Consider the following 60,948-nt stretch of genomic DNA (forward strand, 5'->3'; position numbering starts at 1 on the left):
TCATGGGTCATGTTCTTATGGAGTACAAGCTCATACTGCTTGCCCCACAACAGGCCAGTAAATTGAGAGATGAGTTGTTGGGGCAAGGAATAACGATCTTATTTGGAAAACTGCTAGGCCAAGAAGATTGTAGACTTGTGTCCCAAAGAACCATCTTCCCTGAGCTAGGATTCAGATTTCTTTTATACCAAAAGAGAACAAAAAAAGTCCTGGTTCCAGCCAGACTCTGGAGGAGATGTGTTAATTTCTTCCTCCTGCACTCATTCATATATGGGCCTGGTCAGGGTGTTTCCTGGGAGCTAAACAAAGTATTTTAGCTTAATGCTTATTACCTGGGATACAGGGTTCCCAGAGATGGGCCATTATGTATAATTTAAGCTTACAGGGCAACATCCCTTTAGTGATCAACTTGTAATAGAATGCAAAGGGCTTTGCTTTGACAATATGATAATTCTATGTTTAACTTCCTGAAGAATTTCCAAACTGTTTTCCACACAGCTGCAACATTTTGCATCCCTACCAGCAGTGAATTTTCTCCACATTCTCACCAAGACTTATTTTTCTTTCTGTCTTTCCAAAAATAATAGCCATCCTATTGAGTGTGAAGTGGTATCTCACTGTGGCTTTAATGTACGCATTTGTTCTTAAAATGCTCTCTGTCTTTGGATCCTGCTTTCCTATTGGTTCTTTGTTTACTCTTCATGCTTCCGGGCCGACTTCTCCGACTTTCTCTGCCTCTTTAATTTGGTTTCCCTGGGTTCCTCCTTAGCCTCTCCTACCTGCTTCGCACACAGTCCCTGGAGATCTCCTTCAGTCCATGATAGAAGGATCACACCCATGCCGGTAACTAACAAATCTATACTTCTGTAGTCAGGACCTCTCTCTGAGCATAAGATTGCTTTTAAATCATTATCTTAGAAAACAAAACAGTGTGCAGTTTAAAACTTGTTTAAAAATATGGACACTTTGATGGGCTTTGTTGCTGCTGAGGGGAGGGAGTGAGGAGGAAAAGACTCTTGCTTTCTGAAAAAGTGTGATTAAAAAACAGAACATAAATGTACTATTATAACCAATTTTTAAAAATAGACTTTATTGGACTTCTCTGGTAGACCAGTAGTTAAGAATCTGCCCACCAATGCAGGGGACACAGATTCGATTCCTGGGCCTCGATGATTCCACATGCTGCGGAGCAACTAAGCCCACGAGCCACAGCTTCTGAAGCCCACGCGCCTGGAGCCCGTGCTCCACAACAAGAGAAGCCTCCGCAGTGAGAAGCCCGCGCACCACTGTGAAGAGGAGCCCCCGCTTACTGCAGCTAGAGAAACCCCGCAGATATCAGTGAAGACCCATCGCCGTCAAAAATAAATAAATAAAAATATAGAGAACAGACTCTATTTTTTAGAGCAGTAATAGGTTCACAGCAAAACTGAGGTGAAGGTATAGAGATTTCCCAAATACCTCTTTCCCCCATGTACACATAGCCTCTCCCATATCAAAATCGCCCACCAGACTGCTGCATTTGTTACAACTGATGAATCTACACGGACGCAACATCATCACGCAGAATCCATAGTTTACATTAGAAATCACTGTTGGTGTTGCTCATCCCATGAGTTTGGGCAAATGTATAATGACCTGCCCATGACAGTATCATGTCAACTAGTTTTACTGCACTAAAAATCCTCTGTGTTCCACCTACTCATCCCCCTCTTCTGCCTAACCTCCGACAACCAACTGATCTTTTGACTGTCTTCATTGTTTTGCTTTTCCCAGAATATCATATAGCTGGAATCATATAATAGGCAGTCTTTTCAGGATAGTTTCTTTCACTTAGTAACATGCATTTAAATTCCTCCATGTCTTTTCATAGCTTGATAGCTCATTTCTTTTTAGCACTAATATTATGAATACATTGTCTGGATATACCACAGTTTATTTATCCATTCATATGCTGAAGAACATCTTGGTTGCTTCCAAGTTTTGGCAATTATGAATAAAGTTGCTATAATCATCTGTGTGCAGATTTTTGTGTGAATGTGAGTCTTCAACTCATTTGGGTAAAACGAAGGATCATGACTGCTAAATTATATGGTAAGAGAATGTTTCGTTTTGCAAGAAACTGTCAGACTGTCTTCCAAAGTGGCTATATCATTTCGTATCCGGCTAGCAACGAATAAGAATTGCTGTTGGTCTACATCCTCACTACTATTTGGTATTGTTAGTGAAAGACGAATGAATATGCTGGACCTTGTTAAAATGCAAAACTTCTGCTCTGCAAAAGACACTTGCAAGAGAATGAGAAGACAAGCCGCAGACTGAGAACATGTTCATGAAAGATATATCTGATAAGACTGTTATCCAAAGTACACAAACAACCCTTAAAACTCAACAATAACAAAACAAACATCCAACTGAAAAATAGGCAAGGAATTTGAACAGACACTTTACTAAAGAAGATGTGAAGATGGCAGATGTGCAGATGAAAAAATGTTCAGCTTGTGTTACAGAGTTGAAAATTAAAACGATGAGATCCCTTGCAAGCTTATTAAAATGGCCACCATCCATCATAACCATTTTAAGTGCACACCTTCAGCAGTATTTATTCACACTGCAGTGCGACCAATCTGCAGAAGTCTTCTGATCTTGCAGAACTGAAACTATGTACCCACTGGGCAATGACGCTGCATCCCCCTTCCCCCAGCCTCTGGCGAGCACCAGTCTACTTTCTGTTTCTATGTACTTGACTACTTTCATTAACTCACATAGGAGAATCAGAATCGTGTGTGTCCTTCGAGGACTGATCTATTCCACACTGTAGGGTCATCCATGTACATCCTTGCACAGGCAGGATTTCCCATGGTTTATTTAATCCTAAAAAGTGACTGATGTTTTTAATTAGGTAATGTATATTGTGCTAGCTGTTTGTTCCACCTGCCCCCAATCAGACATCCTCTAGCCCCCTCTCCCTGCTGAGTCCCAGGAGGCTGACTTCTACAGACTGCCTTCCCCTTCGCCCTCTGGTTTCTGGTTGCAGTTGGGTTGGCACATGGAAGCACCATCAGGAGCCTGAAGGGCATGAGGGCATTCGTTTATCCCCCCACCCAAACACTCCCTTCCTGCTCAGCACAGTTCAGGGAGTGGCTGCTCTTCACCCCACTTCCTCAGCACCAGCTCACTCTAGGCTCCCTTAACACCATTCCCCACTCTGACTGCACCCCTGCCCCATAGGCCTGGGGTTAAGAACAACTTCCTGCTGTTGCTAGTCCCTGCATGCTTTCCCATCCCTTTTATTCTTCCTATAACCTCACCCATGTGTGTGTAAATCATCTCTTTATTAAAGTCTCTTCATCAAACCCTCTGTTCATAGGATTCCTGCTCTGATCCTGAGTCAGACACATGTAGCTATGTTTCAAAAAAAAAAAAAAAAAAAAAAAATTAATGGTGTAGAAGGCTAAGAAGTGAAAAAAGAAATCTGTTTCTACCCCATAGCCTTTAATTCCATTCCATTCTATGCCCAGTTGCCTTTTATTTGCTTGGGGATTTGGGGGGGAAGGGTGGGAGATGGAGGTAAGATGACCTTGACCTCACCTCTTGGGTGAACTCTAATTGATCTCAGATAAGCATGTTAAACCCTCCCTTGTGTGCTGTGTTTGCTTAGTTGCTCAGTCGTGTCTGACTCTTTGCGACCCCATGGACTAAAGCCTGCCCGGCACCTCTGTCCACAGGGATTCTCCAGGCAAGAATAATGAAGTGGGTTGCCAACCCTTCCTCCAGGGGATCTTCTAAACCCAGGGATCAAACCTAGGTCTCCCACATTGCAGGCAGATCCTTTACTGTCTGAGCCACCAGGGAAGTCCAAGAATTCTGGAGTGGGTAGCCTATCCCTTTTCCAGGGGCTCTTTCTGACTCAGGAATCAAACTGGGGTCTCCTGCATTGCAGGTGGATTCTTTACCAGCTGAGCTATGAGGGAAGCCCAAATCATCCCTTACTGGCACCTGGTTCAGAATGCTAGGCCTAAGCTATCCTTGTAGGGTACTTTCCTGTCTCAGGGATTCAGCTGAGAATGAGCTCATGAGTCACTGCTATGATTCAGTTCAGGCCAATAAGATGCAAGGAGAAATTTGCTGTGGGCGGGGGTGGGGGGGTGTTCCTCTCATGAGAACCACAGTAGTCCCAGAACTGCTAGAACTAGTCTGAAAAGTCAACAGAGGAGGTTGGGCCAGGAGAATCAGAGAAACAGAGTTGGGCCAGCAGATTAAGCCACTGAAGCTAAACCCTATATCCAGCAAGCCTCTACACTGTAAACCATGGGATCTGATCAGTTTCATGATTATCTGTTTACTTACGACAAAAGCATAGTAACCAATACATATTTATACTGTGAAACACACATACCCAAATGGGATCATATCATAGATTTTGTACGGCAAATTGCTTTTTTCACTAAGTCATACATTCTAAACATCTTTCCACGTGAAAACATTTAGCCCTGCTTCACTATTTTAAATGCCGGATGGTGTTTTCTCAAAAGGAAAAGCCATAGTTTTTCCTTTCTTCTGTGGAAGAACATTTAGGTTGTTTGCAGATTTTCCTTATTACAGATGGTGGCACAAAGACACATATTTTGGAGTGTCTATATTAATATGTACATAAGATAAATTCTTCATAGAATTGCTTGGTCAATAAGTCTGAGAATTTTAAATGTTCATAAATACTGCTAAGTTGTCTTCATTAGTTTACTTCATTAATAAAAAGGTTTCATTAGTTTACACTCTTACTATGGATATGTGAGTGTACTTATTTCTTCACACCCCTGCAGATACTAGGTATTATAAAAAGTTTAAACCTTTACATTAGTAAGTTAATATTTTATTCATGGGTTAGGTCAAAGGACAAAAGGAAAGATATACCCATCTGAATGCAGAGTTCCAAAGAATAGCAAGGAGAGATAAGAAAGCCTTCATCAGTGATCAATGCAAAGATATAGAGGAAAACAGTAGAATGGGAAAGACTAGAGATCTCTTCAAGAAAATTAGAGATACCAAGGGAACATTTCATGCAAAGATGGGCACAATAAAGGACAGAAATGGTACGAACCTAACAGAAGCAGAAGATATTAAGAAGAAATGGCAAGAATACACAGAAGAACAATACAAAAAAGATCTTAATGACCCAGATAACCACGATGGTGTGATCATTCAACTAGAGCCAGACAGCCTGGAGTCTGAAGTCAAGTGGGCCTTAGGAAGCATCACTGTGAAAAAAGCTAGTGGAGGTGATGGAATTCCAGCTGAGCTATTTCAAATCCTGAAAGATGATGCTGTGAAAGTGCTGCACTCAACATGCCAGCAAATTTGGAAAACTCAGCAGTGGCCACAGGACTGGAAAAGGTCAGTTTTCATTCCAATCCCAAAGAAAGGCAATGCCAAAGAATGCTCAAACTACTGCACAATTGCACTCATCTCACATGCTAGTAAAGTGATGCTCAAAATTCTCCAAATCAGGCTTCAATAGTATGTGAACTGTGAACTTCCAGATGTTCAAGCTGGTTTTAGAAAAGGCAGAAGAACCAGAGATCAAATTGCCAACATCTGCTGGATCATCGAAAACGCAAGAGAGTTCCAGGAAAACATCTACTTCTGCTTTATTGACTATGCCAAAGCCTTTGACTGTGTGGATCACAACAAACTGTGGAAAATTCTTCAAGAAATAGGAATACCAGACCACCTTACCTGCCTCTTGAGAAATCTGTATGCAGATCAGGAAGCAACAGTTAGAAGTGGACATAAACAACAGAGTGGTTCCAAATCGGGAAAGGAGCACGTCAAGGCTGTATATTGTCACCCTGCTTATTTAACTTCTATGCAGAGTACATCATGAAAACTGCTGGGCTGGATGAGGCATAAGCTGGAATCAAGATTGCTGGGAAAAATATCAATAACCTCAGATATGCAGATGACACCATCCTTATGGCAGAAAGCGAAGAGGAACTGAAGAGCCTCTTGATGAAAGTGAAAGAGGAGAGTTTAAAAGCTGGCTTAAAGCTCAACATTCAGAAAACTAAGATCATGGCATCCGGTCCCATCACTTCATGGGAAATAGATGGGGAAACAGTGGAAACAGTGGCAGGCTTTATTTTTGGGCTCCCAAATCATTGCAGATGGTGACTGCAGCCATGAAGTTAAGACATTTGCTCCTTGGAAGAAAAGCTATGAGCAACCTAGACAGCATATTAAAAAGCAGAGACATTACTTTGCCAACAAAGGTCCGTTTTGTCAAAGCTATGGTTATTCCAGTAGTCACATATGGATCTGAGAGTTGGACCATAAAGAAAGCTGAGCGCCGAAGAATTGATGCTTCTGAACTGTGGTGTTGGAAAAGACTCTTGAGAGTCCCTTGGACTGCAAGGAGATCCAAACAATCCATCCTAAAGGAAATCAGTCCTGAATATTCATTGAAAGGACTGATGCTGAAACTCCAATACTTTGGCCACCTGATTCGAAGACCTGACTCATTTGAAAAGACCCTGATGCTGGGAAAGATTGAGGGCAGGAGGAAAAGGGGATGACAGAGGATGAGATGGTTGGATGACATCACCGACTCGATGAACATGAGTCTAAGCAAGTTCTGGGAGCTGGTGATGGACAGGGAAGCCTGGCATGCTGCTGTCCATGGGGTCACAAAGAGTCAGACACGACTGAGCGACTAAACTGAACTAGGTCAAAACATTTTTATGGTTGTTGTGTTTTGTAAACTGTTTGTATATATTTTGCCTACTTTTCTATTTAATTTCATTTTTCTTATTGATTTGAGATAGCTCTTCGTATATATTTTTCAAATAGTTATTTTTGATAGGTGTTAAATTTTGTCCCCCTGCTTTTGTTAATCATTTTTATTTGTTTGTGATACATTTTTTCCCAAGAAAGTTTCATTCAATCTAATGTGTTGATATTTTCCTCCATCATTTCAGTGTATTGTTTACACTTAGAGTTCTTCCTTCACTCCAATATTATTATTTAAATTCACCAATGTTTTTCTCCACATATTTTATGGCCTATTTTTACATTTGAGTCTCTGATCCAAGTTAAAAGTTTTTGTTCTACACAAATCTGAACTCTTTGATTTTTTTTTACAATGAGTATATATATAAGTATCACAGTTTTTAAAAATATAGTCACCAGTTAGTATAGTACAGCTATATCTTCCTATGAAAATCTTGACAAAAACAAAACAAATAACAGATGTAATTTTAAAAACAATATGCCAAATGAATGAAACTAGGCTTCCCATATTTTGCTTTGAAAGATCACCATATGTGAACCTCCCTCTGCTTTCCCGTGTGTACACACTGTTCTGCACATGAGGACGGCTGGCTTCGTATTGGTGGCCACCCCTCCTGAAGCTTGATATGAATCCACAAGAGAAAAGGAAGAAAAGATGTCAAGGGAAAGAGTAATCGAGTAAGAGAAAAGCCTGTTGGAAGCAGAATCAGCATTTACTGCCAGGCAGCAATAGCTCTGCTCAATAGTACGCTTCATTTCTCAACTCCCACCCCATTAAAACTCTTCAAAGCTCTCCACCCTTTCAGTCCACAGCCCCAAAGCGTCTCCCCAAAGCATAAAGTCAAGAAGCGTGGGCTCTGGAGCCAAACTGCCCGATTCACACTGGACTCTGCTACCTGCCTAGCTGTGAGTCCTTAGCAAGTTGCTCAAACATTTCTGGATGTCAGTTTTCTCTTAAAAAGTGAGAGTAATCGTAGTAAGACTTACCTCGTATAGATGTCCCGTGGATGGATTTGGTGAGGTAATACACATCAAGCACTTATCATAGTATCTGGAACATAATAGGTCTCAGTAAGTATTAGCTCTTCTCATTACCTAAGTCTAATTAAGTCTATCTGAGCCTCAAGTCCCTTGTAGAAGTCTAAGGGAATATCAGAAAGTTAGGAATTATGAGAAATTCCAGTTGTAGTGTTGTTTCACAGGTTTGGGAAATCATGCAAATTCTGCCTTTCTACTTTGCTAAGCTGTAATATGTGGACAATTAGTTTCTTATTACAATTAACTGCTCATTGTGAATTACTATAAATATGCAGTTTGAAGGCTACTATTATTAAAGTGGCTCTTATTCACCTGACTTAAAATGTGCTGTTTTTTTTCCAACTGACTCAGAGCTCTACTCACTACCATTGTGCAGTAAAATTAGAGAAAGTTGTTGAATCATTTCAAACCTGCTTATTGATGCTAAGATCCCATTGTGAAATGGGGGAAAAAAATCTTAGTCATGGTTAGGCAATAGCACCACATCAGAAGGGAAAGGAAAGGAAACGTGTGGTAATTGATAAACTGTGCAGTTGAGGTCTATTTTGTGATAATAATTCTCCCACCAATCTTATGAAGTTAGCACTTTATAATGTACACACCCCCAGCTGATGCTGTGTGCTCTGAAGAACATCCCTGCCTTTCTGCACCAAGTGTCCTGGAGCTAAATGCTCTTACTGCCTTCTGCTTAGAAAGTGAAAGTGAAACTTAGTTGCCCAGTTGTGTCCGACTCTTTGCAACCCCATGAACTGTAACCCACCAGGCTCCTCTGTCCATGGAATTCTCTAGGCAAGAATACTGGAGTGGGTTGCCATGCCCTTCTCCAGCAGATCTTCCCAACCCAGGGATCCAACCCACGTCTCTCAAATTGCAGGCAGATACTTTATCATCTGAGCCACCAGGGAAGCCTCTCTGCTTAGAAAACTGTTGCCCAAAAAACTCTCCTGCTTCTCCATATTCAGTGCCTCTGAGCTTAGAACATCCCAACATTCCCTGAGTCATTCCTACCTCTGGAGTCTCTGATGCACTAGGATGTCTAGTTGCTGTTGTTCTTTTAATAAACTTTATTCTTTAGAGCAGTTTTAGGCTCACAGCAAAATCAAGCAGGAAGTACAGGCCGTTCTCATACACCCCCTCCCCACCCCACACACAGCCTCCCCCACATCAACATCCGCCTCAGTGTGGTGCATTGGTTACAACTGGTATTTTGTTTTCAGCTGATGTTTACTCTGTTAATCCAATGATACAAGCTTTCCATATTTCTGGAATTCTTCAAACACAAGGACCTAATCAGAGCATATTTTGTTATTTTCAAGCAATAGTATGAATTCTGCTTTGTCTTTATAATTTTTGTAATTTTGAGGGACTAGAACAGGTGGGTAGGGAGACCTTTCCTTATAGTCCTCCATCTGAAATCAATCTTCTAGACGTAATTTTTAAAAAATGAGGTTGACGTGGTAATTAACTTCCATAGACTGTTATTTTAACTTGTATCAGCAATCCTCCAATTTACCAAGAATCTTCTAAATTCTAAAAGACGAGTAAGTTATTCTTCACTAAATATTCTACATTCGTAACAAATCATGTGTGTTAGCCTATGTATGATGAAGTAGCAGGGCTCTATTTTCATGGGTTCTTTCTTTAGTGTGCTATAATTATGACTGTTGGAGCTTATGATATATTTAATTTATATAGTATATTAAAATGGTATATCAATACTATATGTTTAAGTAAATTTACAGACCACAAAAGCCATTAAACTCTATTTCTATTGTTCCATGTTCACTTTTAATCTGTCAGTATATATGTACACATATTGCATAGTCCTGTCACCCTGCTTATTTAATGTATATGCAGAGTACATCATGAGAAACGCTGGGTTGGAAGAACACAGGCTGGAATCAAGATTGCCGGGAGGAATAGCAATAACCTCAGATATGCAGATGACACCACTCTTATGGCAGAAAGTGAAGAGGAACTAAAAAGCCTCTTGATGAAAGTGAAAGTGGAGAGTGAAAACGTTGGCTTAAAGCTGAACATTCAGAAAACAAACATCATGACACCTGGTCCCATCGCTTCATGGGAAATAGATGGGAAGACAGTGGAAACAGTGTCAGACTTTATTTTGGGGGCTCCAAAATCACTGCAGATGGTGACGGCAGCCATGAAATTAAAAGATGCTTACTCCTTGGAAGGAAAGTTATAACCAACCTAGATAGCATATTCAAAAGCAGAGACATTACTTTGCCAACAAAGTTCCATCTAGTCAAGGCTATGGTTTTTCCAGTAGTCATGTATGGATGTGCTAATTGGACTATAAAGAAGGCTGAGCGCCAAAGAATTGATGCTTCTGAACTGTGGTGTTGGAGAAGACTCTTGAGAGTCCCTTGGGTTGCAAGGAGATCCAACCAGTCAATTCTAAAGGAGAGAAGTCCTGGGTGTTCTTTGGAAGGACTGATGCTAAAGCTGAAACTCCAGTACTTTGGCCACCTCATGCAAAGCGTTGACTCATTGGAAAAAACTCTGATGCTGGGAGGGATTGGGGGCAGGAGGAGAAGGGGACGACAGAGGATGAGATGGCTGGATGGCATCACCGACTCAATGGACGTGAGTTTGAGTGAACTCCAGGAGTTGGTGATGGACAGGGAGGCCTGGCGTGCTGTGATTCATGGGGTTGCAAAGAGTCGGACACGACTGAGTGACTGAACTGAATACTTTATACATACTATTTTTGTGCTGTTATGTTAGTGTATGTGTTTACTTAGAGTTCTACAAAGTTGCCATTTTTACTACCCACCTAATTACTTTTCAAATAATTGTATCTGTTTATGGCTGTGCTGGACCTTCACTGAGGTGCTCAGGCTTTCTCTAGTTGCAGTGCAAGGGCTTCTCATTGCAGCGGCTTCTCTCTTTGTGGAGCACAGGCTCTGGGGTGCGTGGACTTCAGTAGCTGTGGCGTGTGGGCTCAGTAGTTGCAGCTAGTGGGCTCAGTGGTTGTGGCGCATGGGCTTAGCTGTCTCTCGGCATGTAGGATCTTCCCCGACTATGGACTGAGCTCATGTCCCCTACATTGAGAGTAAATTCTTAACCTCTGCACCACTCGAGAAGCCTTAGTTGTATAATTATCATACAGAATGTAAATCACCGATATTTATGGACATCTTCTCAGTATTAAGAAATAAGAATATTTTTATATTGTGTCAAAGAGTATGAATACTATCAAGCGGCTTTCCAAAAAGCATGTCCCCATTTACAATTCACCTTCAGCCTTGCCAAACACAAAATCTTTTATTCTTTTGGAAGTTTTTAAATTGGCTTTTTTTTTTTTTCACATTTGTGACTGTGTTTTCCCACTTAATGACTTCCTATCTGTATTGTCCCAGGCATTTCTTAATCTGTCTATATCAACCTAATCATCCAATACATTTTTCTTTGACACTTCCCACTGAGAGACAAGCTCTATGCTCTTCCCCTTGATTTTGGGTGGGCTTATGACTCTGGCAGAAGTGATACTATGTGACCTCCAAGGTTAAGTTTAAAAAAAAAATGCAATACAGTGTCTGCTTCAGTTCAAAAAAAGTGCATCGAATTATACACTTGCTCTTAGGACTCAGCCACTTTGCTGTGAGAAAACCCAAGTCACTGTGAGGAGGTCCAGGTGAAGCAGCTGTACAGAGGGCTGCAACTCGTAGTCCTGGCTGAGCTCAGAACAAAGCCAGCACCCACTTGCTAACCGCATGCATGAGTCAGCTTGACTCACTAGTGCTCAAACTAGTCGCCCCTGCTGATGCTGTGGGGTGAGAGCAGAGGTAAGCAATCCTGCTGAGTACTGCCCGAATTAAAGATTTATGAGCAAAACACAAAATTGTTTTTGTTTTAAAGCACAGAATTTGGGGCTGATTTGTGACCCAACAGTCGATAACTGATACAGTGTGCATATCTCCTTTAACCACTTATCAAGTGCAGTTAGGAATATTGTTTAACTCTTTATTTGGAAGAGCCACTTTAAAAAAACAGAGAAATATAGAGACATGAGAGGTAGTACAGCATAACATATGAGTATTCTAGAATTTGACTGCCTGGGGTCAAATTCTGGCTCTGCCAAGCACTTACAAATTGTCAACAGATAGCTTGTTATCTGTTAAGTGGGATGTTAATGGTAATCACCTCATTAGAAGTATTATGAGGATAAAATGAGTTAACATATATAAAGTACTTAGTCCAGTGCCCAGCCATCTTCAAACCTTATTTAAATGCTGGCCATCCCCAGCAGTTACATATTTTCCCATATTCTCTATTGTGTTTTCTTTCTTTCTTTTTCAAAAAAGTTGCACTGATACACATTTACTTTATTTTTATACTTGGTATCAGTCAGGATTCTTTCCAGTACAGCTACGGAAAACACAGCGAAAACAAAGCACAATAAAAACTGACTTAAGGAGGAAGTAGCTTAACTAACTTAATCAGAGGTAAGGTGAGATCTGCAATGGGTCAGTATGTTATCTCAGTCTTAACATCAGAGGACTTCCCTGGAAGTCCAGTGGTTGAGAATCAGCCTTCCATTGCAGGGGACATGGGTTTGATCCCTGGTTGGGGAGCTAAGATCTCACATGCCTCCAGGCAACTAAGTCTGAGCACAGCAACTAGAGAAAACCCAAATCCTGCAATAAAGACCCATTGCAGCCAAAAAAAAAGAATAAATTAGTTTGCTACCATATTTTTTTGTAATGCCACAAAGACCCAGGTTCTATTTAGCTCTTAGATTTTCTCTTAGTAACACAGTGGGGGGAATTCTGTGGTGGTTCAGTGGCTAGGACTCTGTGCTTTTACTGCAAGGTTCTGGGTTCAGTCCCTGGTCAGGAAATGAAGATCCTACAAGCTGTGTGGCAAGGCCAAAAGGGGGGAAAAAAGTAACAGTGTGTAAATAATTCTAAGTCATATCCAGATATGGCAAAATGTAGAGGAAGAAGAAAAGTCATCTCTCTCTTGGTTCTTTCATAAAAGGAAAAAAGCTTTTCTTTGAAGACTTACATCCACTGGTAAAAATTGGGTATGTCCTCAATCTATAGCCAAATCTCTTAAATGTGATTGGAATGGAATAGGTGTTGGACTGTCAACTATAATGTTCAGTTGAACACTTTGAAGAGTATACAGCTTGATTCTGATAATATGCGCCGTTTCATCAATGTGTGTGTGCTAAGCTGCTTTAGTCACGGCCACCCTCCGCAACCCCATGGACTGTAGCTCACCAGGCTCCTCTGTCCATGGGATTCTCCAGGCAAGAATATTGGGTGGTTGCCGTGCCCTCCTTCAGGGGATCTTTCTGACCCAGGGATCGAACCCACATCTCTTACATCTGCCTTGGCAAGTGGGTTCTTTCCCACTAGCACCCCCGTGGAAAGCCCCTGTTTAATCAACCAGTTCAGTTCAGTTCATTTGCTCAGTTGTGGCCAGTCTCTTTGCAGCCCATGGACTGCAGCACGCCAGGCCTCCCTGTCCATCACCCACTTCCGGTGTTAACTCAAACTCATGTCCATTGAGTCAGTGATGCCATCCAACCATCTCATCCTCTGTTGTCCCCTTCTCTTCCCACCTTCAATATTTCCCAGCACCAGGGTCTTTTCAAATGAGTCAGGTCTTCACATCAGGTGGCCAAGGTATTGGAGTTTCAGCTTCAGCATCAGTCCTTCCAAGGAACACCCAAGACTGATCTCCTTTAGGATGGACTGGTTGGATCTCCTTGTAGTCCAAGGGACCCTCAAGAGTCTTCTCCAACACCACAGGTCAAAAGTATCAATTCTCCGGTGCTCAGCTTTCTTTATGGCCTAACTCTCACATCCATATGTGACCATAGCTTTGACAAGACAGACCTTTGTTGGCAAAGTAATGTCTCTGCTTTTGAATATGCTATCGATGTTGGTCATAACTTTTCTTCCAAGGAGCAAGAGTCTTTTAATTTCATGGCTGCAGTCACCATCTGCAGTGATTTTGGAGCCCAAGAAAATAAAGTCTGACACTGTTTCCATTGTTTCCCCATCTATTTCCCATGAAGTGATGGGACCAGATGCCATGATCTTAGTTTTCTGAATGTTGAGTTTCAAGCCAACTTTTTCACTCTCCTCTTTCACTTTCATCAAGAGGCTCTTTGGTTCCTCTTTGCTTTCTGCCATAAGAATGGTGTCATGTGCATATCTGAGGTTATTGAGATTTCTCCTGGCAATCTTGATTCCAGCTTGTGCTTCATCCAGCCCAGCGTTTCTCGCGATGTACTCTGTATAGAAGTTAAATAAGCAGGGTGACAACACACAGCCTTGAAATACTCCTTTTCCTATTTGGAACCAGTCTATTGTTCCATGTCCAGTTCTAACTGTTGCTTCCTGACCTGCATACAGGTTTCTGAAGAGGCAGGTCAGGTGGTCTGGTATTCCCATCTCTTTCAGAATTCTCCACAGTTCATTGTGATCCACACAGTCAAAGGCTTTGGCATAGTCAATAAAGCAGAAGTAGATGTTTTTCTGGAACTCTCTTGCTTTTTTGATGATCCAGCGGATGTTGGCAATTTGATCTCTGGTTCCTCTGCCTTTTCTAAATCCAGCTTGAACATCTGAAAGTTCACGGTTCATGTACTGTTGAAGCTGGGCTTGGAGAATTTTGAGCATTACTTTGCTAGTGTGTGAGATGAGTGCAATTGTCCAGGTGGTTCATTACTTTTAAATTCTAGCTTTGTAGAGGATGGGCTTCCCAGGATGACTCAGTGGTTAAGAATCTGACTGCCAGTGCAGGAGATGAAGGAGTCCCCGGTTCAATCCCTGGGTTGGGAAGATCCCTTGGAGAAGGAAATGGTTATCCACTCCAGTATTCTTGCCTGGGAAATCCCGGAGGTGGAGGAGCCTGGTGGACTACCGTCCATGGGGTCACAAAAGAGCCCAGACACAACTTAGTGACTAAGCAAAGAGGACAAAGCAGAGACAGATTTAAAGATGCTGTACTTGAAGATTTGACTGATGAAGCCACAGGCCAAGGAATGTCAAGAGCCAGCAAAAGCAAGAAGAGTCAATGGATGGATTCTCCCTTTGGAAGATGTGTGGTTCCATCAACACCTTGATTTCAGTCTGGTGATACGAGCCCAGGACTTCTGACCTCCAGATCTGTGAGGGAATAAATTTCTATTGTTTGAAGCCATCACTTCTAAGATAATTTGTTAGAGCCATCATAAGAAGTGAATATGATTCCTATCCAATAATACTTTTTCAGTTATAGGGAGATTTAAGAATCATACATCTGCGGGTTCCTGAAACCCTTTTTATCTTCCAGTTCTGACCTAATGGCACCACGCAAGTCAATCACACTGTAGACTGTGTGAAAGAAGCCGCTTTACAGGACCCTTCCACCCATGTTATCAGCCAGCTGGAGTCGTTTTTTGAGGCAGCTCAATAGTATGTAAATCAGCACTGCCTCCACCCACTGCCCCCACCAGTTCTGTGCAGGTTGATCTCCAAGAATCTGTTACCTGTCAAATTCTCCCATCTCTCAGGAGACTCTAGCCTTTAGGACAGTGTTTGTAATGACAGCAGGATTCCCAGATATAGAAGTAAGAACTACCTTTGGTATCTAATATGGAAACAAATGATTGTATGGAACGGACACACTGGTAAAGTAGGTTCCTTCACATGTAGAAAAAAATTCTGCTAGTTTCCTAAATACAGTTGGCTATAATTATCTGGCTGAGAAGAATATGGAAACGTTCTAGCTTCCATTGGACCAGAGTTGAGCAAAATGTCCCGCCTTATAAAATGCCAGTTGAATGAAACCTAAAAATGGAATGCAGCCATACAGGTACAGCATGTCATTTCTCTGTTCACAGAAGTTCCCACTTGACAGAGTGTCTTTGTGTTAGGTCCCTTTAGAACCAGCCTGGGGCCCCGTGGGCACTGGAGATAGATACAAGGTCTTCACGCTTTTTCAGGCACTTTATGTTTTGGATTTTTTTTTTTTAAAGGTTTTTTTGTTTTATTTTATTTTGTAAACCAGGAAAGCAGCTTGCATTTCCAAGGTCATCAGCTCCCTCTCAAATCTCTTCTTTTCATGACCATATTGTTTTGTTTTTCTTGACCCTAGGGAAAAATTCAACCACAAATGTAATGTTTATCCTTCAAAATAGCAGCTGAAAAAAGCACAGGATGTGTGAGACTGAAAACACTCTTTTCGCTTCCTTTTGTGTGTGTGTGTGTGTGTGTGTGTGTGTGCATGTGTGTGTTATATCTTCCTCAGGTTTCTTCCAAAGGGAGCCTGCTCCAAGTAAGAATTTTCAGTTTGGCTGGGAAGGAGATGCTCCCCAAATGAGACCAGCATCACCTTGGGAACAAGCTTCGTGTGCTCTGCGCCTTTGGGTTCAGGGTTAACTTCAGTTTAGCAATGATTCTTCTCCTCCCTTGTCTTTTTTGTTAAGTCATGACTTCAAGCATGTTAGTCCTGCCTCCCTCCTTAGTTGTTTGAAAATACGGTTTAGATCATGGGTACTAGAGATTCCAAAAGACTGGCTTTTCTTGGGAACTCTATAAGAAAGTCCTCTTGGAAACCTGACGGAAGCAGCCACTCAGCCATTTACTTTCCTTTTGGATGAATTCCATTTGACAACAAGATATTTTAGTTTAAATTCTTGCCTCGCAGAACCCGCTTGTTCTTAATGCTATGTGTCCTTTCTTCCACTTCTCATACACCACACCCTCTTTACTCAAGTTTTCCTTTATCTTTGTGTCCTTGTATACTGTTCTGCAACCAACTTGTTATGAACAAGGGAATCTACTTGTTTTTTAACAAGGGACCTTTCTCACCCTCATTATTTCAGTTATGCCTTTTTATAGAGTGTCTATAGGTACTGTGGCCAATGATTTCTTAAAAAACTGAATTGAATTGCTTTGGTTAAATGCCATTAAGATTCCTCATCTGCAGCATACACGTGTTTGTGTCTGTTATAAGCACTCTCGTTTGCATTCAATTAACTCTGGTGTCTTAGAATGATGGCCATGTTATTTCTTGGGATTGTCTATAATGCAATATACTTTATTATGCCTCCAAAGTATCATCTTTCTTTTTGCAAAAATGTAACTAGTTCACTTTCAGAAAGAAATGAATTTTTTGAAAACCGAATAACCCAAAGGAAAGAAAAACTCGGTATGGTGTATCTAGAGCAGCAAGCTCCATAGGTGGTGTTTTGACCCACAGCGCTGAGAGGCATTGAAAGTTCCCTGGAGATCCAGTGGTTAAGACTGCCTTCCAGTGCAGAGGGTGAGGTTCAGGGAGCCAAGATCCCTGATGCCTCATGGCCAGAAAAACCAAAACATAAAACAGAATCAATACTGTAACAAATTCAACGAAGACTTTAAAAATGGTCCACATTAAAAAAAAAAAAATCTTAAAAAAGAGAACAAATGGTCCTCTTCTGAGTAGTGCAAGCCACAGTGAAGTATTGCCCCCGTGTCTCCCTTTTCCTTTTAGTAACTTAAAGGATGATCATTGAGACTAGGTTACTTTAAATATGTGCCTAAGTGTATGGACGTTTCTGAAACTACAAGGAATTTTTTTTTTGTATGACTGGAAGTTTATTTGCAGTTCTGCACGATTTTGTTCTTTCAGGGAATGTCTTACTGTGTTTATTCCCTCAATTCTTCTACATCTAAAAAAAAATGGCCCAGAGCGAGCACTTTGAAAGAGGAAGAAGATACTATCCTTTATTCCTTTGCTGTTGTCTCTGATGAAGCCAAAGGTGGGTCACTTCCTCAGTCTATCTTTTAGCATCTTATCTGATTTTCTTTTATAATATTTTTTTTCCTTCCGTGTAGTCTCTTAAAGCAAATGGCAGCTAAATGAGCAGTTTCTGGCTTAGGTCAGGTAATTTCTCAAGATGGATTTTTAAGGCCTATTATGTAGTGTAATCAACCAGCTCCAAGAACATCCTAGGGAGAAACGTGTGTGTTTAGTATACTTAACATGCCTGAATTTCCCTTGGCCTTCAAAGCATATATTCCAGCTCTGCTCCTATTTTATCTGCCTGAAACATCTTTTAAAGGAAATTATAAACATAAAAAAAGAAGTTTCTAAATAAATACTTGGGTCTTGATTCTCTAGAGTTTTCATAAATCAAACTCCCCCCCCCCCTTTCTTAAATTTAGCCAAAGGAAAGCTAAATGATAGATTATACAGAAATGATCCCTTTAGATGCTTTTTGACTCAAAGCACAATTTTTCTCTTGGGTATATGCCTTCCCTCTTATGCAATGATTCAAAGCAGAAGGAAGCTGATGATACCACATTCAAAGTAAAAATCCAAGTAGATTTCTCCTGTTCTGGTGGACTTATTTGCATTTCTCATGTTCTTCTGCAGTTGGTTAAAGTGATTTGGGACCCATATTCCCTAAGTGGAGAATAAAATAATTCCTTTTGTAGCCAAGTGTTTTTTAAAGTGCGATCTGTGATGGGGAGGCTCTTAAAAATACTTCCTAAGACCTTGTTTTGTCCCTGGCATGGGTCACACAGCACAATTCATTGTTATATATCTTATCTTGAGCTCCTTTAGTTGTAGTCTGCTAATTTGTTTTACAGATATCAGCCCCTAAAGATATATATTTTTAATATATATATTCCTCTTGGGCATGGAACAACCTTAAAGTATTTTTAGAGAGTACTGGGGCAGAACCGAAGAGAAGAAAACAACTCATTCACTATCCCAAAGATCTTGCAATTATTACCAAGTTTAAGAAACACAGCTCTGAATATATGCCCCACCTCTGTTTGCCCTAGGAGTGTAGTAGCAAGGAGTCAGAACTGGGCAACACAGATTAACTGTGCCAGTAGGTGCTAAGTAACTCATTGTAAGGTCTTTCCTAGGTCTTTTTGTCTACTAAGGGTTAGAAATACAGGGAAAGTTTCAGTTAGGCATAGACTGTCATGGTTATCTAAGGAATGATCTCCGAATAAGTAGGAAATAGCCTCCTCATTGGGCTTCCCGGGGGGCTCAACGGTAGTGGATTCTTTTTACTGTTGGAAAAAAGGAGATGCAGGAAACGTGGGTTCAATCCATGGGTCGGGAAGATCCCCTGGAGAATGGCATGGGAACCCACTCTAGTATTCTTGCCTAGAGAATCCCATGGACAGAGGAGCCTGGTGGGCTACAGTCCATAGGGTTGCACAGAGTCGGACACGACTGAAGCGACTCAGGAACACACACATAGCCTCCTTCTCAGTATCTATGGCTGGGTTTGGGTTGTACTACCACCTAGAAGTCATGAAGATTCAGTGTGGAATAAAGCCCTTAATCTTACTACCCCATTAATTATGCTGCTTTATGAATGTTTTACTTGCTTAATAACCATTGCTGGATGCAATGTATCTTGAGGTCCCAAGTTGGAAATATCATTTTAGCAATCATAGCTCAGTTGACCACAGTTGCGCAGGAGACCAAACGAATTCAAGTTTTTTGTTGATTTTTGAATTTGTTTTTTTTTTTTTTAACGATCGGAAGGAAAGTTATTTTGCGTTGTGTCTGAAGAAGCATGACCTTCCTATTAGATTGTATTGCAGTCTGTTCTTGGACAAGGCAGTAAAAGAACTATCAGAAGACTTCTTGAAGGCTTTTCCAGGATGGTGATTGTAGTAGGTAGAACACTGAACACAAGGCAAAATCTTCTGGCTATTTAGTTTGAGAACATGAGATTTTACATTTATGGTTTTCAGAAATTTGACTACTCCTAAACAGCCAGGTTAACACTTAAATTCCCTGCCCAATCTTTATTTTTCTATTTTGACCTAGATTTAAAATTGTACATATACCTTAGATGTAATTAATGAGTATATATTAAATACAAGATATAATATACAAAAATATTTATAGAGATGTGGTATCTCAAACCATGATTAGACTATCCTAGCCATTCTCATAAAGCTTCTAGGCAAATTAATTTTATAAGTTATTTGGCAATTAAATTTACGAAAATATTTCCAGGAGAGAGCATATGTTGCCACATGTTCCAATAATGAATGCACCTACAGTTCAAATAATATTTTTGGAGTTAGGTTTAAGTGATATTTTTTCCTTTATGTCACTAAAGTGTCGGAATGGTAAATAACTCAGCAGAATTCATGTAGTAAGCACTGTTTTTGTTTCAGCTGTAAAGAAAAAGTCAAAAAGTAAGGAAGAAAAGTATATTTAGGAATCACGTGGGGACTGTTAACCCTAGGGTAATGAATACATAAAAAAAATAATCAGTGTTAGATGAAGTCTGCCTTCAGGAGTTCATATATGTCCATTGACCAAGCCTGTTAATAACTCCTGGGAAACCAAAATAGAAAATAAAATCCAACCTTTTTTTTTCTTCTTCTGTGCTTAGTCTAGTTTCACGTGCTCATAGAGGGCCACGTGCAGAGGGCTTGGACTTGGCGCTTCAGACCAGAGTTCCTGGTTCAAAATGGCTCCCTCCACACCTCAGCTGGGAGGGTCATCTGCAGGTCTCTCTCTCACACACACACACACACACACACACACACACAGAGGATACCTCAATTCAAAATGGCAGCGGCGGTCTGGGTGCAGGCAGGCTGTGTGTAGACGGGCTGTGCGGCTCAGGTGTGCCTTCCTGGGAGAACCCTGCCCCCTCCCTGCTGAACAGATCCCAATAAAGCAGCTTCGCCCACAGCCTGTGGAGTTCAGTGCTCTGGAGCCCAAGCTCACACCTGGCTCTCCATTCATTGATAAAAGAAATGTTTCCAGGACTTCCCTGGTGGTCCAGTGGTTAAGACTTCACCCTCCCAAGTTTCAAGCCCTGGTTAAGGATCCCATATGCTATAACTAGAGATCCTGCATGCTGCAGCTAAAACCTGGTGAAGCCAAATAATACTATAAATAAACATTTTTTAAAAATTTCCTTTGCTTCTAAACTGAACTTGGTCTTGTTCTATTGGTTCAAGCAACATTGGGCATGAGAACCTTTGTTGGGGCTCAAAAGTGTCAGTAATACTACATACAGTGTCTAATTTTTTAAAAAGTGAACAAAAAAAATGGAACTATCTGGAAACTTAATCAAAAGTCTAAGAAACTCATGAAAATAAATGTCTTAGTACTGATTTCATATTCATTCCTCTTTTGTTGTAACAAAATGGCAAACTACCTGCTTCCTCTGTGCTGCTGCTGCTGCTGCTGCTAAGTCACTTCAGTCGTGTCCAACTCTGTGCGACCCCATAGACAGCAGCCCACCAGGCTCTGCTGTCCCTGGGATTCTCCAGGCAAGAACACCGGAGTGGGTTGCCATTTCCTTCTCCAGCTTTCTCTGTATTAATGAGAAAAAAGATTCTGATAAAGACACAAGTTGGACAAACTCCTGCACTGAAGACTGCCCAGAATAGACTGAAGAGAGTTCACTGGGGACATTAGATTGATTTGATGATAGAGGACCTTGCAAAGTTTAGGCTACACACGTGCACATACACGCTCACAAACACACACTGCCTGTGTGTGGGGGGCTATGTACATATGCACTCACAATAGAGAAATATTAGCGCCTTCCTCAACAATCCGTGTTGCCAAAATAATAGTTATGACAACAGCAGCACCTCTGCACCATTTGCCTGAAAGTTCTTAGGCTTCCTGGATGAAGGAAGGCCTATGACGCTTGGTAAAATTTAACTAGAGTAGGGCAGAGTTTCTATAGTCTTCGGCTAGTCTTTGCGTACCTGACTTTTATGATAACTTATTTGACCTAGAAACACACATACTCTCTCTCTATCATATGTTATTATTAGCTATGCTGGTTTATATGGTATCCTTTATTCTAACATAAATAAAAGCATTAAGGAACACATTTATCCTCTTTTTTTTTTTTTTAAAAGAGGGAAGTAGATTCAATGGCCTGGAAAGCTGTTTTAATGGTTTTGGTATTTCCTTCTTTCTCATTTGCTCAGAATGCCAGATTAATCTTTACAGAGAAAACTTTTTTTTTTTTTTCCCAAACAGGTTATTTGCAGAAATGTTCAACAACCCCCTCAGGAAAAATTCCACACTAGTCATTCTAAGAGGACAAGCAGATTTACAGCTCCATCCACCCTCTGCAGCTGTTGATCCCCACCTTGCTTAGCATACACCCTCTCCCAGAGGCTGCTCTTTGCCTGGCTCAGTTCTTTCTAGTGGTCTTGGTGTTTTTCTCGCTGTTTCCTCCATTTAGGTGCTCTTCCCTTTCGTTTCCCTGCATCCAAATCCTTCCCATTCCTCCAACTAAAATCTTGTCTCTGTGAAAACTTACCAGGCCCCTCCAGGTCATTGAAGCCTCCAACCTCTTACTCTGAACAGATGGTTTATTTGTTGAGTATTGCTGATAAAATCTGAGGCAAGATGAGGTTTAAGCCAGAGTAGGGTTCAGGTCTGAGCGGATTCTGTCCGTTGGACTATCTTTGTGCCTTCTTGCCATATCTCTCAGTTCCTCTCTGTCATTTATTTTTTTAACTTGCATTTCTTATGGTTTCTTCCCGCCACCCCCGCCCCCAGCCCTCTCTTTTAAATGTGAAGACTCACAGCATATCCTTAGCATGAATGGACTTGATAGCCAGGCTTTGGAGGAGGGCAACAGACAGATGGCAACTAGAAAACCAGAGCACTCAGAGTGGAACACACCTACTCTTCTCACAATCAAACTGAAATACTGTAAAAATGTCAATGCCACAGTCAATCGAGTCAAAACAGAACTGCATTTATAAACAAGACAATTCCCAAAGGGTTGGCATATTACAGGGTGACTTCCCTAGTGGCTCAGATGGTAAAGAATCTGCCTGCAGTGCAGAAGACCAAGGTTCGATCCCTGGGTTGGGAAGATCCCCTGGAGAAGGAAATGGCAACCCACTCCAGTATTCTTTCCTGGAGAATTCCTTGGGCAGAGGAGCCTGATAGGCTACAGTTCATGGGGTTGCAAAGAGTCAGATATGACTGAGCGACTAACACTGGCATATTACAACACCCTTAAAAACTAATTTAGTTCATCAGGGAAAGCAGTTACATGGTATAAAATAAAATAACTGGAAAATATATATAGGATTGAGGACAGGAGGAGAAGGAGGCAACAGAGAATGAGATGGTTGGATAGCACTGGACATGAGTTTGAGCCAACTCTGGGAGATAGTGAAAGACAGGGAAGCCTGGCATGCTGCAGACCATCGGGTCACCGAGTCGGACACAACTTAGTGTGTCTGAACAACAAACAACAACAATTGAGGCGGGGAGGCAATAAAATATATAAACTTGGGAGGTAAGAAACTTAGAAACAATAAAGGCTATCTGAAGTACTGCCAGGGGAAATAGCAATAAACTCAGATATGCAGATGACACCACCTTTATGGCAGAAAGCAAAGAGGAACTAAACAGCCTCTTGAGGAAGGTGAAAGAGGAGAGTGAAAAAGCTGGCTTAAAACTCAACATTCAAAAAAAGTAAGATCGTGACGTCCGGTCCCATTGCTTCATGGCAAATACATGGGAAAACAATGGAAACAGTGACAGACTTTATTTTCTTGGGGACCAAAATCACTGCAGATGGTGACTGCAGCCATGAAATTAAAAGATGATTGCTCCTTGGAAGAAAAGCTATGACCAACCTAGACAGTATATTAAAAAGCAGAGCCATTACTTTACCGACAAAGGTCCATGTAGGCAAAGCTATGGGTTTTCCAGTAGCTGTACAGATGTGAGAGTTGGACCATAAAGATTGCTGAGCAACAAAGAACTGATGCTGTTGAACTATGGTGTTGGAAAAGACTCTTGAGAATCCTTGGACTGCAAGGAGATCAAACCAGTTAATCCTAAAGGAAATCAACCCTGAATATTCATTGGAAGGACTGATGCTGAAGCTGAAACTCCAATACTTTGGCCGCCTGATGCAAAGAGCCAACCCATTAGAAAAGACCCTGATGCTGGGACAGATTGAAGGCAGGAGGAGAAGACGGCCACAGAGAATGAGATGTTTGGATGGCATCACTGACTTAATGGACATGAGTTTGAGCAAGCTCCAGGAGATGGTGAAGGACAAGAAAGCCTGGTGTGCTGCAGTCCATGCAGTCATAAAGAGTTGGACATGACTGAGCGACTGAACAACAACCACAATTTTGAAATTAGGAAGGAGTGAGGAAAACAATGCTTGCTTAAGTCTCAGTTCAGTTCAGTTCAGTTCAGTCGCTCAGTCGTGTCCGACTCTTTGCAACCCCATGAACCATAGCACACCAGGCCTCGCTGTCCATCACCAACTCCCGGAGTCCACCCGAACCCATGTCCATCGAGTCGGTGATGCTGTCGAGCCATATCATCCTCTGATGTCCCCTTCTCCGCCTGCCTTCAATCTTTCCCAGCATCAGGGTCTTTTCCAATGAGTCAGCTCTTCGCATCAGGTGGCCAAAGTAGGAGTTTCAGCTTCAACATCAGTCCTTCCAATGAACACCCAGGACTGATCTCCTTTAGGATGGACTGGTTGGATCTCCTTGCAGTCCCAGGGACTCTCAAGAGTCTTCTCCAACACCACAGTTTAAAAGCATCAATTCTTCGGTGCTCAGCCTTTTTTATAGTCCAACTCTCACATCCATACATGACCACAGGAAAAATCATAGCCTTGACTAGACGTACCTTTGTTGGCAAAGTAATGTCTCTGCTTTTTAATATGCTGTCTAGGTTGGTCATAACTTTCCTTCCAAAGAGTAAGAGTCTTTTAATTTCATTGCTGCAATCACCATCTGCAGTGATTTTGGAGCCCAGAAAAATAAAGTCAGCCATTGTTTCCAATGTTTCCCCATCTATCTGCCATGAAGTGATGGGACCAGATGTCATGATCTTAGGTTTCTGAATGTTGAGCTTTAAGCCAACTTTCCTCTTTAAGCCACTCTCCTCTTTCACTTTCATCAAGAGGCTCTTCAGTTCCTCTTCACTTTCTGCCATAAGGGTGGTGTCATCTGCTTATCTGAGATTGTTGATTTTTTCCCCAGCAATCTTGATTCCAGCTTATGCCTCATCCATCCTGGCAGTTTTCATGATGTACTCTGCCTAGAAGTTAAATAAGCAGGGTGACAATATACAGCCTTGACGTACTCCTTTTCCTATTTGGAACCACTCTGTTGTTCCATGTCCAGTTCTAACTGCTGCTTCCTGACCTGCATACAGATTTCTCAAGAGGCAGGTCAGGTGGTCTGGTATTCCCATCTCTTTCAGAATTTTCCACAGTTTATTGTGATCTACACAGTCAAAGGCTTTGGCATAGTCAGTAAAGCAGAAGTAGATGTTTTTCTGGAACTGTCTTGCTTTTTCCATGATCCAGCAGATGTTGGCAATTTGATCTCTGGTTCCTCTGCCTTTTCTAAAACCAGCTTGAACATCAGGGAGTTCATGGTTCACGTATTGCTGAAGCCTCGCTTGGAGAATTTGAAGCATTACTTTACTAACGTGTGAGATGAGTGCAGTTGTGCAGTAGTTTGAGCATTCTTTGGCATTGCCTTTCTTTGGGATTGGAATGAAAACTGACCTTTTCCAGTCCTGTGGCCACTGCTGAGTTTTCCATATTTGCTGGCATATTGAATGCAGCACTTTCACAGTGTCATCTTTCAGGAGTTGAAATAGCTCAGCTGGAATTCCATCACTTCCACTAGCTTTGTTCGGAGTGATGCTTCCTAAGTCTAGAGAGAAGCAAGTAGATGCCTTCACCTTTTGCCTAGAAGAAACACCTTTAAATAAATAAAATCTAAGACAAAGCCACAAGGTGTTCAGCTATAGTCACACACTGGGTTAAGAGGGACTTTGTCAAGAACACATTTTAAAGGACATATTCAGGGATGTTGTTTCACTAAGGGACCTATATTTGCAAAAATGTTTTCCTAATCAACCTGCTAAATCTGAAGGAGAGTGCACAGAAAATATGAAGATGTAAAAGAACCCTGGGGCAGGCAGGGACTAGGGGTGGGGCGGGGAGGGTGTTGGCCCCTCGGAATCCCTTTCCAACACATCACACAAATCTAAATGATCTAAGATCCTTGAATTTATTTTGCTGACTCTAGTGTGTCCTCCCATCACTCTCTCAAGATCACCGTGAAAAGAGAAAACAGAGCTCTTCCAAGACTCTCTTCACATTCAGTAGTTAGTGGTAACTTACGACAATGTTCTCAACTTTCTTCTGTTGAGTCATTGACTCCTCCTCCCCTCTCAGTTTCCAGGGTCATTGGGCAACCCTTTGTAAATCACAGGACTAGATTTGCTTTGTTTGGTCTTGTTCCAGCTTCTTCATCATCTCTTCTGTTGTGTACTACACAGTTTTGTAGACACACCAGATAAAGTGGAGAAACAAAACCAGATTATTCCCAGACTGCTTGCCATCTGATTTTAAACTATTGCTTGCTGCTGGTACACAAAACAAGGAATAGTGTTTTATTCCTGAGTTTTTAGACTAGAAATTAACTAAGGGCTAGTTAATTTTTGGTTCAGGCAAACATCTTTGTTCCGTTTGTTAATTTGTTTAATAGTGCTGTTTATAATTTTGTTTTCTTCCCTCATTCTCTATAGTGCAAAATGCCTTGGGTGTTCTTCCACCATTCTAGTATCATTAAAAGTGGAGCAGGAAGGATATGCTGCTGCTGCTGCTGCTGAGTCGCTTCAGTCGTGTCCGACTCTGTGTGACCCCATAGACAGCAGCCCACCAGGCTCCCCTGTCCCTGGGATTCTCCAGGCAAGAACACTGGAGTGGGTTGCCATTTCCTTCTCCAACGCATGAAAGTGAAAAGTTAAAGTGAAGTCGCTCAGTCATGTCCGACTCTTTGCGACCCCATGGACTGCAGCCCTCCAGGCTCCTCCGCCCATGGGACTCTCCAGGCTAGAGTACTGGAGTGGGGTGCCATTGCCTTCTCCTAGGAAGGATATGTATAACCATTTATAATCATCTAGATCTTGCTTCCAAAATTTCTTGGTCTTCAATTGTAGAGTTTCAAGAAATCTCTGAAACTATGTCAGTTCACAGAGTCAACCCCACAGAGTTGATCCCTGGACCAGGGAAACCCAGGGAGTTTAAATAAGTCATTGCAAGTCATATGGCTAGCTAGGGTCAGGATGTGCCAGGACTTCAACCTATCTCTTAGTATTTTCAACGGAACACATAACTCATTTGTAGTCGAATTTCAGAATGCTTAAGCAGACTCAATGTTTGGGCTGGATTTCTACCTCAGTCCAGGATGACTCTTGCAAATATATGATCTGGAAGATTCTGAGATCTTGGTACAATTGCAGGGAGTTATGGTCTGATTATGGGCTTCCCAGGGGGCCCTAGTGGTAAAGAACCCACCTGCCAATGCCGGAGTTGTAAGAGACCACAACTTCCATCCCTGGATTGGGAAGATCCCCTGGAGGAGAACATGGCAACCCACTCTAGTATTCTTGCCTGAAGAGTCTCAAGGACAGAGGAGCCTGGTGGGCTACAGTCCATAGCCGTGCAAAGAGATACGTCTGAAGGGACTTAGCACTCAGGCATGGTCGGATTCTGTGGAGAGTCTAAGAGACTTAAACCCCTTCCTTGAACAGAACCAAATTCCCCAGAACCTCACACTCAACCCACTTTCTTCACGGTTGGCTCAGAGCAGAGCTGACACAGCTGAAACATTCTAGAGTACGCCCACATCTCTGGCTTAATGTGGACAGAATGGAGTGGAACAAGGATTCAAGATCAATCATTCATCCAAAGGGTCATCTGTTGACCGTCATTAACTCAGTATCACTGCAGGCCCGTATCCTCTCTCGAATTAGTGGTAAGTGAAATCTCTGCAAAACAAAATTTTGCTTTATCCATAATTTTTTTTAATTTCGTAGAAAGCCGCTAAAGACTCATCAGAGAATATGAATCACAAATCAGCCCCGTGTTCATGTGGGTTCTGTCCAAGTCTACACAAGAGGGGAACATTTTGTTTTAGAAATGTGAGATGTATGAAATACAAATCTGCCAAGAACCTTCCTCTGAATTGCTTTGGGACTAGGCAGGGCAGCCTGGGACCTTGCGAGGGCGGCGCGGGGGGAGAAAACAAGGCAAGTGTGAGTCAGGTAACGCCCTTGGGTGGGGTCCAGGAAAGATAAAGAAGTGAGATCACAAGGATAGAGAGCACTGAATATTTGTGTTCCACTGAGTCGGATCCACAGTAAAGTTAGACAGTGGAGGTATGGAGGCCCCCAGAGTCCACAGCCTTTAGGTTCTCGGTGGGGGCAGCAGGCAGGGAAGGGTCGACCTGGTTCTGCCAGAGGTTAACGCACGGTCCAGGCGGACCCAGGAAAGTTAATTTTGCTAAAAAGCTGCAATCCTGTGCGCGGCGGTAAACAGGGTTGGAAGCGAAATCGGAACTGCAAAATCCAGGCCCTCGCACAAGAGCACCCCCCTTTCCTTCCCTGCCCGATACCCTCCTCCGATCCGGGATGAGGGCAGGGCTCGCCGCCCCCCCCCCCGCAATCGGTTGGTCACTTGGGGTTCAGACTGCGGGACCCCGCCCATATGGCCTCCGGCCCCGCCCCTGACCCCGCCCACCCCGGATCGGCCCGCCCCCGGCGGGGAGAGAGCGGTCTCCGCCCTCGCCCCCGAGCTGCGAGGCTGCAGGACTGGTGCCGCAGTCGCCGCCTCGGCCACCGCGCAGCTGCCGGTCCACCTCCGCCACCGCTTAGCCGCGCTCGGAGCCCGGCCGAGGAGGCTGCCACCGCCGCCAGGAGCCCGCAGCCCGCGCCCCAAGCCCGCCGCCGCCGCCCTCCGAGGGCGCCCCAGGCCGCGCCATGGTGAAGGTGACGTTCAACTCGGCTCTGGCCCAGAAGGAGGCCAAGAAGGACGAGTCCAAGAGCGGCGAGGAGGCGCTCATCATCCCTCCGGACGCCGTTGCCGTGGACTGCAAGGTCCGAGGGCCGGGGCTCGGGGAAGCGGGCCCGCTGGGGCCCCGGGAGAGCTGCGCGGGGCTAGGGCGGCTGTGCGCCCCGGGACAGCGCGGGGCGCGCGCGGGACGGGGGTCCCTGAGAGGGCCGAGTACTCCCTTTTCTCGGGCTGCTCCCCGTTCTTGTCCGGCGCAGCTTCTTTGTAAGAAAGTGCGTGTGCAGAAAGCGGTGCCCGGCGCGGAATCGGGGGCTTGGGGGCCTCCGGGGGAGGAGGATTGGAGAACCGGGCCGAGTGCACGGTGCTTGGTGCAGTCGAGGAATGTGCGTGGAGCCGTGCCGGGGTTCGTTCCACCTGGAGATCGGCGGCGACATGCAAAACGACAAAACAACAACAAGAGTTTGGCACGTCCTCCCAGTATAAATAATGTCCCTAAGATGGCTGACATCATTACAAGCCTAAACCGCAGTTGCTTCCTTACTTTCGTTTCCAGGCTGAACTGCACTGGGACTAAGTCCGGCTCCTGTAAGCCTCTTAATTTTAAAAGCGTTTTTTTTTTTCTTTAACCTTCTCTTTTTCCACGGCCCTTTGGTAGCGGCAGGTGAACTTCGCCGTGGGGTCTGGAGAGGGAGGGAGCCGGGCGAGGGGAGAAGGCAAGGTGATGGTCTGCTCAGAATAGGTTCTGGCTGTTCATTTTATAACTGAAATATTCCCGGTAAAGGTTACTGATTACTATCTGGATGTTAGTGTAAAACCGACAGTTCACTTTTAAATTATATCAGCAACTTTACGAGAACCCCTTAAGCTAAGTGAAACTAAACAAACTTGTCCTACGTCTCTTTCAAAATTGTCCTTCATCCCTTTTAAAATTGTCCTGGGTCCCTTCAACAACTTTTCTTTATTTTACAAAATCCCCCCTTTAACCCTAAGCAAAAATCCAGAGAGGAACTATTATCGGGCTACAGTAATAGTCGTTTAGAATGTGATTGTCTCAGAAGTTGAATAAACAGGAAAGGTTCACAACCTTTCTACCAGATCTTCAGGCTGCAAAAATTTAATTCTATAGAAATTAGTTGTAGAATTATTTATGTTCGTAACTTTTAATTTTTTTGTTAGCATTTTTCAAGACCTGCTGTAAGTAGGGTAAACTTAGTTTTAACTTAAAAAAAACCCAGTAACTTGTGCAGGTATAAGGACTGTTATTTAATATATTACTACTACTGGGAAACGCAGTGTGAAAAATGGTTGAAAATACAGTGTTAATCTGCACGTGCCTGTACTGGATTTTTGGAAATGTTCTAGTTAAAAACACAAATGTTAGGAGTTGATTTTTTAAATGACTGTCTTGCCTTGAAATAGGAAGTGGACAGATTGCCTAAAAGGATTAAGTGTTTTGGCATTGGTATTGTTTGCCTGAATCCATTGCAGACAGTCTAGGTTTTAGAGAAAATGTTTGGAATCCACAGAGGATAATTGCAGCAGCAAATTATTATCTGAGCTCTGTATTTGTCTAACATTCATTGTACCTAAATTAGATTGATAGTCAAGTACCCCATCATAACAGACTGAAATACATATATAGAGATTAGGTAGATTTTAATCCTGTTACATATCTTTTTAAAAATCCTATGAACAAATATAATTCCTCTCACTAAAAAAGAGAGGAAGAAAGGATCCGATGATGTCACTTCAGATAGCTTTTCCCTGTTCCTGTTGTGAAAGAGATTTGAAACGCTGGACAAAAATCAGAAATAATTTGCTGGGTAGCTGTAAATCTGATTTTGGACATTTATTGTCATTTCTGAAACGGTGACTGTATTTTCAGGTTCTCAGAATTTCTCAATTTCACCATATTCAAATATTGTGGTCATAGCAGCAGTTAAAAAAGTCACCATTCCTAGCTCTGTTTTCTCAGATCCCCATATCCAAAGAAAAATACTGGAACTAAGCTGTGAGGGCCTGTCTTCCTTTATAACCACACAGCAGTCATGGATGAACTGGCAGATACAAAATGACTAATGCTTTTTCGAGCTGTGAACTCAAAGACCTCTTAAGTGAGTAACAGAATATTGCTGTACATTAGAAGGAGAATCATTATAACCCGTCAGTCACTTAACAGTAAATGCAAACCTCACTTAGTAACAGGCATTTGCAGACGGTCTCTTACAGCTGGGACAGTGATTACATAATGTTCTCTGACTCCTTCGGGTGACTGTACCGTGACCACTGAGTTTGACTCTCCGAATTCTGCACAGAATCAGCCTTCCTGTGTTTGCCTGGGGCATTTCCTTGCCTGGTTGGTCAAGAGGATCCAGTTTAGCTAGTTATGAGCAAGAACTCCTGAACAAGAATTTTGAGTATCTTTAGCTCTCCCAGACCACAGTGTCCTGAAGACCATTGTTTCTCCAGATGTCCCCTTAAGGGTCACCTAGTATCACCTGGGATTCTGATTTTAAAATGCAGATTCTTCAGACCTTCTGCAGTAAAGAATTCTGATCGCTCCAGTCAGCTGGCTTATGTAACTCACATTCCAGTACTTTTACACTGCTCCTGTCTTTTGCCATTTCTTTAGCTCTTTTCTCTGGAAGCTGTTGCATTGTCCTGTCTTTTAGATTTGTCTTTTCAGTAGCTATTAATCCCAGCAGCCACGTCTGTGGATTATATTGTCTCAGCTAGCTTGCTGTTTATTATTCTTTCTCTACATTTCCCCCTAGGTTTTATGTAATAGAGGTGAATTTGAAATTATGAATGTTTCATGTGAGAGGCAGCTATTCATTCATGAACTTTTGTGTTTTTACTTTGAACTTTGAAACATTGTTTGTTATATACATGTAAATATCAAAGAAAATACTTAGTGTCCTGAGTCAGAAGTCCCAGTTTTGTCAGTACACAACTGCTTGATCTTGGGTTTAAGCTTTTTATTTTTTTGAAGAGTTCTTTATGTGTAAGATGACAGGGTAGGACCAGATGGTCTGTGGAGGACTCTTCCAGTTTTAAAATTCTATGAAAATGGCAAGAATTACATAATTATATTTGGCAGGAGTCAGATTGTTTTAACTGTTCCCCTCTCACCCTAGCTAGACTGTTCCTTTTTTTCCTCCCCTTGTTCAGCTTGTTACATGTCTTCCTCTTATTAAGTAGCTGTGGGTCACGGAGAAAAGAGATGGCTAGAGGTGTTATGTAATAAGCTAAATTTTGGTTTTGGGTTACCTCGCTGTAGAAGAGTAGCTGTCAATAACTCCTGTTGTCATGCCTGATTATGAAATGCCTTTTCCCGTTTCAGGCCTCGAAGAAGCTCAAGTTTTCTTCCTAGGTATCCCTGTAAATTGTTTTGCTGATAAATAATGTTGCCTCTTCTCTGCAGTACATTGTAGTTGTAGACATCCTTAAAAGGAAAAGTGAAATGCTTTTGGAGGGGAAAGAAGGGGCAGGATGGAAGCCTAAGTGAAGGGCTACTAACCCAGTAAGTTCTGAGTCAGCCATCACAAAACAGCTATCTCCCTCCTAATTCTTTTCACTTTGTGGCATTTCTCTCCGCATAAAACAGGACTGGTCATTTAGCTTTTTGGTGATGTTGGTGTTCATTTTATTTTTTGTTTGGGGTAGGGGGCTAGAGGGGAGGAGGACCATAAAGTCTGACGCCATATACTGAAATGTTTTGGTCTTTAGAGAAGGGATGGGGAGCTTGGTTCCCTTTAACAAAAGAGCATATCATTACCCTGTTGTATTCAGTGTCAGTAAAACATTGACCAGCAAAAAGTTTACAGTCGCTGCATTTTAGTTCTTCGTGAGGGTATTGATATCTGAAGTGAGGATTTAGTGCTGGGAGATGAATTAATGGCCCCGGTGCATACCAAGTGACCTTGGCAGGATCTTTTTGTGTCCACATGCCTCATGGGTGGCTGCCGCTCCAGAGGGTGGAAAAGTTGTACATTGTGCAGCTGAAAACTGCCCCCAAGACCCTGCTTGGGGTCTTCCCAGTGTCACCTTAAACATAATCTTCTTTGGACTAGATAGAACCGAATATATTATCCTTGGCAAAATCATAAACCTGTAAGACATTTTGGAATTCAGCTCAGCCATATTAGAGATTTAGGTGCATAGAAGTATTACTTTAACCAGAAATATCTCTCGGAACACATGGTACAGGCCTATTTAAATTGACTTAGAATTTAACTTTAAAAATTTTCCATATGTATTGCTAGAGCTTGGTGTAAAGTGGGACATTTTATTTCTTATTTGTTCTTTCATACCCTAACTTAAATACCGGGAATGTCTGTTTAAAAGGCATTTTTTCCTCCCTCGAAAGGAAAGTGCTTTCTGAATTCATGGCATAACTAAAACTTCAGGAACTCTTTTATCACAGTGTCAGCAGAGGAAGAACCAGAAAAAAATTTGTCTTTTCAAACTGACATCAGTGAATCCATCCTCTTAAACTTTTTGGTAAACTTGTCACTTTTTATTAGAGCTTCAGCTAAAGGAGTTAAGGACTTTGCCATCAAAGGACTTTTTCAGGCCATAGCTGCTGCCTGTTAAAAATAAAGGATTTGACAGTGCTGAATTTCTGAATGTGGTGGTTTTTGTCAAAATGCTGTAGAAAGCAATAACACTGGAGTTATGTTTTCAAGAAGCTTATGTGTAAAGAGTTATTTCCTGTGTTTCTATTTACTTTGCATGGCTTAACAATGAAAATTTTACAGGCTGGACAACTGAAAGTTGAAATTAGAAATTTTGTAACAGATGTGACCCTAAGAATATCAATAAAAATCATTCAGTTGTGATTTTCCCTTTTAATCAATGTTTATGATATATACACTTAATAGCTTTAAATAATCCTATTTTATGTTACCAACAATTGAGCAAAATTGTTTGTAAACAGTTGAAGTTTTTTTGAACTCTTGATCAAAGGGAAAAAAAGAACTTAATAACTTAATGAAGTATTTCTATAATTCTGTCATTTGGGGGAAAATCAAGTAAAATGAACATAGACTTATGCAGAAAAATCCTTTAAAAATGACAAAATTACTCTTGTTTTGATGATAGAGGGATATTCTAATTTTTCATTTAATATTTATCAATATTTATTGATAACTGATAATATTAACATTGATTAGTTTCTAGCAGTAATTATATGAGCTAGAGCTAAGATATATTTGTCAGAAGATAAATTAATGTTGAAATTAAATTTGCACAGTTTATGAATCCTAAACATTTTCAAATTAAAAATGTAGGGAGTTTATTTGGGAAATGGATACTAAGTGCGTGTGAGGTATTTAGTACCTTAAGATTCTGAAATACTTGCATAAACCTTTTTTGGCATAGTTGAATTTCATATTTTAAAAAAGGTTTAACGAGGTTTTGTACGTTTGAACGTTTTTAACTTTTAATGCCAAATTAATCTTGGATTGTTTTCTCTGCTTTAAATATGATTATGATGTTTAAAATTTTGTAATATAAAAACCTAAAAGGTAAGTTGCATTATTAAGTCACTTACTGCAACATCCAGAAGAAGAATCATCTTTATGCTGGGAAAAATGACTTTTAAAGGTCAGTCCATCTAGGTCTACAGTTTTTTGGGGGGTGGGGGTGGGAGCACACTGTGGTTTTTGTGGGATCTCACTTTCCCAACCAGGATTTGAACCCTAGCCACGAGAGAAAGCCTGCAATCCTCACCACTAGGCCACTCAGGAACCTAGGTCTGCATTTCTTAAAATTGTTTTTTTTTTTCAGCCAGCCTCTCTAGTATTTCATTTCTGCTGTATATATCATGGCAGTTTTTTCATTTTTCATTTTCTAGCTTTCTCTTCAATTTATTTTACTTTGCTTTCATTGAAGTTTCCCAATTCCATCAGTTTTAGCTCGAGCAAAAACTAGGCATGTTAAGCAGAGATGGCAAATTCAATACTCTTGGGCCCAAGTAGATGTTTTAGTGAAGCCAAGCTTTTTTCTTTTTTCATTTTTTTTTTTTTTGCATATTAAGCAACTTAGAATATTCTTCATTTTCATTTAAAAAGTGAAAGATCCAATGTTGCTTGATCTTACAGGTTTTAAAGGTAAGCTGGAATGGGTTTCATTTAAAACTTGAATTTTAAATATTAACCACTAATTCATACAAGAATTTCATGCAGAAACACAGACGACTGACACAGGCCACCATTTCACAGTCTCCTTTACAGTGGAGAGCAGGACTGGCAGATTATGGCCTACCGCCGGTTTTTATCTAACCCACGAGCTAAGAATGATTTTTTTAAAAAATATATTTTTGGATGTTTGGGGAGAAATAATCAGTTTCTCCCATTTGCCCCAGTTCCCTCACAATCGAAAAAGGAGTATCATTTGGGAAGCCACACTGTCTACTTACTGAGAACTCAGACTATGCAGTTTATACTTTTAAGGGTTTAGATTCTGTCTCTACCATCTACTGCGATACTTTGGGGGAAGTTACTACAACTCTCTGTGTCTTTCTCCATCAGCTAACTGGGGAATAAGATAATTTGTAAAAAGTGTATCACAATACCTGGAACAGCGTATGACTCAGTAGATGCTATTATTACTACTACGGATTTTTTTTTTTTTAATGATTCAAACTTTTATTTGGCACCACTGCAAGATTTCTGGAAGTGGACTTCAGGGTGGGTGTGCCTGAGTGCTCAGTCATGCCCAACTCTGCGACCGCAGGTCCTGCAGCCCGCCAGGCTCCTCTGTCTGTGGGGTTTTCCAGGCAAGGGTCCTGGAGTGGGTTGCCCTTTCCTCCTTCCTCCAGGGGGTAGAACCTGAGGCTCCTATGTCTCCTGCATTGCAGGCGGACTCTTCACCCTCTCAGCCATAGGGGACGCCAGGTAGAAGTAGAAACTTAATGAAGCAGGGCAGTTACTCATTTTATACTGATTTTTATAGACTAATACCTCAAACTCAACACCGTCTTCATATAGTGTTAGAGCCTGCTGGCAAAGGTTAATATTATTACCTAGATCTGATAATTTGGGCAAGTCCCACAACCTCCCAAGCCCCAGTTCCCTCACTTGTAAAATAATGTAATGGTAGCGACCTTAAATAGTGTTCTTGTGGTAGAATTAACAGTCCCTGGTACATAGAAACTCATTAAATGTTAGCACTTTTCCCCAAATCCTCATCTGTTAAAAGTCCCATTTTTAGCCCCCTCATCATTTTGTTGGACTGTTACTTCTTATGCTACTATTATTGCTCATCCCTACTTCACGTGTCAGTTAAATTGCAGTATTGTTGATAAGTAACACCCTGCTCCCCTGAGATACTCTGCCAAAGAGTCATTCCTGCAACATAAAAATCCTTAGCATTCAGTAGCTATGTCCATTTTTTATAGAAGTATTTCTTATTACAGAATAGAATGTTGATATAATTTTACAAATTTAATTTGGGGTTTAACCAAAGTAATACTTAGGGCAGGACAGTTATTTGCATTTTAAAACTATCTCTGAAGAACACACATTTTTGGGGGAACCCACTTTGTGCATTAATGGTTCTCAAACGTATTGGTCTCAGGAACCCTTTGTACTCTTAAAAATTGTTGAGGGTCCCAAAGAGTTTTTGATTTATGTTGGTTATATTTATTGATATTTACTGGATTCAAAATTAAAACAATATTGATTTAAAATAATACAAAACGTATAACATGTTAGCAAAAATAACATTTATAAATAAAAATTTCCATATAACCGACAGACTTTCAGAACAGTAAGAGCAACGTCGTTTTTAATTTTTACCCTTTACTGAGTGGCTTAATAGAAGACAGCTGAATTCTCCAGTTAGCTTCTATGCTGTGTCACACATTCAGCTTCTGGGAAACACCACTGTACACTGTCCAGAGAATGAGAATGGGGGTGGGGGAGGCTTATTTTTATTACAAAATTAGTTTTGACATTGTGGACCCCCGTGACATTGTGGACCCCCCCCCCCCGACATTGTGGTGTCTCTCCCTAGAGCACATTTGGAGAACTTCTAAATACTTGCTATTTCATGGTTTTTGTTTTCATTTGTATTTTTTGCAATTTTAGATAGTACTTACTGGCTTCCTAAAATGGGAAGTGACTATTTAGCCTTTTCTATTTGTTTACATAGTATATACATAGTCTCTTCTGGTATAGTTACAGTAATGTCTGGTTAAATTGCTGGTCCATGCTTTTATTGTAATTGACATGAAACTTACATCGGAGTAATGTAGTATAACTTTTTCTACTTCCTTTCTTGTACAAAGCCATTATTTTCCCTGAATTTGATAATTGGCTTCTTGAGTCAAGAGAGAGGGTTACTTAATTTTCTGTGTATTGCTAGTTCATCCTCAGTGTCTCTGACAAACTTTCAGATAACAAACTTTCATATCTACAAACTTAGCAGATAATTTACCGAGTTTTCTATTTTTCTTGGTGATATTTCACTTGTCATTCTTCAGTCTTTCCACTCAGATGGTGGTACTCTAGGTATGTGGCTGCACAGATATCCTGAGAGTAATTATTATCCTCGAATTATTCTGCCTTTGCCTCCATCCTCCGTTGGATCTTCAGTTTTATAAATCCAAGAAACAGCATTTGAGATGGAATTTTTTTTTTAAACCTGTCTGAGAATCTTTACTCTGTCTTCACATTTCATTGATAATTTATCTGGGCATAAAATTCTAGGTTAGCTGTAATTTTCTTTCAGCATTTTAATGGTGTTGCTCCATCTTCTATGATGCCGTTCTGATTCCTGGTTCTTTGAATAGGACCACTTTTGTTTTGCTTTTCCTCCAGAAGCTTGAGGTTTTTTCCCTTATGCTCTCAGCTTTTAAAATTTCTATTGACATACTTTATCTTCTGTCATTTCCATTTCTAGCTTATGGTTTATTTGTTTATCCCTTTACTAGCACTCTTTTGAGCTTTCGGGAGGAAGTAAAGATGACTGTTTAACTGGAAATCAGTAACAGGACTTTCAACTCAGCTGTCTTCGTAGCTTTAAGACTTACTAGATCGTTTTATTTAAAATTGAAAATGGAATTTTAATGATAATAGATAATAATAGGAATAGTAGATAATAATAGGAAACCATGTTCATTTTTATTATCAGTTTAACGTCTGACAGGATAACCTATAGAGAGGCATCTGCTTGTCTCGTTTTTTAATATTCCAGAATTGTCTTTTCATGAGTAATTTTAGACACAGCTCCCTCACTGCCAGCTTCATGATTTTTGCTTTGTGGCTTTATTTCTCTAACTTTACTAGCTTCATTTTTGTAATAACGTCTTGCCTTGTTCATCTTTGAAATGTTTATATTCTAGTGAGCCTGAGATATTTTCCTTCATTGTTTTTCCTTCATGTGCATATGATTTAAATACTTTTTGTTACTATCCTTTGTTAATTTGATGAATAATAGAAAAAAATTCTATTAACTTTGTCAACACATTAATAACAATACTACTGTTGTAACAGTTAACACATAGTGCTTCCTATGAGTGTGACTCAATTTGAGTAAACCTATTATGATAGGGAAAAGCTGTAGAAACTCAGGTCATTTCTGGTTGGAGATTTATCTGTAAAATGACGTATTGGACTAAATGACCTCTCACGGCTCTTGCTTAGAGGATCTTTGCTTTCTAAGAAGTATACTGATCACATATTCAGGGGCCGCTGCTGCATGATCAGACCTTATGCTAAGAAGTTAAAATTTAACTGAACGCCTAACCTTCAAAACACCCCTAGTGTAACTCAGAGAGACTGACCAACTATGTAAACCAAATTAACCACAACCTGCTTAAATACCTGTATCTGTTTTTACAAGAAAACAACCCTCCTGAATCCAAGAGTGAGGCGAATAGTAGGATAAGGGAGCGGAATCAAATGACCGCTGAATGTTTACTGCTCATGTATTTGGTGCTAGGCATAGGTTCAAAGCACGTTTTACCATGTATTCACTATATAGGTACAAATATCTGTGATCTCAGGACTGGAATTATTTTCTTCTAATAGTCATTTTGTATAACTTCCAAATTTCTGAACTTGGATGGAAGATACAGCTTTCCGCCTTCGAATTATTTTATGCTTTTAAAAGACTATACATGGAATTTTCTTGTCAAAAATGCTGCATTTTAAATGGAATGACTCATATTTGAATACAAATGTATGATTATCTTATTGAATGACATTAAAATCGAAGATTTATACAAAAATGAGTCCAGAACAGCAGAACAGGTTTGTTCCCTCCTACCTCTAATCTTGACATGTAATTCTATGATGAATTATAGAGTAGAGCATTCCTATCCTACTTGAAAATTTTTGGAAGATGGTTGATACTCTCATTAAGAACAGTATGAACTCGTGGTTCAGCCAGTAGCAGAAGATATCTGTCTTGACCAAGTTGTCAATCCCTACTAAAGACTGTTACTAACAACAAATGTCATTTGTATATAATAGTGTTGTTTACAAACATCGGTCAGTCAGTGCCAGTCTAAGTTTTTCTTCTGACTACCCACTACCTTTCTATCTCACTAATACGAATTTGAAAACCTGCTGAAATATTACACTTTTCTTCAGTGTAAATGGAATAAACACTATACAGAAGTGGTCGTCTTTTACAATAAGCAGAAAAAAGAATAGAAGATTTTAAGGTATTCCTATATTAATACTCTGCCAGGTACCAGATACTCCGCTTGCTCCTAATCGTGTAAAAAGTGATTAAGTGACAGTTCAGCACTAAAAGCATTTACAGACTGATCTTCTGCTTTTTTATAGCTCTGGCCTGTTTTTTTGTTTAACCTCGGCCTGTGCTAATTGTACATAATGGCAATAATTTTGGTTCAGATTTTTGTATTTCTCACAGTAGTTAAATTGTTATGCAGTGGATTTAAATTGTTAATTTTTTCATTCCTGTTTTGCTGGTTGTGTCATAGGATTTGTTAACAAATAAAGGACGTTAAAGAGAAATTGGTTTTGTAGACATTGTAATTTTAGATTAGTTTGTTTTGAAAAATCTCTCCTTACGCAAGTGTAAAATAATGCAATAACCTTATTATGCATATAATGCCAATCACTTGGAAAACTGCTCCCTTTTTTGCATCTTATACACAAGATTTCTCATGGACTTTCTCACATGGTTGAGATAGTAGCAGTCTTACTTGAAAAATCAAATGAGAAGATAAAATTCAGTTTTACGTGTTTAAATGAGCAAGAGAAACTGCAAACAGATGTTTGGTGGCTTTATAGATTTTTTTAGCTTCTTAGCCATAGATTTTTGTGTTTTACATATAGCAGAATATAGTTGGTAACCAGTTAATGCTGTTAATGGTGAACAGGTTGCTGGATCATGTCTTTTTGATGCTTCCATGATGGGAAAGAAAGCTAATGTAGAAGCCAGGTGACTTTAGAACAAGTACGGTGGTAAATGAATGACCCCGCTATTCTACGTGATAGTAATCAGATGGAGCAATTGCCTATGTTACTTCAGTGGTTTGAAGAGTCTAGTTAGGAAATTATTTTGGAAATATTTAAAAATAGATCTTCAGTGATGACCAAGGTTTTTATTTTTAATTCTTATTGGAATAGGAAGTCATTTTCTTTTCCTCTCTAGTAATGTCTTTTTCAGTTGGCTTTTTCAGTACTTTGCTGTTCAGTTCAGTTGCTCAGTCGTGTCCGACTCTGCGACCCCATGGACTGCAGCACGCCAGGCTTCTCTGTCCATCACCAACTCCTGGAGCTTGCTCAAACTCATGTCCATCGAGTCAGTGATGCCATCCAACCATCTCATCCTCTGCCATCCCCTTCTCCTGCTGCCTTCAATCTTTCATTTATGAGGTCTTAGGAAAAAATCCTCTCCTTGCTCCTCATAAGCTGGGAAAGAGAGGAATTCAGATTTGTTGGAGTATTAGTTACATCCTGAAAATTTCAGCCCCGGAACTTTATACAGTTCTGTTGATTTTGACCAATATATGCAGCTGTGTGATCACATCACTTTGTAGTTTGTTCCGTTTTTCTGTCTCTGTTATTTACCTTTTCCAGAACCTCATACCAGTGGTATTATACCGGGAGTGGCTGTCCTTCATTCTCATCGTTCCTGCCCTGAGAACTGGGCGTCCTCTCGAGCATCTTTGATTCAACAGTTCTTGGACCACAGCTTTCTCTGAGCTCATCCAATACCCGGCTCCTCCCTGTCACCATTTTTGCTTATGCCATTCCTGCTTGGATGTACTTTTTGCAAAAGAATACCTGTTCTGCCATTTAACGGATTAAGATGCTTTATTCACCATATTAATCTAGTCTCTAAAACCCAGAACTCTAAATCCTTTTATGTGGAGAAGTGGTTTAAAATTAGATACTCGGAAGGAATCATACATAACCTAGTCATAGGTATGGAAGTGAAGATTGAAGTCCAAAACTAAGTGACTTTGTAGAAAACAACTTAGTATATTTGGTCTTCACTAGGAAGAAAAGTGATGAGGGAGGAATTGAGAAAACTAGAACATAGATGAGAAGTTTATTTATGAAAATTTGAATTATTCGATTTTTTAAAATGTTGGCAGCTAATTCTGTATTTTGTAAAACAGTCGCAGGCTAAACAGCACACCCATGGGCAGCCAGCCTGTGCAGCCCCATGTTTATCAGTATTACTGAATGTGTTTTAAAAAGCACATATTTTGAAATAAACTAAATCTACTTCTGATGCTACTCTGAGTTGAATAAATTGTATTTTTTCCCCCTGAATTTCAGTATTTATATTAAAGTGTTTTTACACCATCGCGTTCTTTTTCTTTTTTGTAATACGATTTTTAACTCTCAGAGATAGTTTCTTCTTTGGTAATTCTGGTTCTTACAGCATTGTTGTTGCACTTGCTCTAATAATGCAAAGTAATATTTCTGGGAGCTTTGAAGAAATGTCTCCTCATTCATTCTGCAAAGAAGGCTCATGAAGTAAGTTGTTAGTGTGGAACAGAATAAAAATTATATGGAAACCCTTGCATCTTGTCTGAGTTCAGTTTATAGTTGAAGCACATTTACTAAAGCCTCTTACGGAACTCATTGAGGTGACCTAATTCTTAACTAATTGAAGTACCAGAACTGAATTTATCCTTCATTTTGCTTAAGATATAACTGGTTAAATAATTTTACTTTATAATACGGTGATAAGATTCATTTGAACCAGAGATTAGTAGTGTCAGAGTGATAATGCATTTGAAGCAGTTTCTTTCTTTTCCTACTGTGGAGGGTGACAAGGGTGATTATGGGCCAGAGTGTGCTTTGGCATCTTCATTTATAAACTGGGATGAAAACTTGAGGTTTTAGGAAGATTAATGAGAAGATAATTGTATAGCACCTGTGGGAGTTCTTTTACCTTATCAGCATAATTTAAGGTGCACCAGTTTTATTGCAGTGCCAGGGGAGGAAATGTCTGTTACTTGTTCAAATTAGGCCAAGTGAAGTTATAGATGTCAGTGAAGATGTTCTTGTTCATGAGTGGTTTTCCTTTTTCTTACTGTGGTGGTTAATTATGAAATAATCCAAACATTCCCCCCCCCCAAAAAAAGTTTAGAGTACCATTTTTTTAATGTTTTTTTAAGTGTTAAATGTGTGATGTAAATTTTTAATTCAACTTGACTTTTTTTGGTTGAGAATTCTAAGATTAATCACAAAGTCAGCAGTGCTAGTTGGTTTCATTTAGACTTTAATTGTATGAACCTATACTTTATTATTTACTTGATGGACATTTAAGTTATTTCCAATTGTTTTCTTAATGACCATTCTGCAGTTATCATTATTGAGCCTCTTTCTGTGTACAGAAGTGTTTATCTAGGGTTATAGTGCTAGGACTGGAAACACTGGCTTGTAGGATATATACATACCTTTAATTGTATTAGATCCTGCCAGATTGTCATTCAAAACATTGGTACCAGCTCCTGTCTTCAACTGTGCAAAAGTTCTCACTTCCCTTTGTTCCACACTCCAGCACTGGTGTTGTTAGGCTTCCTTTTATTGCCGACTGTATAGGAACTCGGTTGATATTTTTTTCTCTCACTCCCCATTTTGAAATAAACTTTACAGGCAGTAGGTCTTGGTGGTCTAGTGGTTGGGGGTTTGCCTGCCAGTGCGGTGGACACGGATTCAATCCCTGGCCTGGGAAGATTCCTCATGCCAGCGGGCAACTAAGGCCGTGCACCACAACTGCTAAGCCTGTGCACCCTAGAGCCCACGCTCTGCAACAGGAGACGCCACTGCAGCGAGAAGCCCGTGCCCCCAAACTAGAGAAAACCCACGCACTGCAGCGAAGACCCAGCGCAGCCAAAAAGAAAAAGAAAAAACTTGACAGTAAAATACACCTGTTTTATGTATATAATTTGATAGAAATTATGGTCCTTGTATAAAGTGATATATCCACCAGCACTCATGATATGAAACATTTCCATCACCCTAAAAGATTTCCCCATGGCTCTTCTATCTTCCTTTCACCCCGACAGCCACTAAGCTGCTTTCTGTCATTGTAGTTTTTCCTTTTTCTGTCATTGGCTAGTCTTTTGTGTTGGAATTTTCTCACTCTAATGTGTTTGAGATTCAGTGTGATTAAACCACACTTTATTTATCCATGCATCAGTTAGTGGATAGTTACGTTGTTTCTGCTTTGGGGCTATTATGAACAGTGATGCTATGACTATTTATGTATAAATCTTTGACCTGTTGATTTTTAATTACTGATCTTCAGCAATTTTGCTGAACTCTAATTAGTTTGAATAATGTGGCTTTCTCAGATTTTCTGCATAGACAGTTATATCACTTAACATAATGACAGCTTTGTTTTCTTTTTCCTAATCTTCTTTTCTGTTCACGTTCTGTCATTTTTGAACTACGTTGGATCTCTAGTACAGTGTTCGAACAAAAACAGAATCCGTTCTAGCGAGCATCCTCATACTCCTGACTTGAAAGGTTATGGTTTAACTCTGAAGCTTAACTGTTACATATGAGGTTTGGGACTGATTTTTGATCATTAACCTTTTTCATGTTAATGAATTTCAACTGTTCTAGTTTGAAAAGAGATTTTATTATGAATGGGAGTGAGAGTTTATCAAATGTATTTTCTACGTATTTTGAGATGGTCATGGGGCTTTTCTTTAATCTTACATGCGGCTTTTTTTCCCTCTGAGCTTACTCTTTCAAGTTTTAAAATTTAGTTATTTAAAATACATTTTTAAATCACTTAGGTTAAAAACTTTTCTATCTTAAATATACTTTCATCCCTTCTCCATGACTAAGACTGTAATAAAGGAACATCATTTAATTGTCATGCATACTGTTAATTTTAACTGTAAATTGCTTAAGGTCTCAGCCATATCTTAATCACATTTGAATTTCCCACAGGATGTAGCACAGTACGTTGCAAATAACAGGCCCTTAATGTTGAGCTGGGCTAAGTACTTAGGGCTACTATTCTTCTCTAAAGAGCCACAGTCTCTTGTGGGTTAATAAATTCTTACGTTGCCCCCACCTTTCATTACCATCCTGGCTGTTAATGTAATTTTGGGGGTCATTAAAAAATAACCAAGTTTTAAAGCTTTTAAATTTTATCCACTCGTCAATTATTTATTGAGTGCCAACTAAATGCCAAGGTTGGCTTGGTGCTACCATACTAACCTTATAGGAATTTAGAGAAAACAAGAGATTAGTTAGACTTTGAAGACCTGGTACCTCTTTTATGAAATAAATGATTGTATAAGTTAGATTCTTTTGGGAAATTTAAATTTTTATTGCTGTAGTCCTGAAATGTGATTTTTGAATGAACAAGAGATAGCATGTTACATAAAGTACCTTTGTGACCTGCCCCAGTAACTTGTCCATTCTCATCTCTGCATCAGTTGCCACCACGTTGGGCACTCTAGCCATACCCCAGGTGACTGTGGAGAAGTAACGCGTTCTGGTTATTCATTCTTTGCCCTACATATGACGCCCTTTAACTCCACCTTCTGCGCAGTTAATGAGTATTTGTCCTTCATTCCACTCCAGTATTTTCTCCCCTGGGAAGGCTTTCCCAAATCAGTCCTCCTGTGTTCTCTACCTTTTCCTATTAGAGCTTGTAACATATTTATGTTCTTTTTTATAGATTGATTTTCCAGGCTGACCTGAATGCTCCCTTTCTTGGCCGTGGCTATATACCCATAGCACTTGGCCCATAGTAGGCATTTATAATTTAGTCTTGAAAATATTGCTTGTTGACCTGTTAAAAATGACAGAGCAAAAGGCCTGGAAACTTGTCATCAAATTAACAGTTGGGACTGTGTATTCCTTTACGAGAGTCTGCCCATGCTCTCGGGCTGCTCCTTGAAGTGCTGCTACTGAAGAGGGCCTGCCAAAACAGGGGGCTGTTTCACACACATCTGACGGTCTCAGCAGCTGATACCAAATGTGTAGAATTCACTGTTTCCATCTGCCATTTTCATCTCCCCACCCTGCCTCCACCCTAAAATTAATTATCCTTGGAACTGTTTCCTGTCTTCTTAGATATTTGTGTCAGACAAGGACTCAAGCAAAACACTGTATGTCCTTTGGTATTGGGGTTTCATAATACCTGATGACTCCATGGAATTCTGTTCACAGACGGGATGTCTTACCTGACCCGATAAATTCCTTAGGTTTATTCTCTGGTACACACTACTTCCTTGCAATGCACTTGTCGTCCTCTAAGTATACATACAGTCTGTTGACAGGTACACCTACCACAGCCAAGTGTGATGATCTCACAGCATCTGAGTCAATCCCTAGACTGAGAGACATTTTCTCTACAGTGTTTAAACTTCAACCAACCCAGGTACTTTAAAATTATCCTTGGTTGGCTGGGACATCTGGGCTTGGGCTTTCCCTGAGTGATATCAAGTTAAGATTCCTCATCTAAGAATTGAAAACGTAACTTTAGCTTTCATTCTTTCCTATCTGAACTCTTGCTTCAACTATATCCAGTGTGTTTTTTTTTTTTTTTTATTGTGGTGTTTTGTTTTGTTTTGGCTGTGCCATGAGACTTGCAGGATCCTTGTTCCCCGACCAGGGATTGATCCCGGGCCAAGGCATTGAAAGTTTGGAGTCCCAGTCACTGGACCACCAGAGAATTCCCTCCAGCATCGTTCATACAGTTTCCATTCCTAACTTATAAGTTATATCCTGTTTATCTATGTAATTGTGGGGTCAAGTCTCCTTTGTCCTCTAACTCATCCCATAGTGAGTTTTCCAAGTAAAGGTCAGAGTTGCGTACAGTACTTGAGAGGCTGCACACACATACTACTTACTGCTGCTGCTGCTGCTAAGTCGCTTCAGTCGTGTCCGACTCTGTGCGACCCCAGAGACGGCAGCCCACCAGGCTCCACTGTCCCTGGGATTCTCCAGGCAAGAACACTGGAGTGGGTTGCCATTTCCTTCTCCAATGCATGAAAGAGAAAAGTGAAAGTGAAGTCGCTTAGTTGTGTCTGACTCTTAGTGACTCCATGGACTGCAGCCTACCAGGCTCCTCTGTCCATGGGATTTTCCAGGCAAGAGTACTGGAGTGGGGTGCCATTGCCTTCTCTGATACTACTTACTAGATCATCTTTTATTATGTTGGTTTCAAGTCCATTGGAGTCTCTCTTTTGCTGTCTGTACTGTTTTTTTGAGCCACGGGTTATATAACACCAGCAGCTAATCTCATTTGTTTGTTAGCTCTTTGCACATAAACCTGGGTACAGATAAGTTAGCTGTAACTTTGAAGTGGCAGGGTGGAAGGACTGATTTAGAAGGGCAAGTGTATCTAAGGACTGTACATATCCTGATCCTTGGTGATGTTTCAGGGCTAAATTACCTCCTTGAATAGGTCGGAATCCAAATTCTAACAATTGCATACTAGTTGTATGTCTCGTAATCATTAAGTTTTTCTTACTGAATCTTTCCTCAATTTTCTACTGCTTCTATCTTTAAAGTGAAAAACTGTTAAACTGGGATCCTTTAGGGTAGAGCAATGCATTAATGGAATTATTTCTGAATATGTTTGTCCTACTTCTTTGAGATTCTCATTATTTAAAGAATCTGTTTAATATTATTTGGTCTGTCCCAGTTTTCCTGTTAATTTTTCTTGTGTTTGGTTAGGAATGGCTTTGTACCTAGTGTGAAATATTAACTACCTGCAGCAGGCTGACATATAATTTTATGAATAACCTCACATACCCTGAAGTTGTAATACACAAGACATGTGTGCGTGCTCAGTTACGTCTGACTCTTTGTGACCCCATGGACTATAGCCTGCCAGGCTCCTCTGTCCATGAAATTTTCCAGGCAAGAATACTGGAGTGGGTTGCTATTTCCTTCTCCAGGGGATCTTCTCGACCCAAGGATTAACCTGAATCTCCTGCATTGGCAGGCAGATTCTTTACCACTGAGCCATAGGGGAAGCCCGATACACAAGGCTCAGCAGCATAATTTTGCATGACAAAGGTGTAGCCTTTTCTAAATTTTTAAATATTAGAAGATATTTTAACCGCAAAAGTTATGCACAGAAAGTAGAAATTGTTGAATATGTTATTGATTGCTCTGGAGGTATGGGTGGCAGGTGGGATGCTGAAAGTCAGAAGAAGTCAAGAACTCTCCCAAGGGCCTGGTGTCTTCAGCTCAGGAGGCATCATGCTGGGGCCCGGTGCCACCACTGAATCATACCTAGGGAATTGTTGAGTAGAGACCTGACTTCTTTGGTTTTCTGTATTTTTGTTTACAAAGTGATCATTCTTAAGGTTTCTTTCAGCTTGACATGTCCGTGGTTCTGACTGGAGATAAGATACTGACCATCAGTCTTCCACATTTCAGGACCCAGATGAAGTGGTTCCAGTTGGCCAAAGAAGAGCTTGGTGTTGGTGCATGTGCTTTGGACTGGCGTTTATGCTCGCAGGTGTCATTCTAGGGGGAGCGTACCTGTACAAATATTTTGCATTTCAAGTAAGTGGGGAAATGCTAAGGACACTTCTGCCCTTCCGTCACCTGTACTAGAAAGTTGGCCCAAACTTATTCTAAGCCTGTGCTTTTTGTCTGTGGCCTTTTTAGCCAGAGTGGTGGTTCTGTGTTCTGGTTCTGTTCGAAAATTCCCTGAGCGTACGTTCACTGAGCCTATTACACAGTCATTGGAAGCAGAATAACATTGTTTTGAAATGCTGCTGACTGAAGGGTACAGATGGCTAGGTGATATTTCAAAACTGACAAACCCTCCATTTTCCTACCATGATTAATAGCGAAGTTATAGGATTTTTCAGTTGCCCGTTGAATAAATAGACCAGCCTCAGATGTCATGTTGATAAACTGTAATTTATTGGGCCGACATTTTGGGCTTCCCCACAGGAGCTTTTTGCTTCTGGGCCCAGAGTACTCTTGTTGCGTTTCTCTCTGCCTCTTTCTCAGCCATTGGTTTATCTTAAGACTTGGGACTTTGGCAATAATGCTGATGTAATTTAGGATGAAAGTTGTTTGTATTTATTATGGAATAGGAATCCCAGTGGATTGAGCCATAGTTTTTTTCTTCTGATTACAGTTATGGAGATTTATGATCTCTCTTTTGTGACTTATTTCTCTGCCAATAATCCAGTAGTTTTATTTCATTTACTATACCAGAATTTGGAGAAACTGTTGACAAATAGATTTTATTAAAATAATGAGACATTCTATAGAGGATGTGTAAGTTTTGTGCTCATTTTCTGTGTTTGAGATAATAGCATGGTGATAGCCATTAGTGAAATACAAGTCATCTTTCTTAATGCAGTTTTTTATAAGAAATGTATTTTCAGTATAAAAAGTCATTGCAGCTCCACTGTCTAGAGATATTTGTGGATCTATCTTTTTGTTATATGCTCATAATCTTTATTATATATGCCTACTTAAAATCTTTATAATGATTTGCTGTAATCTGATATTTTCCATTTAATTGTGATATATTTTAAGGAAAAATGAGAGCTACCTGTATGCCTGTAGAAATGACAGAAAAACCATCCCTTTTTTGGCTAATAAGAGAAAAATCATGTAATCAGTGAATCACAGCAAAAGTAAAAGTATATTCTTTAAGAAAAATATTCCTGGTTTATGAATATATTCCTTTTATAAAATTACGGTCTACAGGTAGAAAGAGGCGTGTGTTTCTTCAGATTTACTTGTCACCAGATGGATAATTGCTTTTATAGTCTATTTTTAATCAAATACAAAAAGCAAAGGAGAAATCAACTGCTTTTTTCCTTCTGAAACTGTTTTTTTTTTACAATACTTCAACACCTGATCTTAAAGAATGTGTTAACTCTGTAATTAAACTGTCTGACTTGTCATCTAAAAGTAGGAGTTTGCAAGCAAAATGCTATTTAGATGAAGGTGGCAGCTTAAGTAATACTTACATTTAAAAACCTGTCTCCCACTGCATTGCTGAAATAGTGTTTAAACTCTCTGTAGCCAGATGACGTCTACTACTGTGGAATCAAGTACATCAAAGATGATGTCATCTTAAATGAGCCTTCTGCAGACGCCCCAGCCTCTCGCTACCAGACCATTGAAGAAAATATCAAGATCTTTGAGGAAGATGAGGTTGAATTCATCAGCGTGCCTGTCCCAGAGTTTGCAGATAGTGACCCTGCCAATATTGTTCATGACTTTAACAAGGTGAGCCAGGTGCCCTGAACTGTAAAAAGAATGCAGGTCCCTTGATGGATGCTTTTGTAGTTTTAATTTTAATATTGGCTAATTTATTCTATTTACGGTTTACTGTTTGAAAAGAAAATTTTAAAAAAGGCCCTGGTTTTTTTCTGCCCTACAAGAAAAGCTCCAACATTTGATGGGCTTTGTCTGAGGCCAACCCTCAGGGAATGTACTTTTTCTCCCCCTTTCCTTGTCTGTCTTAATGCATACCAGATGCTGTTCCTTCTCTGCTGTTAAATTGCTTTTAGAAATCTAAATATTTACATGTTTTGGTTTGACTCATATTAATCCTCAGAACCATCCTGGTGAGTTAGTCTTTCTCATTCATGGTTTCTCATTTGAACCACAAGAACAGAGTCATTTAATTGATTTATTTCAGTCAATTTCATCCAGTTCTCTGGTGGATGGTAGTAACTAGCCAATACTTTCTAGATGCATCAGAGAGAAGTTAATTTTTATATACAGTAGATGGATGCCTTGGAGGGCATGATGGTTTATAAGTGCCGGGACTAAGTCTCTTAAATCAGATGATAGGGTATTGGAGTTAGTTTTAATAGTTTGTTATTATCTGATCAGTATGTAAATTCTGACTAGTAGCAGAATTTCCTCTCCGTTTACTACTTCCATTCCTATCCTACCAAATTCTTGATTTGTTGAAATGCCAGTGATTGACACATTCTAAAGCCAACCCATTTTAATGGTACAAATTGTTCTTAAAAATCCAGTTGCTGCCTGTTTGTATATTTGTAATATTCATACATGAATCTAACAAAAATATCATCTTTTTCTTCCCAGAAACTTACCGCCTATTTGGATCTTAACCTGGATAAGTGCTATGTGATTCCTCTGAACACTTCCATTGTCATGCCACCCAAAAACCTATTGGAGCTGCTTATTAACATAAAGGTATAAAACTTTCAGATTCTTCTTCTTATTGCTGCTGTTATAGGATCTTGGAATTCCTTATTGATAAATGAGCCCATCTTACTGACAGTATAGCTAATAAGCATCTTATATGACAAGTAACTGAGACCGGTGGTTTGGGATTTTTTTCCCTTGTCTCTTCTAATATTTTATTTATTGAAATTAAAATGTGATTTCTTAAATTACATCATAGGGCCTATAAATAGTAGGCTTTAAAGAAATAAGGTCAGTGTTGCAGCTATTCAATTTTGATGCCATAGACAATATGTAAACAGATGGGCACAACTATACTCCAATAAAACTTCTAAAAAGTTATTGATTTATTTATTTTTGGCTGCGCTTGGGTCTTTGTTGCAGTGTGTGGGCTTTCTCTAGTTGTGGTGCCTGGGCTTCTCATTGTGGTGGCTTCTCTTGTTGTGGAGCATGGGCTCTAGGTGCATGGAGTTCAGTAGGTATGGCTCTTACGCCTCGTTTTCCTGTGGTGTATGGAACCTTCCCAGAGCAGGGATCGAACTGTGTCCCCTGCATTGGCAGGCAGATTCCTAACCACTGGCCCATCAGAGAAGTCCCCAGTTAAACTTTATAGAAACAGATGGTGGGTGATAGTTTGCCAATCTCTGTTTTGCGTTATAATCCCTAAAAATTTTGTTTGTTTTCCTTGTCTGTTCAATGTATGTTTTGAGATATCCATGTAATATAATTCTTTTCCAAATGTAGGCTGGGACCTACTTGCCTCAGTCATATCTGATTCATGAACACATGGTCATCACTGATCGCATTGAAAACATTGATCACCTGGGTTTCTACATTTATCGACTGTGCCATGACAAGGAAACTTACAAACTGCAACGCAGAGAAACCATCAAAGGTAATACTTACGAATGTTAGAGTGTTGGCAGAAAAGTTTGTTTCACTTCATTGTGTTAAGTTAGATTTAGTTGTAAGCTTGTTATTGTTACCAGTACATGGGCCATGAGTAAGAAATAAACCTGTATTGTACACTGTATACTATTTCTAGATTACTGAAGAATCGTCTTAGTTCTAAATCTCCTCTTTTCAGATGTAGAGAATAGGTGAATGTGAAATTCCTTTCCTAGATGTGCAGTCAGTTCACTTCCATATGGTCCCCCCGTCTGCCTTTCCATCCTCCCACTCAGGTTCAACCATACTATGCAAGGGTTCTGCTTACCCAGAGAGTCTCTAAAGTAGCTCTCAGGTGTGCACTCGGGTTCTAAGCAGAGTGTGCCTTTTGGATCACGTTGACGATAACCACAGTCAGGTTAGTTAGAAAGGAACTGGACTGAAGAATAATAAGCACTGACACAACTAAGGTCACTTTGCCAAATCGCTTAACCTTTGTTTTCTCACGCGATGATCTCCTCATTTCTTTTCAAGATCATTCAAAAAATAAAACCAAAGTACAGGCGACAGAGCTTTAGAAAGTAAGGCATGCCATGCAGATACACTGTGATGTGATTTCTTTGAAATTGTGGCACCTGGTTAAATGGATTCCTGGCTTTTTGTTAGCACTTTTGATGATTCTGATCTACTATTTGATGATACTTTTTTGATGATGAGTCACCTGAAACCTGAGGCTTGATGTCTTACATCGTGAAATGAACTTCATGGTTCATAATTTTTTTAAAGCCGTAATTTTACGTATAATGAAATTCACCCTTTTTTAGTGTGTAGTTCTGAATTTCAACAGATCCTCACCACATCAAGATATAGAATGTTTCTGTTACCTGCAAGGTCACAAATTTATATGTATGGCATTGTTACTGTTATCAACCTCTGTAAAGATACTTAGTTTAGAAAAGAGCGGAAATTATTTTCTGCCATGTTAAAACAAATCAAACTACAGAAGTTAATGGACTATAGCTAGAGTAAAATATTTGTATATGTCTGAATAATAGTTGTGAAGATTGATATGAATATTTGTTACCAAAGAACCAGAAATTTTAAAAACTTTTTCTTTCAAACAGGTATTCAGAAACGTGCAGCCAGCGCCTGTGTTACGATTCGGCATTTTGAGAACAAATTTGCCGTGGAAACTTTAATTTGCTCTTGAACAGTCAAGAAAAACATAATGGAGAGAAATTTAATACCACAGCATAACCCCACCCTTTGTATTTTGTGCAGTGATTATTTTTTAAAAAATCTTCTTTCATGTAAGTAGCACATAGGGCTTCACGATTTTTTCATCTCATTAACTCAATTAAAACCATTATCTTTAAAAATCTTTTTTTCTTTCCAAGTGTGGTGTCTTTTATCTTGAATTAGTTATATAAAGTCATAGGTAATAGTACACTTCATCATAGAGCTTAGGTATTAGGAAGTGTTTAAATTTCATTAATCCATGTATCCAGATTTTTGTGTTTTAATTGTGCATTCTCAAGACGAGAGGTTCTCTAATAACCACATATATGCATACGTAAAAATGGACCACGGGGACTTACTTGTAGCTGTTGCCCTGCTACTTAGTTTGTTAGAGCATTTTAGCACACATTTTAATTTTCTCCTCTAATTAAAATGTGTAGTATTTTCAGTGTCATATTTAACTATTTAGAGTATGATTTCCACCTCGATGTTTTAATATTCTAGGCATCTGGTGTAATGCTATTTTAGAAACTGTTTGGAATTTAAGGAATAACTTGTATTACTAATTTGTATAATCTCTACCTGTGCAATGGAATATAAATATCACAAAGTTTGTTTGACTAAAGGACTGTGTGTTGTTTTTCCCATATAATAAAACCAAAGAGTAATTTGGTTCTTCATATCTTGAGGTAATCCATATTAAAGAAGAAACTATTTCTTAAAAATCCAGTTCTCTATATACAGTGGGTAAAGACATAGGTTTTATAACTATATTCTTCATGGATACTGTTCAAGTAACATCTAAGACTCAAGATGCTGTTTAAACATTTTGAAGGAATGTTTTTGTATTTAATGGAAGGACTGTCATTAAACCTAAACTTTCCAAGGAGCATAACCTAAAGTGCTTTCCTGGGAATATCTCCTCACAAACGGAGCATTTTGATTATAGTGGTGATTCTTATATGTCTAAGTTTGTTTCCTATCTGAAATAATTTAGAATCCACCTCTATTTAAAATATCTAAGAGTAATTTCCTTGTAAATTCTTGAGACAAATTCCAATTCTGAATTTAAGAAGTCAGACTTTTTAAAGCTTTACAAACCCATAAAGGATTTAGTCTAGGAACCAGTACTAGGCTAACAAGGATATTATTTTGAGTCCTGGCTCTTGGTTTCCTTTCAGTAATACTGTAAAAGCTTTAGGCTGATACTTGGGGATAGAAATTTTTTTCAGAAGAGAATATATTCTGATGAAATGAGAATTGCTTTTCCCTGCCTCCAAGGCACTAACATTTCATGGTTTTTAGGGGCTATGAACACTTAGGAGCACATTATTAATTCATTGAGCAGATACTTCGCATCCTTTATATATGCCCAGCACATGCCATTAAGTGTTGAAGTTACACCTGTGAAAAAGAAAGACAACTGCGTCTTAGTAGAGACTGTCAGTCTCATGAAAGGAACCGATTAATAACCAACTAATTGTAACACAGTTGTGATTGGTGCTGGAAGAGGGGAAGATTGGGTCCAGATGTTTTAGGAGCCTTTAGAAGGGTCAGCGAGATTTTTGGGGATGTGGAGTGCGTGGGACCAGGTTATGATGGACCTTCTCTGCCATCCTGAGGACTTCTTTCTAATAGATCATGGACTGGTATTGAAGGTTTGTGTTCTGGATGGAACATCTTAGTTTTTAGGATGATAGGATAGACTAACTGCTGTGACAGTTCCAACATCTCAGTGGTTTCGGACAGCAGGTCTTCTGTCTGTTTTCATCATTACTTCAATGTGCCAGGAAGGTTCCCAGGGACCCAGACTTGCCCATCTTGTGACAGTGCCAGCTTGGAATCCTCAGACTTGCCCTGGAAGAAGGGGAGTTGGGGTGGTAGATCCTGCAGGGGTTTATGGGCAGGCCTGCTAGGGTGCGCATCACTATTCCCCATTTCCATTGGCCAGCGCCCAGCCCTATGACCTCAGGCCAGTGGTAAGGGAGGTGGGGAATGTAGTCATCAGGTGTGTCCAGGAAGAGGACCAAAATGATGTGCTGAACACAAAGCGTTGTCTTTTTTTTTTACCACGAGTGGACGGTTCAAATGAATGAAAGAAAAAACAAACTCATAAGAAAATAAAGATCCTCTATAATTCTATTACCCAGCAATAATCATAATAAGGAATTGAGTGTATATTTAAAACTGTATCATCTTACTGTAACAGCAGCATGCTCTTTGTAGATTTGGAAAATACATAGAAACACAAGGAAAAGGGGAAATTATTCCCTACCAAGAACTGACTGTGTTCTTTGTTGTTATTTTGGTGCATGCACTTCTGTGTCTTCACTGTTTTATAGCCTTTTCCTCCACTTAATGGAAGCACTTTCCCAGGTCGTTGAGCATTCTACATCTTAAAGGCTGAATTATATTTATTGTGGGTGTAGTGTAACTTTCTAGTAAGTTCTCTCTTGTTGGACATTTCGGTAATGGGTAACATTTTTGCCATTAAAAATGCTGAGGTGTGTATCCCTTATTTAGAGTCAGTTGAACAGAGGTGTCCCTCTCACCCAAGCTTGGTCAGTCAGACGTGGCCCAGGAGTTTTGGAGCTCCAGCTGAGATTCAGGGTTGTACCCTTTGAACTCATATGCCATGCCTGAGACTACAGTCGTGGTGTGGTCATGAGCTTGGGGAAAGCAGAAGGCAAAGGAAGTGAGTGAGAAGAGGACCGAATCAGCGTGGCAGAGAGGACTGCCCAGTTTCCTGGGGGGTGGAGGAGACTCATACATGCTTCCCTACCCTTGACTTCCTGGGGCTCTCCGTCTTGCATATGTGCATGTTTATCTACGATTGCTCTAATGCAGCTAGCTCCCTTCCAGAAACATCCTACTGCATGGCTGAGTAAAGAGCACACGTCAGAAGATTAACATCTTTGCACGGCGTTAGGACTCCGGTCTGATCACTGCGGCAGAAGATGGAACAAAATAAATGTGACAGAGCTTTGTATAGTGCCGTCTAGTTGTTTGCAGCCGCTATCTAGAGTTTTGGGAACCCCCACCACTGGTACGTGTTAGCAAGTAAACACTGATCCTGTTCTTCAGTGCACGTTTTAAAATTTTCTGCTTTTGCTGTGTCCATTTTAGATTCTCCACATCCATGTTAAAATAAGTAGGATGCAAAAACAAAACAGTGTTCTCAAGGGTGTTAATCTCAAACAGCGGAAGTGGGGTGTAGACTATAAAGAAACTCAAAGGCAGTTGAGTAATAAAACAAGAAGCAAATGGATTATTGGAAGGAAAAAGTCCAGATTCCACATTTGAATGCGGTTATGAGTTAATGCTGGCTGAATGGCTAACATCCTGCTAAGTGCACACTTAATAGTTTATTGGACACCTCCTTTCCACCTAGAGAGGAGTTTGCTGGCTGGAATTCTATGAATCCTGCTCTGAACGATGGGCACCAATCCTTGCATGTTTAACTCTTGGAGATTCAGTTTCCCAGGTGAGGGCTTCATGTGTATGTGTTTATAAAAAGGACGTCGTTTCAGCTCCACGAAACTACAGAGCTGTCAGTTTGTTAAATGTCTTGTCCAAAGTCAGGGGTAGCTTTCTTCATTCTGGGTCTTTCTCATTCAAATATTACATGAGGGAAAAGCATAGTCTAGTCCGCTCTCTCACTATTGATCATTGTTAGGCTTTTATCTTACTGACAAAATATTAATCACAATTTAAGATTAAAAAAAATAACACGTGTACTCAGGCGTGTCTGACTGTGCGACCCCATGGACTATAGCCCACCAGGCTCCTCTGTCCATGGGATTCTCCAGGCACAAATATTGGAGTGGGTTGCCATTTCCTTCTCCAGGGGATGTTCCTGACCCAGGGATTGAACTCGCGTACCTTACATCTCCTGCATATACTGTAGCCTTTATTTGGCGTGGACTCTTAATCCCTCCAGTCTTCTATTGCAGATGAGTCCCAAGAAGCAGATGGGTGGGAGTGGGCTCTTGAGAGCTCAAAATCCATTTCTAAGTGGCATAAAACAAGGTAATCCTAGCTTTCTTGCTTATATTTGTAAATAATTTGATGGGGTTTCTATATTCAATTTTCGGCTTACATTTGTATTCACGTTTTTATTGTAAAAGTCATGTCATATAGGAATGTTGATGGTAAAAAGCGAATGCCCCCCTCTTTCTAGCATCCTTTTTAGCCCCATTCCCACCATTCTTGACAGTTGAACGTGTAATGTAGCATGTAATTTTTAGATGACCAAGGCAAGGTGTAATTCTTGCCCTGGTGAGTAAGAAGGTGAGAACAGGGACTTCCCAGGTGGTCCCGTGGCTGAGACTCCACACTCCCAGTGCAGGGGGCCCGGGTTCCATCCCTGGTCAGGGAACTAGATCCCACATGCCGCAACTTGGAGTTTGCATGCTGCAACTAATGATTCTGCAAAGACTGAAGATCCTGCATGCCACAGCTAAGACATAGCCAGCCAAATAAATATTTAAAAAAAAAAAAGGAAAGAAAAACTTCTAGTCAGATGATGTGCTTTTACCTGTCATGAACTGGGAGCATGTTTTAAGAAGCCCAACCCAGAAACCCCATCCTTTCCCCAGTCACCAAGTCCTTCACATCCCAGCATCTTCGTGGTTTTGCAGAGATGGCTTAATATCCACTTCACCCCCGCAATCTATTCGTCACCACAGCAATCTCTTCAAGACACACATTTGATGTGTTTTTGTTTTTTTTTTTAAATAATACACACGGCTTTAAAACCTGCTCAAGGCTTTCGCTAGCTCTTAGAGTAAAGGACAGATTCCTCGCTGCTGCCTCATACAGTGCTATCCCACCTCGGCAACCTCGTCTTCATCAAACTCCCCTTTGCTCTCTGCAGTCTCTCACACTGGCTTCCTTACAGTGTAAATGCTGTTTTTCCTCCCTTGAAAATTATTCCTGTTCATTCTTCACCATGCCCTGTGGTTGACTTCTCAGTCAATCTGTAGAATCTAGTTCCCTTTCCCAAAGGAGACCTTTTCTGAAGCATTAGGAAAAGGTTCACGACTTCATAGTATCACATACTTCTCCTTTATGGCACTGTGATTGAAAGTTTGTTTTGTTATTCCTGCTTATTTTCCCCACTTGACTCGTCAGTATCTTAACAGGGCACTGGCATATAGTTGGAGCTCTTAATTATTTACTCAATGAATCAATCATTCCTCCCTGTTCCACCTTCATTCCCTTGTCTTGCCCGCCATCACCTTTACTACGTAATATAACGTTGCCCACCCAGTTGTCTAGATGTCACTTCCAAAATCTAAGTTGGCTTTCTCCAGTCTATCCATTGTGGATCTGAATGAGTTGGGTTAAACGTAAGTCTGATCATGTCTATTTTTTGTTAAATTTTGTGATGGTGTTTTGCTACACTTAGGAGAAAGGTTGAAATCTTACCAAGCCCTGACATTCTGCCCTCATGAGATTTGTCTTCTCCACTTTTCTATGTTCATGCTAACCTGTTCTGGCTTTTGTATAATCTGGTGCCCCTGCCTAACTCTCTCCCTAAACCCCTCCCTCCCCACAAACAAAACATTTAATTTCTTTTCATCCTTTATATCTCAATTTTAAAATTTCCTCAGAAAAAGTCACTATAACTCTAATTCTAATATTAATAACTTCCATATTTATTATCTATTTCCCTGAAACATCCCAGTAGACTATCAGCAAAGCTTACCACTGTGTCCTCTCTACTTGGCGTGTAATAGGTCTTAACACCAAATGAAGGAATAAACTAACTTCTTGATCAGTTGTATCTAGAAAACAAAAAGTTTTAACATCAACTTTATTATAACCAAAGTATTTGGGGCAGATAATCTTCATCATTCGAATGGACAGTTCAATTAATATTTATTGAATGAATGAGCAACATTTTGTGGGTTCTTTTCAGCTGCTGAGGATTTTACTTGGAGGCTGTTTCATCCTGGTAGGCTCATTGTGCAAAGACATAGCCTTGTTCTAAGTAAAACGTTCTGAGAACCATATTCAAGTTTTTGTATGACAGAAGTGGATAACTGATACTATATGTCCCCCAAATGTTTCAAACCAAGCTTATATCTTTTTCTGTGTCATGTGATTCCACTGAATTTGGGATCAGATGCTTTTCCATATTCAAAAGTATACCAACTTTGTTTTAAGCCCCAGTGTTTACTGAAAGGGGTGATGCTAAGTTTAAAAACAGAGCAGGACTATTTGGTTGTCCTAAGGCTAAGGATGCTACTTGCACTTCTTGAGTGGAGCCAAGGATGCTAAACGTGTTAAAAGCTGGGAGTCCTGAACAACAAAGTACTCTGTGTGTGTGTGTGTGTGTGTGTGTGTGTGTGTGCGCGCGCGCGCGCGCGCTCAGTCACGTCCAACCACGAGGGAAGTCCCAGAAAGGTTCTTGAACATATAATTAACCAAATACAAGTTCAGTAGCTGAACTCCACATATATAGTTTTAACCAACTCCAGAGAACATTCTACTTTAGTTAACCCCTAATTATCTGATATCCAACTCCTGTCACAAAGCCAGCTGACGCATGCAGAAAAGTGAGCTTATGAACTCTGAGAATGCTTTATTTCTCAAGAGTGAGTCCCTAGATTCTATCCTTGCAGCTAGGTGGCAGTCTAGAAAGCTACCTTGAATGCCTCCTTCAGGTTCCCCATAGAAATTCCTTCATAGTGAAAGTCGCTCAGTGTCCGACTTTTTGCAACCCCATGCACTGTAGTCTGCCAGGCTCTCTTTGTCCTTGGAGTAGGTAGCCGTTCCCTTCTCCGGTGGCCCACATTCTGTCAGACCTCTCCACCATGACCCGCCCATCTTGAGTGGCCCCACAGCGCATATCTTAGTTTCACTGAAGTGGGTAGCCGTTTCCTTCTCCGGGGGATCATCCTAACCCAAAAATCGAACCCGTGTCACCCGCATTGCAGGCAGACTCTTTACCACTGAGCCACCAGGGAGGCCCTCCTTCATGGACCCATAACTTAATATTCTCTTACTTCTGTTGAGGACAGACAGAAAATAAAAATGAGCCCAAAATGTTTCTTTAACTTCTATGAAGGTTTTATTGAAAAAATTTGTAATATGTTTTTATCTAAATAGTCTTTTTTGATTGCACTTTGGCATACTGGATCTTAGTTCCCTGAGCAGGAATGGAGCTCACACCCCCTGCATTGAAAGTGCTGAGTCTTAACCACTGGACTGCCAGGGAATTCCCCTGGATATTCTTTAAAATGTAGTGATAGGAAATTTTTTTTTATTTTATACATGCTGATATTAGATAATAGAGCTAAATAATGCTTCCCTTTTGCTGTGATTGCTGGAAAACTCAGAGCTCCCAGTTTGTGCTCAATTAGATTAATTGCTTTTCTCCTAGGTTTTTCAGTAATATATAACCCTTTCAGTAGTTGGCTCATGTCCTGTTGTGTATTTTAGATAGAATTTACATTTAATAAAATGTACATGTATTCAATACAGTGAATTATGACAATTTTCTATGTCTGGGTTAACAGTCATCAGAACAACTTCATTATCCCGGAGAGTTTCCTTGTACTCCTTTCCAATCAATTTTTCTCCATCTGATGAAACTACTTGCTGAATTCTATGACCCTAGATTAGTTTTTGGTTGTTCTTGAAATTTACTTGAATCGTAGAACTTGTAGTCTTTTAGTCTGGCTTTTTTCACTCAAAATTTTTGACATCCACGTTGTTGCATGAATCAGTATTTCTTTTTAATTGCTGAGTAGTAGTTTACCTAGGGGCTTCCCGGGTTGTGCAGTGGTAAAGAATTCTCCTGCCAAAGCAGGAGACGGGTTCAATCCCTGGTTTGGGAAGATCCCCTGCAGGAGGAAGTGGCAACCCACTTCTGTATTCTTACCTGGAGAATTCTATGGACAGAGGAGCCTGGCAGGCTACAATCCATGAGGTTGCCAGAGTTGGATATGACTTAGCAACTGAACAACAATTTTACTTTTTAATAAATACTATAATTTATCATTTCTCCTGCATATGGAGTTATTTCCAATGCTTGGCTGTTATGGATAAAGTTGGTATGAGCATTCATGCACAATTCTTTGTGGATAGCTCATGTTTCAAAATCTTTGTTCAATGTTTTCATTGTGAAAGTATCTTTATTGTAAACCTCACATCTGGATGGGGAGGGGGAGTGAAAATATAGCAGTCCCAGTATTAGATTTATATCATAACTTAAACACTAAAAACAACTTATAAATTTTAGTTTCCCATTGTTTTGAAACTGAAGGCCAAGGCAAGTACATAACTTATCCCTTCAAATAAACATCTGTCATTTGGAAAACTTCTCATTTAAATTCCTCCTAAGCTAAAGGTTGGATAGCGTCGCCTATTCAATGGACATGAACTTGGGCGATAGTGAGGGATGGGGAGGCCAGGTGTGCTGCAGTCCATGGGGTTACAAAGAGTCAGACATGACGTAGCAACTAAACAACAACAAAGCTACAGTCGCTATCTTTTCACATCCTCATTTAACTTGTCCAGTAGGCATACCAGATTCAG

General features: G+C 40.3%; 1 protein-coding gene across 1 annotated transcript; it reads left to right on the forward strand.

The window, feature by feature from the left end:
- Positions 1-28,457: 28,457 nt before the first annotated feature.
- Positions 28,458-52,543, forward strand: ITM2B (integral membrane protein 2B). The gene is made up of 6 exons (XM_052649995.1): positions 28,458-28,740; positions 47,518-47,646; positions 49,135-49,341; positions 50,173-50,283; positions 51,019-51,169; positions 52,287-52,543. The coding sequence occupies exons 1-6, from the start codon at positions 28,624-28,626 to the stop codon at positions 52,370-52,372; spliced, it is 801 nt and encodes a 266-aa protein (XP_052505955.1). The 5' UTR covers positions 28,458-28,623; the 3' UTR covers positions 52,373-52,543.
- The last annotated feature ends 8,405 nt before the right edge of the window (positions 52,544-60,948 follow it).

The sequence above is a fragment of the Budorcas taxicolor genome, chromosome 12 (genome assembly GCF_023091745.1).
Source record: "Budorcas taxicolor isolate Tak-1 chromosome 12, Takin1.1, whole genome shotgun sequence".
Taxonomy (NCBI): domain Eukaryota; kingdom Metazoa; phylum Chordata; class Mammalia; order Artiodactyla; family Bovidae; genus Budorcas; species Budorcas taxicolor.

Bases quoted from the DNA above. Each gene is read 5' to 3' on its own strand.
- ITM2B (XM_052649995.1), top strand. From the start codon at position 28,624: ATGGTGAAGGTGACGTTCAACTCGGCTCTGGCCCAGAAGGAGGCCAAG. The intron at 49,342-50,172 runs GTGAGCCAGGTG...TTTTCTTCCCAG, and splicing joins TTGTTCATGACTTTAACAAG to AAACTTACCGCCTATTTGGA. The intron at 51,170-52,286 runs GTAATACTTACG...TCTTTCAAACAG, and splicing joins ACGCAGAGAAACCATCAAAG to GTATTCAGAAACGTGCAGCC.